The sequence below is a fragment of the Triticum urartu genome, chromosome 4A (assembly GCF_056163025.1).
Source record: "Triticum urartu cultivar PI428250 chromosome 4A, HENAU_Tu73, whole genome shotgun sequence".
Lineage (NCBI taxonomy): Eukaryota > Viridiplantae > Streptophyta > Magnoliopsida > Poales > Poaceae > Triticum > Triticum urartu.
Window position 1 is genome coordinate 561,344,265 of NC_141876.1, and position 72,089 is coordinate 561,416,353.

General features: G+C 47.3%; 1 protein-coding gene and 1 long non-coding RNA gene across 3 annotated transcripts; both read right to left on the reverse strand.

Annotated features, from left to right (window-relative positions):
* Nucleotides 1–25,798: 25,798 nt before the first annotated feature.
* KDR (basic helix-loop-helix (bHLH) DNA-binding superfamily protein) lies at nt 25,799–26,934 on the reverse strand. Its single transcript, XM_048716442.2, has 2 exons — nt 26,513–26,934; nt 25,799–26,189 (listed from the first exon to the last, which is right to left on the reverse strand). Exons 1-2 carry the CDS (start codon nt 26,636–26,638, stop codon nt 26,037–26,039), a joined length of 279 nt encoding a protein of 92 aa, XP_048572399.1. The 5' UTR covers nt 26,639–26,934; the 3' UTR covers nt 25,799–26,036.
* Nucleotides 26,935–27,757: 823 nt separating this feature from the next.
* Nucleotides 27,758–36,670, reverse strand: LOC147976627 (uncharacterized). Of its 2 annotated transcripts, none has more exons than XR_015601607.1 (3): nt 34,468–36,670; nt 28,461–28,609; nt 27,758–28,056 (listed from the first exon to the last, which is right to left on the reverse strand). It is a non-coding gene; the product is annotated as an uncharacterized LOC147976627 (long non-coding RNA). The 2 variants fall into 2 exon arrangements; XR_015601608.1 differs by having other exon boundaries at nt 27,824–27,878; nt 27,968–28,609.
* Nucleotides 36,671–72,089: the final 35,419 nt, after the last annotated feature.

A 72,089-nucleotide genomic window follows, 5' to 3' on the forward strand; every position in this document is an offset into this window, starting at 1 on the left:
ACTTTTTGGCCAAGCCACGATGCCCAGATGTTTGAATTTCAGTCCCATCTCTTGCATGGGACCTAGAAATTCACCCAAGGACACACATGTGATTTTTCAAACAACTTTGGTGCACTAGAGTCTGTGCTTGTAGTTCAAATTTGAATTATGCACATTAAATGTCCAGAAACTCAATTAATGTATAAAAAGGCCAAACGAACCTGAAATAATTCCAAAATTTAGCACGGTACTTCTATTTGGTCTAATCTGCCTGTGTAAAAAAATTAAGGCGGGAGAAGGTAGTGTACGTTTGTCGTTTCGCACATGGAGGTGACACATTCCCTCTCAGAACCAGGAGCCTTCTTGAGGGAAGCTCCGGTTTGCAAGAAGCTTACACCAAAGCTTGTCCCAATTCGGCCAAAAAAATTACTGCAACATGTTGGTGCCATGTCCTGACACCATGCCAAGTTTCATGATTTTCAACCGTGTTTTGGATTTACAGGAATTAAAAACCAAGTTTCTCAATCATTCCGGCTGAGCCACGACACCCAGATGTTTGAATTTTATTCCCATTTCTTGCATGGGACCTATAAATTCACCCGAAGACACACATGTGATTTTTCAGCAAACTTTGATGCATTGGAGCATGTGCTTGTAGTTCAAATTTGAATTATGCACATTAAATGCCCAGAAACTCAATTAATGCATAAAAATGCCAAATGAACCCAGAATAATTCCAAATTTAAACACAACACTCATGTACTAGTTGCATGTTCACTGTATGTAAATGTTCTAGCAATTCAAACACCATCCTTTCCCTCTGTAACACCATTTTGTCTTTCAAAACATAATGAAAAAAATCAGGTATACCACAAACAGTTTACTAGAAAGAATCGTGTGGGATGCGATATAAAATATCTTGGCGCACCGTCTTGTCTGGCTTACGTAGGAAGCTTCGTTGTCTACAGTCCACCACCCCTTCTTGAACCACACTTGCGCGCCAGTTTCTCGCGGCACCGAGCGAAATTTTTTCCCACCACGGAAATATCTATCTCCCCGCCCCCTTCCTCCTACCAAAAGCCACATTTTCACTGTTCCTCCTTGCTTTCGAAGTTGAAACCTTCACTACTGCTTTCTGGCAGCTTAGCCTCCTCGCCGGCGACCCTTCTTCTTGCAGCGTCGCCTCCTCATCGGCTACCCTTCTTCTTGCAGCGCCGCCTCCTCGCCGGCGACCCTTCTTCTTGCAGCGCCGCCTCCTCGCCGACGACCCTTCTTCTTGCTGCGCGGCCTCCTCACCGCCGACCCTTCTTGCTGCGCGGCCTCGTCGATATGGTTAGGTAATCCACACACCACCCACACCATCCTCCTCATTTCCCATCCCACATGCCCCGACTGACGGAGCGACACCTTCCACCGAAATCACTGCCCCCTCCTCCAATTAAGCGCCACCCATAGCCATTTTACACGCAGTATAACGTGGAGCTGAGTAGCATGCGGCCGCACACGCGAACGAGGTCGCTATGGCTGACATGCGTGTTGACCGCCAGATCTTGGAGGAGCACCTCGTCTTCGAGGCCACCGTCGACACTGCCGCGTGGTTGTCTACTTTAAAATACAGTTCGTGATGTTTTCTCGAGGCCACCACCAGTGCCTTCTAGTGATTTGTCCTCTGTAATGTTAATATGCAATCTGATATTCAGTTAACAGTTTGGTCCTCTGAAATGTAATGTTCAATTAACACTTTGGTCCAACAATTGCTACATTTCGTAGTATAGTTCTCAAGCATTCTTTGTTTTGTTAACTATCTTATCTTCTAGTACATGTTTCTATTCTGCAATGTCATGCTCAGTTAACTATTTTGGTTCATTTGGTCTGCTGTCCATTTAACTGTTTGGTTCAGTTCTGCAATTTGATTTTCATTTTCTGTGGGTACAATTTTGTATTGTTATGCATGTGACACCAATCGAATTTGGCTGTACTCAATACATATTCTACTGATAGCATGGCAACTCTCAGTTAACCTGATCAAGATCTTCCTTATGTGTGTTGCAGGGAAACAATGGGAGACACTGCAGTTTACCATCGAGGTTTGTTCAAGCAGGGTCCTTTGGCTAATAGCACATTATTGTGCAGTTGCAAGAATCATTCTAATATTTTGGTTTCTTACAATTTGGTCTTGCACATGTAGGTCCTACTGTCAGAGGCTTAGACCCACTATTCGACCCATTTTGCATATGGGGAAATGAGATGTCCATGAATATCAATCAAGTCAAGAAACTCAGAAAGATTGTTAGGATGAAGAAACCTGCGACGAATAATAGCAAGATCTTTGTTTGCACAATGAATAAGACATCAGTCAACTATAGGATGGTACCAACTCTTTTACCTTGTTTTTACCCCTTGCGCCATTTCAAAATTTACAACGGCGATTTATGCATAGCTTTGTTTTTAGTACTTTTCAAAGCAGTTCACTGACGATTACCTCTCAAACCACCTGCATGGTCAAGAGGCGAGGAAGGTATTCATTCAACACCCACGGTACAATATTGAAGTCTTGCTAAAGAGGACGAAGGTTGGGCGGGCAATTATCCATAGCCACTGGCCTAAAGTTGCAAGGACATTCAACATCACTGAAGGCTCAATATTTGCCTTCCGCTTCTGCAGTTTCCCAGATGAGATTCATCTGTCTATTTACCGTGTATGATGCTACTTTCCAAAGGTTTTTGATGCTGCATGTGAAACTTGGTTCTGTTGTGTAATGGCGTAACTGAGTGCCGAAGCTATCTGATGTAATTCGATTATGAAATCTTGGTTGCTTTTATACGGATATGAAATATCTAGCATGTTTTATAAGAAATATCAGTTTGATTAGTACATGGATTATCAATAATAGGCTAATTACCCTGCTTATTGGGGTTTTCTATTGCAAACGGTTACTCACACAACACCATGGGCGATGAACTCAAACAACCCGCACGGTTTCTAGAAAGTAGGCGTGCTGGATCAACTAACAATCACACACGGCTTCCGGCAGCGAACTATTTGCGTTAGGCCACCTTGCGCACATGTTTCCACACAAAGAACAGTGTGGGATGTACTTACCTACGGAAATGATTTTCTGGGATTCACCGTGTGGGATGTACATATCTACGGAAATGATTTCTGGGATTCACCGTGTGGGATGTACATACCTACGGAAATGATTTCTGGGGTTCACCGTGTGGGATGTACATACCTACGGAAATGATTTTTGGGATTCACCGTGTGGGATGCACATACCTACGAAAATGATTGGGTTTCCATGCCTTGCCCGATCGCACACGGCCCTAGCCTGGGTCCCGTGAGGGCCTATCCCCGACGATTTCTGGGTCATGTGGGAAGGACCCCCCTATCGCCCACACTCACTTGGCGACGGTTCCAAATGTCGTCGTGGAAAGGGGTTTTAAACCATTTGTTTAGGACGTCGCTGTACCAGTGTAGGTTTAGCACCAAGTAGGTTGTCTAGATGTGCAACTAGGTGAGCAACCTATATGATGCTAACAATAACAACAACAACAGCAAGAAATATATACAACACAAGTAAAGCTTGCACAAAGTAAAGGTAAGAAATAACCACAAGTGGAGCCGGTGGAGACGAGGATGTGTTACCGCAGTTCCTTCCCTTTGAGTGGAAGTACATCTCCGATGGAGCGGTGTGGAGGCACAATGTTCCCCAAGGAGCCACTAGGGCCACCGTATTCTCCTCACGCCATCACACAATGCGAGATGCCATGATTCCACTAGTGGTGCCCTTGAAGGCGGCGACCGAACCTTTACAAACAAGGTTGGGGCAATCTCCACAACTAGATTGGAGGCTCCCAACACCACCACAAAGCTTCACCACAATGGAATGTGGCTCCGAGGTGACATCAACTGTCTAGGGTGCTCAAACACTCAAGAGTAACAATATCCTCAAGGGATTAGTGGGGGGAATCAAATTTATCTTGGTGGAAGTGTAGATCGGGGCCTTCTCAACCAATCCCTAGAAAATAAACAAGTTTGATTGGCTAGGGAGAGAGATCGAGCGAAAATGAGTTTTGAAGCAACAATGGAGTTTGGGGGAGGAAGATGTAGGTCTTCTTGGAGAAGAAGACCCCATTATATAGTGGGGGACAAGATCCAACCGGTATTCCCGTGCTTAGCCCGCAACGCGCGGTACTACCGCTCAAGGTAGCGGTACTACTGCTTGCTGCAGCGGCACTGCCGCTTGCCTCAGCGGTACTACCGCTGGGACAGCGCTCAGCAACTTACGAGAGCACAGGGGAGGGACAGAGGGACAAAAACCACGAGCGGTACAAGCAGCGGTGGTAGGTGTGGTACTACCGCTCCTACTACCGTTGCTACTACTGCTGCTCGAATGGGTCTAGTTGGGGTCAGCTGTAGTATGCCAGTGGGACCACCACTGGACTACTGCTAAACCCGGCACGAGAAACTCGAGTCCTGAATTGAGGCGATAGTACAAGCGGTACTAGAGTGGTACTACCGCCTGCCGTTATCGTCGGTACTACCACTTGCTCTCCGCGGTACTACCGCTGGCTCCATCCCGAGCCAATTCCAACACAACGGAGAATACTCGAGAGAAGCGGGAAAGAACTAGGGGGTGCAAACAAGATGTGTACTGTTGATTACACCCAAACCTTTCTGATAAGGACCCCCTCTTGATAGTACGGTATATCCTACGGCTCAAGTCCACCGAAAATGAAACAAAGGAAAAAAAACACCGTCTTCTCTTTTAAACACCGAGGGGAAGAAATCATCTCGTGCCATATGAAGGAATATCTGAAATGCTCAATGTGCACGATTAGTCCGCAAAAGCATTGTCATCAATCACGAAAACCATTGAGAGAGAAATATGCCCTAAGAACCTTCTTCTTCGGATCACCGATTGTATCATCCAGATCATCATCCTCGCTATCCTCATCCTCCCCTCCCCATATGGCTGCTGCTCTTCGGTGGCCCAATGTTGTTGTTGTTGTGTGCCATCGCCGGTCTAGTGTAGGACTGTTGTGTGGCCTCTCACTACTAGGGAAAACCTTATACACAGAGGTATAGTAGTAGCGCCGGTTAGAACAGGGCGATACTGCTACTTACCCATAGCGCATGTCAACAAAGTGCGCTACAACTATGGTCGTAGCAGTAGCGCGTCTGCAGGTAAAAGTGCTACTACTATAATTCCCACACTGTTGTCGGTAGGCTAGGAATAGTAGTAGCGATCCTGCGAAAAGCACGCTACCGCTAAGTGACATGTAGTAGCGCATTTTTTGTATAGAGCGCTACTGCTAAAAAAAGAAAAAGAAATGAAAAGGAAATAGAAAAGTAAATGAAAATGATAGAATTAGAAAAAGGAGAAATGAAAAAAAGAAAATGTAAAGAAAAACAAAAGAAAAAGAAAAATAAAGGAGAAAGGCATAGCAGTAGCGCTTCTTCTCACAAAGCGCTATAGTTACTCTAGCAGTAGCATGTTTTATATGCACGCGCTATAGCTACGTTCCTTAGATAAAAGCAAAAGGAAAAGGAAAATAAATAACTATTTCCTATAGCAGTAAAACGTTTTGGTAGAAAGCGCTATAGCCTATGACGACGGAGGATTGATGGCTCAACAGTATGAGTACTCAGGGTTTGAGCATGATGAGTTTGTGCCTGAATTGCCGGAGGATGAACGTATTATAGGCTCACTTCCAGTAGCAAAGAAGCATAGGAAGAGACCGAGGAAAGGTGAAGGAAATATGCCCTAGAGGCAATAATAAAATTATTATTTATTTCCTTATATCATGATAAATGTTTATTATTCATGCTAGAATTGTATTAACTGGAAACATGGTACATGTGTGAATACATAGACAAATAGAGTGTCACTAGTATGCCTCTACTTGACTAGCTCGTTGATCAAAGATGGTTATGTTTCCTAACCATAGACACAGAGTTGTCATTTGATTAACGGGATCACATCATTAGGAGAATGATGTGATTGACTTGACCCATTCCGTTAGCTTAGCACTTGATCAATTAGTTTGTTGCTATTGCTTTCTTCATGACTTATACATGTTCCTATGACTATGAGATTATGCAACTCCCGTTTACCGGAGGAACACTTTGTGTGCTACCAAACGTCACAACGTAACTGGGTGATTATAAAGGTGCTCTACAGGTGCCTCCGAAGGTACTTGTTGGGTTGGCGTATATCGAGATTAGGACTTGTCACTCCGATTGTCAGAGAGGTATCTCTGGGCCCACTCGGTAATACACATCACTTAAGCCTTGCAAGCATTGCAATTAATGAGTTAGTTGCGAGATGATGTATTACGGAATGACTAAAGAGACTTGCCGGTAACGAGATTGAACTAGGTATTGAGATACCGACGATCGAATCTCGGGCAAGTAACATACCGATGACAAAGGGAACAAACATATGTTGTTATGCGGTTTAACCGATAAAGATCTTCGTAGAATATGTAGGAGCCAATATGAGCATCCAGGTTCCTCTATTGGTTATTGACCGGAGACGTGTCTCGGTCATGTCTACATAGTTCTCAAAACCGTAGGGTCCGCATGCTTAAAGTTCGATGACAGTTATATTATGGGTTTATAGTTTTTGGTGTACCGAAGGTAGTTCGGAGTCCCGGATGTGATCATGGACATGACGAGGAGTCTTGAAATGTTTGAGATGTAAAGATCGATATATTGGACGACTATAGTTGGATACCGGAATGGTTCTGGGTGAGATCGGAATAATACCGGAGCACCGGGAGGTTATCGGAACCCCCCGGGAGGTATATGGGCCCTAATGGGCTTTAGTGGAAAGGAGGGGAAAGGAGCAAGGGAGGGGGCACCCCCCTGACGGTGTCAAAACCGGCGGATCTCGGGTAGGGGGTCCCGAACTGTGCGTCTAGGCGGATGGTAACAGGAGACAAGGGACACAATGTTTTACCCAGGTTCGGGCCCTCTTGATGGAGGTAAAACCCTACGTCCTGCTCGATTAATATTGATGATATGGGTAGTACAAGAGTAGATCTACCACGAGATCAAGGAGGCTAAACCCTAGAAGCTAGCCTATGGTATGATTGTTATATATATTGTATCTCTATCGACTAGCCTGGCCTCGGTTTATATAATGCACCGGAGGCCTAGGATAATAAGAGTCCTAGCCGAATACACCGGTGGGGAGAAGTCCTTGTCTTGATCGCCAAGTCTTGTGGAATCTTCCTTGTATGCGGTAGCCGTCCGAACTGGCCCATGAGTATACGGCCAAGGGGGTCCTCGGCCCAATCTAATAGATCGGGAGACGACGTGGTGAGTACCCCCTAGTCCAGGACACCGTCAGTAGCCCCCTGAACCGGTCTTCAAGTTAGGGACGCTCCTCGATTCTTCCGAGCTGTTCTTCATCTTCGGTTGCCGGTCTTGAAAACTGGTTCAACAAATCTTCTTTATCTTCGATCTTGAGGATCGCCGAAATGTATTCGACGAGTTTACACGTTGGGTATCCAAGGAGCCCCTTTAAGTTTCCGGCCTTTATCAATGCCTTGTTTATTTTTATGCCACACCTCGGGTTTGAAGTTGTTCCTGGGAGGCAGGGTCCTCTTGCGTCCGAGCTCCAACGCCGGACTGCATTCGAGGTATCTTTTGCAGCCGAGCACCAACGCCGGACCGCTTCCCAGCTCTAGCGCCGGAATGTATCCGAGCTCCAACGCCGGACTATGTATCCGAGCTCCAACGCCGGACTGTATATCCGAGCTCCAACGCCGAAATATATCCAAGCTCCAACGCCGGACTGTATATCCGAGCTCCAACGCCGAAATATATCCAAGCTCCAACGCCGGACTGTGTCCAGGCTCCAATGCCGGACTATATCCGAGGTGTCATATCACCTTGGTTCAAAAAAGTTGAAGGAGTTTAGCCGAGCTTAATGCTGGAAATGCCCTCTATGGAGCCAGCCACTAGCGCCCGAGCTTTATGCCGGACTGCTTCCGAGGTGGTGCACCACCCCGACTATGGGCCGTTTTTTGTCAATATTTTTTATTGGTGCAATTTATTCTCTGCCGAGATATATAGCCAGTAGCCCTCAAGGTGTGTATCGGTCTAAAACCCGAGATGCACATGAAGGATGACATAAGACCACTGATCCCAGTAGCCGCTGAGACTCAGGTTGATTTGCAAAATCGGCCTGAGGATCAAGTCCTAGCTCGGCAGAATACTTCGGGACACAAAAGCGGCGTGCTCAGTCCTCAAGACTCAGGTTGGGTGCGGCCGACCAACCTGAGGATCAAAATCTCCTCGGAAACTATATTGCACATAAAATTTTCTGCATTGGACAAGCAATGCAGTAGCCCCCGAGACACTGGTCGGGTGGCAACACCAGATCAGGGGATCGATGTGCCCCTTTAATATTTGTAAATAATAAGCCCAAAGCCCAGTAGCCCCCGAGCCTTAATGCGGGCACGGGTGGCCGAATTAAGGATCAATATCCATAGTAAAATCACAAATTATGTGTAATGACTCTATGTATCCAAGTACTTTACATCATTAATGCTCGGATCCGCATTGTACAAAACTTTGTTGACCGACCATCGGCTTCCACATCCTTGGCCAGTAGCCGAGGAGTGTTTGTCCTACTTTATAAAGCCTTTATGAGGGCAAAGATTTACGACAAACAAGGCAATCTGGCCACACGGTTTTATAAACAAAGGTACGTAGAGAGATATGTTATATTACTGTTTAACAGAAGAAATGTATTCCAAAGAAAATAGTCCCGCTATCGGTTCCTTTCTTTGGGTTGTCATGCTAAGCATGATCATGAAACCTCAGCTCGAATGTAAGAGCAAAATATCGAGGATTTAGTTTGGGAGGCCAGTTAATAGCCCCCGGTAGTGTTCGGCGACAGTCGAGGTCAAGCCGTAAACACTTCGGCCAATGTTATGAATGGCCTATCATAGTCATAGGATCGCTGACCAGTTTACGCTTATTGTGACAGTCAGTTTTTGGCTTTCTCCACTAAGGTGCTTAACCATGTGAGCTGGAAGCACAATCGCAGTGGTTCTCCCTTTGCACGCCTAGCCGAACAAAACGGAACATAGGAAGCAAGTGCAGGAGCCGGGCAACCCAACTATTGACTGAAGACACAATTCGAAACCGAAGCATATATAGCAATATCTGAGAATGTTTTTGCCGAATCCCTAAAGGTGTCCAGCGTTGCACTGCGAGACTAATGCTGGAAAAGCACAAATAGTTTAAAAGTGCCAAAAAGCTTGGAAAACCAAGAAACGTCAGTAAAAACATGACGTCCGAACAAGATTAAGTGTTCGGTGCCAATCCGAAAACTGGTCTTAGAAAAAAGAAGTGCTTCTGTCGTCCTTTAACATGACACATCCTATCTCAAGACTTCGAGCGGGTCAGCCTACGGCTTCAACCTCCTATCCCGAGGGCGGAGTACTTCTCATTAGGCCAGTTTAGCAAACTAAACTCTAGCGGCTTTGAGAGAGAAATTAGGCTCCCCGGCTAGTGACCGCACACTCGCGTCGAAAAAAGGAGTGATAAATAATAATATTAGAACATTGCAACGACTGAGAAGAAGAACACTTATTATAAAACGGCTCAAATAAACTTAAGAGCCCCCAAGTGACTTGGGTAGAAGAATGAGTGCATGTACCGAAGTACTTATATCATATCTATGTTCAACCGAACTTTAAACGCGTCTTAACCGACCGTCGGCTTCTCCCTCTTCGGTTAAGGACCGAAAAGTGTTATGTACTCCATCGGTCGAGAATATCGACAGTGTTTCCAATAACCAGGCAATCAGGCCATAAGGCTGTAACAGACAAAGCGCGCTCAGGGAACTTATGCTATATTACTACGAAGAGTAAGAAGCATCTTCGAAGAAAATAGTACCCCCACCGATACCTTTCTTCGGTGCTCATTGTTATTATGAGACTTGTGCAATAGATTTTTGTACTCATGAGTTCCATTGTGTGCCGACCATCATTGAATAACTATAAGAGCGCTAGCTTTCGGCTTCACCCAGTCTGAGGTCCGGCTCGGGTGACCCGATCGTGACAATCGCAGAGGTGCTCCCTTTACTCCCTAGCCGAACAATCGGGAACATAGGGGTAAACACAGGAGCGAGGCAACCCAGCTTGCAAATCGCTTAAGTCAATGTGGTGCATATTGTGGCGTAATACACGAACAAGGAACGAAGCCGTACAAGTATAATCATATGCAACAGGAAAAGCTTCATAAAGGAAGCCCCCAAGTAAACGGGGTATTTGAATTTATGCGTCACAAACAAAGTTTGGACAAGGAAATTTTTTAGAAGCAACTTTTTTCCAAAAAAGTATAATGCTTGGTCGAACCGAACGCAAGTTAGAAATTAAAGCTTTGAGCATGAAAGCGACTTAGCTGGTTAATGTGTTCGGTATTGATGACGCGGTCCGAGCTTGATGCGGGGCAAGGTTCCATCCCTCAAGCCGGTCCCGAGGTGGCGGAGCGGAGAGCTTGACACGCCGAAGTGGTGACATAGCACGATCAATGCAGACCGGTAGAGTGACGCCGAAGTCCCCGGATCATTTTCCTGTGCACAAAAAATAGTGCAAACCGGAGATAATAGTAATAATGATAATTAAAAAAATCGTTGCATAATAAATAATTTATGCAAAGTGGGTAATAAAAGAAATATGGCCTGGCGCCGAAGTCAAGTCGATGCAGAGCGTCGGCGTGATGCGGTAAAGGCGTGGCAAAGCCTGGATTCGCAGGTCGGTCCGAGCTCCGAGTGCGGCGTTCGCCGGACTATGTACGGAAACTGACCGAACCACCATGCGACTATCGTTAATGCAGCCACCATTTGATAGACCTGTGTACATATGACGGACAAACCAGAGTAATAATCCCTTGGGAAAAATGAACCCAAACAAGTAAAAAATACTGGGATTAATAGCACCTGGTTTATTTGTTGTAGCAATCCGAAGGAAGGTGATTCCTAAAATTGGGACCCGCTCCGCACACCCATTGCCTGATGAGCGATAAAACGACGGCATGGCAATGTTGGTAAAGGTTGACTCGCCGAGGCAAAGCCCTCGGCCCAGCTAACGTGACGGAGCTGGTCAGCTAGTGACGCCGAAGTGTCCGGAGTAGGTTGATGAAGAGATGGCGAAGCCCCCGGTCCAGCCGAGATGTCGAAGCCTCGATGTCAGCCGATGAGTCGAAGTAGGTCGGCGTGATGGACACCAGCTTGAAGAAGCAATAGTGCGGCCATGTCGATGCAGGTCGTGACGTGGTCGATGCCGGCTTGATGAAGCGACCGTGCGGCGATGCCGGTATGCCTGCTCCGTGTAATCCATGGGGCGGCGATGTTGGTGATGATTTATCCTTCGTGATGCCGGGCTCTTGTTCGGCTTGCCGAGATGATGATCCGAAGAAGTTGAGCTCGGCTCAACAAAGTGACGCCGTGTCTAGCGCAGGTCGGCAGCCGTGGAGTAATATTGCCGGATTGGTTTGACACCAGCATGATGTTGAAGATCATGTTCAAAAGATCTTACAGTTAGTGGGATGTGTTCGGAAACAAAACACAATACCCCTTACAAAACTTCCTTCAAAAGGGATGTCCGAAATCCAGTTTATAAAAAAGATGAACTTGGGTCGGATTCGTTTTCGCGCAGAAAACAGATCCGAAAAATGATGCACTAATCGGAAGGTTCCCGGAGTTTGGACGGTCGGATCAAGCCGAAATTTTGAGAGGTGGTAGATATAGGAATTCCGCAGCCGATCAACGGTTGGATCTTCCAAAGGACATCCGAGCTAGAAGCTGGACACCATGCCCTAAACTCATCCAAATTCCCGTCTAGATTTGACAGGGCTCCGGTATATCGTGGATTGCCAGAGATTCCTCTATCGGAACTCGACGAAATTTTCCATGGTTCTTGTAGACTCAATTCTGCACAATTCCACCAAAGCGATCGTCAGAGCGATACTCGAGGAGGTGGTGGTGGCAGATACGAGTTCGTTGTCCAGAAAAACAGCACGGTCGCTTGAGGGCAATGTTGACGTTGAGCCCCCGAGCTCCATAGATGATTCCTCCGTGATCTTGATAGAGATCGGAGTTGATGTTTGATGAAGGCCCTCGTCCGGACATGGTGATCCGAACACGGGGCGCAATTCTTGGTCGAACCAAGGTGACCAGTCGAGCTGGTGACGAAGATGCTGAAGTCGCAGTTCATCTGCAGGCAAGCCATCGATCCTTTTGTCGATCACACAGCGGAACTCTCAATGAAAGCACCAATGTCAGTGTCAAAACCGGCGGATCTCGGGTAGAGGGTCCCGAACTGTGCGTCTAGGCGAATGGTAACAGGAGACAAGGGACACAATGTTTTACCCAGGTTCGGGCCCTCTTGATGGAGGTAAAACCCTACGTCCTGCTCGAATAATATTGATGATATGGGTAGTACAAGAGTAGATCTACCACGAGATCAAGGAGGCTAAACCCTAGAAGCTAGCCTATGGTATGATTGTTGTATATATTGTATCTCTATCGACTAGCCTGGCCTCGGTTTATATAATGCACCGGAGGCCTAGGATAACAAGAGTCCTAGCCGAATACACCGGTGGGGAGAAGTCCTTGTCTTGATCGCCAAGTCTTGTGGATTCTTCCTTGTATGCGGTAGCCGTCCGAACTGGCCCATGAGTATACGGCCACGGGGGTCCTCGGCCCAATCTAATAGATCGGGAGACGACGTGGTGAGTACCCCCTAGTCCAGGACACCGTCACCCCCCCAAGCCCAATACGAATTGGGAAGGGGGCCAGCCCCCCTTTCTTTCCTCCCCCTTCCTCTTCCTTCCCTCTCCCTCTCCAAATAGGAAAAGGAGGAGTCCTACTCCCGGTGGGAGTAGGACTCCCCCTTGGGCGCGCCTCCTCCCCTTGGCCGGCCCTCTCCTCCCCTCCTTTATATACAAAGGAGAGGGGCACCCCATAGACACAACAATTGATCTCTTGGATCTTTTAGCCGTGTGTGGTGCCCCTCTCCACCATAGTCCACCTCGATAATATTGTAGCGGTGCTTAGGCGAAGCCCTGCAACAGTAGAACATCAACATCATCACCACGCCGTCGTGCTGACGGAACTCTCCCTCAAAGCTCGGCTGGATCGGAGTTCGAGGGACGTCATCGAGTTGAACGTGTGCTGAACTCGGAGATGCCGTGCGTTCGGTACTTGATCGGTCGGATCGTGAAGACGTACGACTACAGCAACCGCGTTGTGCTAACGTTTCCACTTTCGGTCTACGAGGGTACGTGGACACACTCTCCCCTCTCGTTGCTATGCATCACCATGATCTTGCGTGTGCGTAGGAAATTTTTTGAAATTACTACGTTCCCCAACAGTGGCATCCGAGCCTGGTTTTATGCGTTGACGTTATATGCACGAGTAGAACACGAGTGAGTTGTGGGCGATACAAGTCATACTGCTTACCAGCATGTCATACTTTGGTTCGGCGGTATTGTTGGATGAAGTGGCCTGGACCGACATTACGCGTACGCTTACGCGAGACTGGTTCTACCGACGTGCTTTGCACATAGGTGGCTGGCGGGTGTCAGTTTCTTCAACTTTAGTTGAACCGAGTGTGGCTACGCCCGGTCCTGGAGAAGGTTAAAACAACACTAACTTGACGAACTATCGTTGTGGTTTTGATGCGTATGTAAGAACGGTTCTTGCTCAGCCCGTAGTAGCCACGTAAAACTTGCAACAACAAAGTAGAGGACGTCTATCTTGTTTTTGCAGGGCATGTTGTGATGTGATATGGTCAAGACATGATGCTATATTTTATTGTATGAGATGATCATGTTTTGTAACCGAGTTATAGGCAACTGGCAGGAGCCATGTGGTTGTCGCTTTTATTGTATGAAATGCAATTGCCCTGTAATTGCTTTACTTTATCACTAAGCGTTAGCGATAGTCGTAGAAGCAATAGTTGGCGAGACGACAACGATGCTACGATGGAGAACAAGGTGTCACGCCGGTGACGATGGTGATCATAACGGTGCTTCAGAGATGGAGATCACAAGCACAAGATGATGATGGCCATATCATATCACTTATATGATTGCATGTGATGTTTATCTTGTATGCATCTTATTTTGCTTTGATTGATGGTAGCATTATAAGATTATCTCTCACTAAATTTCAAGATAAAAGTGTTCTCCCTGAGTATGCACCGTTGCCAAAGTTCGTCGTGCCCATACACCACGTGATGATCGGGTGTGATAAGCTCTACGTCCATCTACAATGGGTGCAAGCCAGTTTTGCACACACAGAATACTCAGGATAAACTTGACGAGCCTAGCATATGCAGATATGGCCTCGGAATACTAAGACCGAAGGATCGAGCGTGAATCATATAGTAGATATGATCAACATAATGATGTTCACCATTGAAAACTACTCCATTTCACGTGATGATCGGTTATGGTTTAGTTGATTTGGATCACGTGATCACTTAGATGATTAGAGAGATGTCTATCTAAGTGGGAGTTCTTAAGTAATTTGATTAATTGAACATTAATTTATCATGAACTTAGTCCTGGTAGTATTAGCATATCTATGTTGTAGATCAATAGCTCGCGTTTAGCTCCCCTATTTTATTTTTGATATGTTCCTAGAGAAAACTAAGTTGAAAGATGTTAGTAGAAATGATGCGGATTGGATCCGTGATCTGAGGATTATCCTCATTGCTGCACAGAAGAATTATGTCCTTGATGCACCGCTAGGTGACAGACCTATTGCAGGAGCAGATGTAGACGTTATGAACGTTTAGCTAGCTAAATATGATGACTACTTGATAGTTTAGTGCACCATGCTTAACAGCTTAGAATCGGGACTTCAACGACATTTTGAACGTCATGGATCATATGAGATGTTCCAGGAGTTAAAGTTAATATTTCAAGCAAATACCCGAGTTGAGAGATATGAAGTCTCCAACAAGTTCTATAGTTAAAAGATGGAGGAGAATAGCTCAAGCAGTGAGCTTGTGCTCAGATTATCTGGGTACTACAATCACTTGAATCAAGTGGGAGTTAATCTTCTAGATAAAATAGTGATTGACAGAATTCTCTAGTCACCATCACCAAGTTAGTAGAACTTCGTGATGAACTATAGTATGCAAGGGATGACGAAAACGATTCCCGAGCTTTTCATGATGATGAAATCGATGAAGGTAGAAATCAAGAAAGAGCATCAAGTGTTGATGATTAACAAGACCACTAGTTTCAATAAAAGGGCAAAGGGAAAGAAAGGGAACTTCAAGAAGAACGACAAGCAAGTTGCTGCTCAAGTGAAGAAGCCCAAGTCGGGACCTAAGCCTGAGACTAAGTGCTTCTACTGCAAAGGGACTGGTCACTGGAAGCGGAACTGCCCCAAGTATTTGGCGAATAAGAAGGATGGCAAAGTGAACAATGTTATATTTGATATACATGTTATTGATGTGTACTTTACCAGTGTTTATAGCAACCCCTTGGTATTTGATACTGGTTCAGTTGCTAAGAGTAGTAACTCGAAACGGGCGTTGCGGAATGAACAGAGACTAGTTAAGGGTGAAGTGAAGATGTGTATTGGAAGTGGTTCCAAGATTGATACGATCATCATCGCACACTCCCTATACTTTCGGGATTAATGTTAAACCTAAATAAATGTTATTTGGTGTTTGCGTTGAGCATGAATATGATTTGATCATGTTTATTGCAATACGGTTATTCATTTAAGTTAGAGAATAATTGTTGTTCTGTTTACATGAATAAAACCTTCTATGGTCATACACCCAATGAAAATGGTTCGTTGGATCTCGATCATAGTGATACACATATTCATAATATTGAAGCCAAAAGATGCAAAGTTAATAATGATAGTGCAACTTATTTGTGGCACTGCCGTTTAGGTCATATTGGTGTAAAGCACATGAAGAAACTCCATGCTGATGGGCTTTTGGAATCACTTTATTATGAATCATTTTGATGCTTGCGAACCATGCCTCATGGGCAAGATGACTAAGACTCCATTCTCCGGAACAATGGAGCGAGCAACTGACTTATTGGATATAAAACATACTGATGTATGAGGTATGAGTGTTGAGGCTCATGGCGGGTATCATTATTTTTTGACCTTCACAGATGATTTGACCAGATATGGGTATATCTACTTGAAGAAACATAAGTCTGAAACATTTGAAAAGTTCAAAGAATTTCAGAGTGAAGTGGAAAATCATCGTAACAAGAAAATAAAGTTTCTACGATCTGATCGCAGAGGCGAATATTTGAGTTACGAGTTTGGTCTTCAATTTAAACAATGTGGAATAGTTTCACAAACTCATGCCACCTGGAACACCACATCATAATGGTGTGTCTGAACGTCATAACCATACTTTATTGGATATAGTACAATCTATGATGTCTCTTACCGATTTACCACTATCGTTTTGGGGTTATGCATTAGAGACAGCTGTGTTCACGTTAAATAGGGCACCATCTAAATCCGTTGAGATGACACCATATGAACTGTGGTTTGGCTAGAAACCTAAGCTGTCGTTTCTTAAAGTTTGGGGCTGCGATGCTTATGTGAAAAAATTTCAACCTGATAAGCTCAAACCAAGTCGGAGAAGTGCGTCTTCATAGGATACCCAAAAGTAACTGTTGGGTACTGCTACCTCTTGAGCACTGCATTGGTTTTCCCCGAAGAGGAAGGGGTGATATGCAACAAAGTAGCGTAAGTATTTCCCTCAGTTTTTGAGAACCAAGGTATCAGTCCAGTAGGAGGCTACGCGCGAGTCCCTCATACCTGCACAAAACAAATAAATCCTCGCAACCAACGCGAATAGGGGTTGTCAACCCCTACACGGCCACTTACGAGAGTGAGATCTGATAGATATGATAAGATAATATTTTTGGTATTTTTGTGATAAAGATGCAAAGTAAAATAAAGGCAAAGTAAAGAACTAAGTAGTAGGAGATTAATATGATAAATATAGACCCGGGGGCCATAGGTTTCACTAGTGGCTTCTCTCGAGAGCATAAGTATTTTACGGTGGGTGAACAAATTACTGTTAAGCAATTAACAGAATTGAGCATAGTTATGAGAATATCTAGGTATGATCATGTATATAGGCATCACGTCCGAGACAAGTAGACCGACTCCTGCCTGCATCTACTACTATTACTCCACTCATCGACCGCTATCCAGCATGCATCTAGAGTATTAAGTTAAAAACAGAGTAACGCCTTAAGCAAGATGACATGATGTAGAGGGATAAACTCATGCAATGTGATGAAAACCCTATCTTGTTATCCTCGATGGCAACAATACAATACGTGCCTTGCTGCCCCTACTGTCACTGGGAAAGAACACCGCAAGATTGAACCCAAAGCTAAGCACTTCTCCCATTGTAAGAAAGATCAATCTAGTAGGCCAAACAAAACTGATAATTCGAAGAGACTTGCAAAGATAACCAATCATACATAAAATAATTTAGAGAAGATTCAAATATTGTTCATAGATAGACTTGATCATAAACCCACAATTCATCGGTCTCAACAAACACGCCGCAAAAACAAGATTACATCGAATAGTTCTCCACAAGAGAGGGGGAGAACATTGTATTGAGATCCAAAAAGAGAGTAGAAGTCATCTAGCTAATAACTATGGACCCGTAGGTTTGAGGTAAACTACTCACACTTCATCGGAGGGGCTATGGTGTTGATGTAGAAGCCCTTCGTGATCGATGCCCCCTCCGGCGGAGCTCCGAAACAGGCCCCAAGATGGGATCTCGTGGATACAGAAAGTTACGGCGGTGGAATTAGGGTTTTGGCTCCGTATCTGATCGTTTGGGGGTACGTGGGTATATATAGGAGGAAGAAGTACGTCGATGGAGCAACAGGGGGCCCACGAGGGTGGAGGGCATGCCTGGGGGGGGGGGGGGGGTAGGCGCGCTTGGTGGGGGTGGGCGCGCCCCCCTACCTTGTGGTCTCCTCTTTTGTGTCTTGACGTAGGGTCCAAGTCTCCTGGGTCTTGTTCGTTGAGAAAATCACGTTCCCGAAGGTTTCATTCCGTTTGGACTCCGTTTGATATTCCTTTTCTTCGAAACCCTAAAACAGGCAAAAAAACAGCAATTCTGGGTTGGGCCTCTGGTTAATAGGTTAGTCCCAAAAATAATATAAAAGTGGAAAATAAACCCAATAATGTCCAAAACAGTAGATAATATAGCATGGAGCAATCAAAAATTATAGATACGTTGGAGACGTATCAGGTACATCTTCTATCACAGATCCGAAGGCAAGATATTTGTTGCTGAGAATGGATCCTTTCTAGAGAAGGAGTTTCTCTCGAAAGAAGTGAGTGGGAGGAAAGTAGAACTTGATGAGGTAACTATACCTGCTCCCTTATTGGAAAGTAGTTCATCACAGAAATCTGTTTCTGTGACTCCTACACCAATTAGTGAGGAAGCTAATGATGATGATCATATAACTTCAGATCAAGTTACTACCAAACCTCGTAGGTCAACCAGAGTGAGATCTGCACCAGAGTGGTACGGTAATCCTGTTCTGGAGGTCATGTTAATTGACCATGACAAACCTACGAACTATGAGGAAGCGATGATGAGCCCAGATTCCGCGAAATGGCTTGAGGCCATGAAATCTGAGATGGGATCCATGTATGAGAACAAAGTGTGGACTTTGGTTGACTTGCCCGATGATCGGCAAGCCATAGAAAATAAATGGATCTTCAAGAGGAAGACGGACGCTGATAGTAGTGTTACTATCTACAAAGCTAGACTTGTCGAAAAAAGGTTTTGACAAAGCTCAAGGTGTTGACTACGATGAGATTTTCTCACTCGTAGCGATGCTTAAGTCTGTCCGAATCATGTTAGCAAATTGCCACATTTTATGAAATCTTACAAATGGATGTCAAAACTACATTCCTTGATGGATTTCTTAAAGAGTTGTATATGATGCAACCAAAAGGTTTTATCGATCCTAAAGGTGCTAACAAAATGTGCAAGCTCTAGCGATCCATCTATGGACTGGTGCAAGCATCTCAGAGTTGGAATATACACTTTGATGAGTTGATCAAAGCATATAGTTTTATACAGACTTGTGGTGAAGCCTGTATTTACAAGAAAGTGAGTGGGAGCACCACAACATTTCTGATAAATATATGTAAATGACATATTGTTGATCGGAAATAATGTAGAATTTTCTGGAAAGCATAAAGGAGTTTTTGAAAGGAGTTTTTTCAAAGAAAGACCTCGGTGAAGCTGCTTACATATTGAGCATCAAGATCTATAGAGATAGATGAAGACACTTGATAAGTTTTTTCAATGAGTACATACCTTGACAAGATTTTGAAGTAGTTCAAAATGGAACAGTCAAAGGAGTTCTTGCCTGTATTGCAAGGTGTGAAGTTGAGTAAGACTCAAAACCCGACCATGACAGAAGATAGAGAGAGAATGAAAGTCATTCCCTATGCCTCAGCCATAGGTTCTATAAAGTATGAGATGATGTGTACCAGACCTATTGTATACCCTGCCCTGAGTTTGGCAAGGGAGTACAATAGTGATCTAGGAGTAGATCACTTGACATTGGTCAAAATTATCCTTAGTGGAATAAGGATATGTTTCTCGATTATGGAGGTGACAAAAGGTTCGTCGTAAAGGGTTACATCGATGCAATCCAGATGACTCTAAGTCTCAGTCTGGATACATATTGAAAGTGGGAGCAATTAGCTAGAGTAGCTCCGTGCAAAGCATTGTGGACATAGAAATTTGCAAAATACATACGGATCTGAATGTGGCAGACCCGTTGACTAAAATTCTCTCACAAGCAAAACATGATCACACCTTAGTACTCTTTGGGTATTAATCACATAGCGATGTGAACTAGATTATTGACTCTAGTAAACCCTTTGGGTGTTGGTCACATGACGATGTGAACTATGGGTGTTAATCACATGGTGATGTGAACTATTGGTGTTAAATCACATGGCGATGTGAACAAAATTATTGACTCTAGTGCAAGTGGGAGACTGAAGGAAATATGCCCTAGAGGCAATAATAAAATTATTATTTATTTCCTTATATCATGATAAATGTTTATTATTCATGCTAGAATTGTATTAACCGGAAACATGATACATGTGTGAATACATAGACAAACAGAGTGTCACTAGTATGCCTCTACTTGACTAGCTCGTTGATCAAAGATGGTTATGTTTCCTAACCATAGACAAAGAGTTGTCATTTGATTAACGGGATCACATCATTAGGAGAATGATGTGATTGACTTGACCCATTCCGTTAGCTTAGCACTTGATTGATTAGTTTGTTGCTATTGCTTTCTTCATGACTTATACATGTTCCTATGACTATGAGATTATGCAACTCCCGTTTACCGGAGGAACACTTTGTGTGCTACCAAACGTCACAACGTAACTGGGTGATTATAAAGGTGCTCTACAGGTGTCTCTGAAGGTACTTGTTGGGTTGGCGTATTTCGAGATTAGGATTTGTCACTCCGATTGTCGGAGAGGTATGTCTGGGCCCACTCGGTAATACACATTACTTAAGCCTTGCAAGCACTGCAACTAATGAGTTAGTTGCGGGATGATGTGTTACGGAACAAGTAAAGAGACTTGTCGGTAACGAGATTGAACTAGGTATTGAGATACCGACGATCGAATCAAGTAACATACCGATGACAAAGGGAACACACATATGTTGTTATGCGGGTTGACCGATAAAGATCTTCGTAGAATATGTAGGAGCCAATATGAGCATCCAGGTTCCGCTATTGGTTATTGACCGGAGACGTGTCTCGGTCATGTCTACATAGTTCTCGAACCCGTAGGGTCCGCACGCTTAAAGTTTGATGACGGTTATATTATGAGTTTATAGTTTTTGGTGTACCGAAGGTAGTTCGGAGTCCCGGATGTGATCATGGACATGACGAGGAGTCTCAAAATGTTCGAGACGTAAAGATCGATATATTGGACGACTATATTTGGATACCGGAATGGTTCCGGGTGAGATCGGAATAATACCGGAGCACCGGGAGGTTATCGGAACCCCCCGGGAGGTATATGGGCCTTAATGGGCTTTAGTGGAAAGGAGGGGAAAGGAGCAAGGGAGGCCCCCCCCCAAGCCCAGTCCGAATTGGGAAGGTGGCCGGCCCCCCTTTCCTTCCTCCCCCTTCCTCTTCCTTCCCCCTCCCTCTCCAAATAGGAAAAGGAGGAGCGCGCCTCCTCCCCTTGGTCGGCCATCTCACAGAGGAGAGGGGCACCCCATAGACACAACAGTTGATCTCTTGGATCTTTTAGCCGTGTGCGGTGCCCCTCTCCACCATAGTCCACCTCGATAATATTGTAGCAGTGCTTAGGCGAAGCCCTGCAATAGTAGAACATCAACATCGTCACCACGCCGTCGTGCTGACGGAACTCTCCCTCAAAGCTCGGCTGGATCGGAGTTCGAGGGACGTCATCGAGTTGAACGTGTGCTGAACTCGAAGGTGCCGTGCATTCGGTACTTGATCGGTCGGATCATGAAGACGTACGACTACATCAACCGCGTTGTGCTAACGCTTCCGCTTTTCGTCTACGAGGATACGTGGACACACTCTCCCCTCTCGTTGCTATGCATCACCATGATCTTGCGTGTGCGTAGGAATTTTTTTGAAATTACTACGTTCCCCAACAAAAGGCAACAAACCTGCTTCTATGATTCAACCGCCTCCGCAGCCTCGGGTTCAAGACCGTATACCTATCCCCGGTGCGGCAAAATGGCATATCCCCAGTGATCCGATCCTACCTAAGGCAGCGGTAGAGGCCATATACGACGATTAAAGGAGACTTCATGACAATGTGCTGCGGAGAGAGAAAAGGCTGATCGCCTCGAAAAATCCAGGATACCCGCTCTGCGTGGTTAAGATGCCGCAGCAAAGGTTGTATGTCGACACATTCCCCGCGGAGAAGTTCTTCCTTCGATTCGATTACATCTTCGACATGTTTCACTTGAAAAAGCTGGATTTTACGTTTGTCCGCCTTTTTGCCTTGTACATGAACTACATCATCAGGACTGAGCAGATACCTTATATCTGTGTCACTGACCCGTACTTCATGCACGAAGGCTTCTTGGCAGTCTGCCCAAAGCACCGGAATACACGAGTAACTACATCGCCGATTTCATGGTCGACAATAAGGACAAGGAGACGATTCTCGTGCCTTATCATCCCATGCAAGTCATCAGCGTGGATATCCTTCCTTCGATTTCAATCATTTCATTTGCACGCGTGGAGGCTAATTTGAGGTGTACTTATTTTGCGCAGCGACGGGCGCGCCGTCCTCATCATCCTTTACCCCCGATTCTCCCACGCTCTTTACTTGGACTCGTCGAAGAACATGAAGAAAAAGGATTACACCCACATCAAGTCTGTTCTCGACAGTTCTATCTTTACCTACGGCCTACGGGGTGGAGAGATCACGCTCAAGAAAGCAAGGAACCGCGCGCCTGCCTTCGGCCATAAGACCGACTTCTGCTGCATCCAGCAATCGAGTGGTACTCTCAGTGATGGATTCTATGTCCTCCACCACATGCTGGAGTACAGACGGGATCAGCAGAACCTTCGCATGTCACCTAGATCCGGCGATGCCCATATTCTACAGTGGGTAAATAACCTAGGAGATATCCCGGATCATTGACTTCGAGCTGAGTTCTATCACATCCAGCATGAACTTGCCCAAATCATCACGAAGGAGGTCCTCGGAAAAAACAGGGTTGTTCTATGAAGAAGGGGAAATGTCGTGGGAAGACGTCCAAACACGCGTATCAGCTCAGCGTCTCGACCTGAAGCCTTTCACTGCGCTCGGGGACTATCTCCCTAACTTGGATGGATGGCACGGCATCTTGGAGTGATTGAGGATATATGACAAAGTGCCCATTTAGTCCATACTTTCTCTATGACGAAACTTTGAGTTATGCACGACGAAACTTTACTTGTGATGTAATTAAACCGTCCTCCTCAACTAGCAAAGATCACTCTAGTTAGGGCATTTTGGGTACGATGAACTTTGTTATTTATGCTTATGATATGTTGCTTCTATTTTTGCCAAGTCTGTCTCTTTCTGTTGCTCAACTATATATGTTGCATATTATCGACTCATGTGACGATGCAGGTACATAGATCATCGATGGCGAAGAAGTGCTACGCCACGAGTATACGACGAGTGGCCGAAGTGTCAGGCCCAGGTGTACCGGTTTCCGAGCGATAGCCAGAGAGGGTTCGATAGCAGAGCCGAAGCGGAAAGTAGTTAGTTTAGGTTCACGCTAGTGCGAGAGAGGGATATGAACCGGTGCCTCAAGAAGTACTACATTATGTATGATGAGACATGTCATGTAACTTGTATAGCTATATCGTGATTATGATGTGACGACATGATTTGTGTTGGATGATATGATGAGACTATTATGTGTATGATATGATGAGCATATTGCCAGTTTATGATATGAGTAGAATACTGTATAAAATCTGTTCAAAAACATCGCAAATACATAGCAAAAAAAGATATGTGAAAATGTAGTAGTAACACTCTTTAGCGTTAAACAGGAAAACGCTGCTGCTAAGCCACTTAGCAGTAGCGCTGGTATGGACAGCGCTACTGCTAAGTAGCTATAGCAGTAGTGTGGGAAGAAACGCGCTACTGCTAAGCGTTAGTTGTAGCGTCGTATCAGTAGCGCGGTGATAGCCCTTAGACCCGCACTACTGCTAGGCTTTTCCCTAGTAGTGTCTGTATGTAGGACTGCTGCTGCTGGTAGTTGTCGGACTGGGTGGGATCTGAGTCTTCCACATGTCCGTCCTCATAGGCCCCTCCTCTTCCCTCGCCTCCATCATGGATGATGTCGAGAATCTCCTTGTCAGCGTCGTACCCTGACTCCCATGCTCTAGGCATTGCAGCTAACAGCGTGCGGGCACCCATCTACTCTCGGCCCGCCGTCTGTGCCCGGACGAGCTGCGATGAGGAATACTTGGAGAAGAGCGGCGTGACGTTAACGTCGACGATGTAAGCACCGTATCGGTGGGGGCTCCGAGCTACTTGGCGGCGTAGTAGTACGGAGGCTTGTAAGGCTCCGGCCGCGGCGCTGTCTGTACTGTGGGCGTGCCCTTCTGGCGGCGCCCGCCATGGAAGCCAAGACCGCCTCGTCCGCCATGACCTCCACGCCCAACGCCACCACCAGGCCCACCGGCGGCCAACCGCTTCTTGAGTTTTTCCTCCTTTGTGGCCTTTGCTTTGACGCGGCGAGTTTGTCGTGTCGCCGAGCTGATCTTTCGGACAAGCGTTATGCTCGGATCCTCCGGCACCTCCGTCGGCTCCATCTCCAACAGGTTCTCCAATGTCGGCGACGACGGAAGAAAGGAGAGGGTGGGAGAAAAGAGCGGGAATTCGGCAGAGAGCGGTGGGGGATGAAAGAAGAGAATGGGGAATTTTGACACGGAAACAATGTGGGATGCTTCAAAAGCGCGGGCTCCGCCTTCCTTTTGGATGAGTCGGGCAGGAGGGGGCAGAGAGCGATGTTTCGCGTGTCCGAACTCCTGCAAAGCCCCATCCCTCTGTTTGTCTTCGGTTTGCGGAAAAGAACACGTCTGGATCGTATTGGATGGCTTTTGCGGTCTGGACAGCACGGTCCAAACGGATACGGTAGGTTTGCGGGTCGATGTTCGGAGATGCCCTTAATACTCTATATCTATCGATGGATCTGCAGGAACTAAAATAAAAACTTCGACAACCAGCGTGACGTGGGAGGCTCTTGTATCTGCAGCTGCGCTTTCACTCGAATCAAAAGAAGAAAAAGATACAGCTGCTCAACAAGTTCCTCTTGATACCGGTGCGACACGCGTGCCACCACGAGCTCCAGCACCGTGCGGAATCGAAGCTCGCGCTAGGCGCTCGTGTCCTGCGCACCTCGCCTGACCATGTTCCCTTTTCTATTCCTTCTCCTCTGGTCGATGCTACTCCAGGTGGAGGCGGTGGTTGCTTCGCCGAGCACAGTCGGTAGTTGCCGAGAAGTGGCCGGCGGAACTGGGAGTTTCATAGGATACCGCTCCTAGCTCCTACTAGTACCTAGCTTAGCCAGGATTGACTCGCGGGAACGAGCAAGTAGTGGAACCGGTGCTGTGCTAGGCATGGGACGACGCCGGAAGCGCGGACGACAGCAGAATCCTGTAGGCTCCCATTGAAAATGATATCGACATATTATTATAGGAATGGATCCCCCCTCCCGTCCCACCCACTACTGTGGTTTATCGTGTCATTCAAAACGCGTCCGTCTGCGGTCAATCGACAGGTTCATTCACACGGCCAGTGTCACTTTAAATCTACCGTAGTTTTTTGACCGAGCGTCAACTGTCACTGCTCATGTCTCCTAGATGCATCATCGCCTTCAGGAAGCAGACGTTGCCATATCAGTCATCAGGCCGGGCTAACGACCTGTGCTTGGATTCGTTAGCGCGGAACTGTCGGTTGCGAAGTCCTGATAATTGCAGCTGCGAGATCTGGAAAGCAAGGGAGAGCGAGAGGAATCTGCCCTCATCAGCGACCACCACGCTGCTGCCCAGAAGAGGACAGCTCCCATGAATCCTCTTGCGCCAAAAGAGGCAGCAAGCAACGCTTCCGAGTGTCTTTTTTTTTTCCAAGCATAGCAACACTTCGAGTTGGCGCTGCGACGCCACTGGAAGCAGCACATCACACAGAAACGACACGCGAGAGCACAACTTGCACCAACCACGGGCGGGGTTTGATTTAACGACTTGATTTAAGTACACACACAAAAAAGATGGGCCTGATTAAGACGATGATGACACGACGACAGCGCACACACGCGGATTAAGTAGGTAACCTGCAACTCCGGTACTAATTAAAGATCGCTCCCTAGGCTACAAACGCTCAAATTCAGGCTTGTGCGCTCAGCAAGACAGCGACGAGGCGCCTGCGCACTGCATGGGAGCTGGCTCTACATCAGCAAGCTGCGGATGATGGCCGCTTGCGCGCTGCTCATGTCCGAGGTCGCCAGCAGCTCCGACAGCCTCTCGCTCAGGTCGTCCACCTCCCGGTGCAAGCTCCTGATGTAGGTGCACGTCTCCTGCAGCACCCTTGAAGATGGCACCTGGATTTGGGGAACCAAAGGGAAATTAACGGGTCTGCTGTCAGGTCAAGATCATTATAATGTTAATGATAGCTAATGCAGAAAGTTGAAGCGTCGGAAGAGCATGCAATTGTAGGATTGTCGAAGACATAGCTGATTAGTTCATCATCTACTAGGCTTTATAATATACCCAAGGAATTGAACCGTAAGCAATAGGTCGTAACTACAACAAAGCAGTGGCCAATTTCTTTGTGTGTGAAGAAGAAGAAGAGTCTAACCATAATTTCTAGAGCTACCATTTGCTGCATGTAAAGAGAGAATGCCAATGATGAATGATTACGTACTCTATCATTGCCCCGGAGACGCGCCTCGGGAAGGAGGTCCTGCAACTTGGAGACAAGGTCGCTGATTTGCTCGTCAGTGATCCTCGACGAGCCGGACTGCCTTGACCTTGACCTACGGCTCGACATCACTGCAAATGTGAGTGATCGGATGTACTTAGGAATTGGATGCTTGGCAGAGAGAGCCCAAGACAGTGAGGGTTTATGGTTGGAGTGAGACAAGTTTGAGAGACAGAAGTGGTGGCAGACAGGGACGGAGAGGAACTAAGAAGAAGTGGTGTTGGAAGAGAGGGAAGACAAGTTGTGCATGGGAGAAAGAAATGAGTGGCTACTAGGGTGTTAAATAGTGGCAGCTGCAAACCGAGAAACCCAAAGGGCAGGCAAGAGGAAGTGAGCTTCTTCTGATCTACACAGTGCTCAGCCCAGTACAAGACCCTGACCTATAGGGACAAAACCAAACTATGGTCCAAATGGCAGTCACATGCAGGAAGTATTAAACTGAAAGCGGAACTGCCAAGAGAGAGACAGAGAGAGGGAGAGAGACCATACTGAGGAGCTTGTGCGAGTCTCATGCTACTCGTGCATCGCCGCTGCAAGTGGGAGGAAGCTTTGAACAACAGGGGATGAAGTGCTGGTGGGAGAGACGACTTGGAGGCCAGTACTGTCAGAAGGAGAAACACATGCCATGTTACTTGAACTGCCAAAATATGTGTGGGTTTATTGTTCTTGCCCCCACATTATGTACTCAATATTTGTATGAAATAAGAACAGTGGCTCTACAGTTACTGGTAGATGGCTTTGTTTGCGGCTCTATTTGGACATGTCTAGGGTTCAGTGTACACCCATGCATGAAGCACAACTCTCTTGTCTCCGCAAACACTAGGTCCCCGAGGAACAGTGATACCGGGTGAATTCCAGTCACTACTCACTACTCCATAGATGCGCAAGTGCCTCCTAGACAATGTAATTATGGTGACATTTTTGTACAGTTTCCTAATTCCTATCTACATATCTATCCTGTCAGATCAGAAATTTTAGCAATCTCAGCTTTGCTCCTTATGAAAATCTGCTCTTGCATCGTAACTTATAAAAATATAGCTAATACCATGCACAACTGCTGAAACATGAGTGCATGAACCAAACCGATCAGTTAATAGATATTTCCGGCACTGAATACCTCACAGTGTATCAGATTCAGCAGTGTCATGATGCTGACTGGTCTCTTCGATCATTTGGCACCCACGGCCCATGTCTTGCGGCGCCTGATAATCAATACATGTATGGGGCACATTGACAAGTGTTATTACACCCACACATTATCAGGCGGAATCAAGGCCAATACTGTGGGTTCATGTATCAGATCGGTGCACTGTTTCAAGTACAGAAATGGAGTGAAACAAAGGAATGAGCTGGTTGCAGATAAATTCATACTTGCAATTTCGTGAAATGATTACTCACTGAAACACTTTGGTTCCCCTACTTCAGTCATTCTCATTCTTGTTCTGTTGCTCAAGTTGACCTTGTATAAAATGATGTAGCCAAGCTTCCTAAAAGTATGACAGCGAAAATGATCGACAAGTTAGTTAGAAACACTGAAAGTACCGGAAAAAAACCAATATTTTGGTATATGCAATAGAGTATGCATGTACTAATGCTGAGGATCTAAAACAAAACAATAATGCCTTCTGCAAATTTGAGATTTCCAATATATTAAGCATGACCAATTAGCATATCTGAATCATGTATGCCCTTTCAGCTCCCAACAAACTCTCGGGAATGTATCAATACATGTAGGCTTACACAGTTTGCAACATAGTTTTACTTGATGACTGTATTATGGGAAAAACACTCCCATGTATCAGCCACAACATTTAGCTCTGTAAGGAACAAGAGTAGATGCATTGGACTATATATGGCACCAAATATGTTTGCAAAATGCACCCCTACATACAGATCATAGTAGAATGAATCTGCCCTTCCAGGAAAGAGTTGCTGGACAACTCAGAAGAATCATTGGGAATTTGACCAGTCAATGCAACGAGCCAGGCAGTACAGCAAGTATAGTGCAACTGCCAGCTTTATTCTTCAGTGACCTGACACCTGAGCTAGTAGGACACATATTAGCCCTTCGTACCCTCTAGAAGCTTAAGAGACAGTATTAAGATGTGAACATGACAGCAAAACCTCAAAATGTAAGCATGTGGGTAATTGCATTTTGGCCCAAATTTCTACTCACAAAGTAAATCCCAGTTGCAAAGTCTCAGCTTTCGCAAACTAGTGGCTAGTTTAACTATCAACATAGTAAAACATCATAGCGGAACATATAAAGTTTCCAGGCAGCTCAATATGATTGATCATTTCAATCCTTAGATTATAAGCAGGTACTCCCTCCAATGCAATATGCCACAATTTGCCCATCAGCGATGATAATGCACGCCATTTAAGAGCTCAAGAGATCTAGCATACTAGTGTGAAACTTAATAATAGCAGAAACGCATCTTGTATTGTAAGATAATTTGGTAATGACGAACTAATGACATCGGACATGCACGAGCTGGTTAATAAAGATCCTATTAGCCTGATAACGATCTGATTAGCCAGCCAGTCACAGCATATACATGCACTAAAAGTTCTCTTTGTCTCAGGAATATTCAATTCACAAGATCCACTGGCAGTAGTACAATAATGCTGGATCATTAGGTGCTGCTGCTCTGAGCGTAACTACCATCATACAGCTTGCCTAGAATACCAATTGCAGGGTAAGCTACTCCCAAATGACCATTTTACACATAAGTACGATGAGAAAACAATATAAAATATCAAATCTCCAATCAGAACCAGCTAGTTGGTGATGATCCGGGCGTATCTTGATGGCAGCATGTCTCACGGGGCACATGTAGCTGGATCCAATTAGTAGAAAACGCCTACAGGTTATCACGTGGACATGGTATTGTTTATGAAGAAACCCCTTGGCCCCAGCCCTCCACCCAAGGTCACACACTCCAGTGAGATCAATCTCTTGTTTAAGTCTGCACTTGACCAATTAAGAAAACAAAGAGTACTGCTTATGTACTATACAATAGGCCAAGTAGGCCTGCCTGCTAAACAGATGCTAGGAATCACATGCATTATCTTATCGTATTGCGCTACATTAACAGACCCTCACATGCCTTACATACTTTAGATCTGTCACCTTGTTCGTGCGTAAACTTTGAAAAGAGATATGTGAATCATGAGGTCCAGGTAAATTTTGTAAAGAAGATCAGCACGGACAATGATGAAGCCTCATGGTCTGATACTGAAAAGATCCTCAAAAGGCAGGTCCTGCTCAGTTACGATAAGAATATGCAAGATGCAAATATTGGCCACCAAAATTGGTCTTTCCTCAACATTGGAATGATTTGAGCATCAGCTGGATAATCTTTTGACCACCGACCTCCGCACAACATGATGGAGTCGTACTGGTCAGCAAGACTTTACATGTATCACAGTTAGTTTACATTATCACCTTGTTGCCACAACAAGCAAATAACTCTTTACTAGACAAAAGAACAAGTGAATTCCAGAACAGAGTGACAATGTAGTGACATCCTGAATGAAGATAAATCATACTGACGAATGTGCCTAGAGGTGTAGACAGGCAAAACAAACAATAAATTACCAAGGTTGATTTTGTAAGGCAAGAAGCTTCCACTCACTATATGACTAACATGGTTCTTAATGAAATGACAGGTACCACTCTGACACAAGAGAGGGAATCATATGATCTGGAGATACTGAAGGTCAGCTGTATTCAGTTCAACACTCCTGCAAGATGACTGGCTATTTCTAGGAAATCTAAGACCTACTTGCTAATAAATATTAAAACTAAGGTTCTGACAGCACTCTCAGTGCCCAACAACCGAAAGGATACAATATAACTAGTTTTCAGTTAACAAGGAAAAGAATCCAGATCTTGCTGCAGAACCTCAACATGCTCATCATTGAAAGCTAGATTATACTAGGGTGGGCGGTTGGTAAACAGGAAATTAAAATAAATATTCTAAGCTAAAGCTACAATCAGTGCACATCTACTAGTTCAGGCACCATCGGCTAAATTTATACCCTGGTATTGAGTTTCAGGTGAAAGTCATTCAGAACTGGACAAAAATGAAAATAGTTGAAATCCGCCAAAAGGCACCTAAGAACGCACTGACACTACGAAGCTGAAAAATCATGTGCTAGTAATGGCTGCAGAACACGAAATACAGTGTGTAGGTTACCCAAAGTGATTATGCCGGTCTGGGGAGGCATTTTCGGGAATAGTGTTCGCGAAAGGAAGTGTGCAAGTGCACACGTCGACGCCGAAAGGTTCAACTCCCTTAGTTCCATCTTCCATGCATATCATAGCCACCATATATTCATGCCTAAACTTTGGTCCATGTGTATCTGTTTTAGCCAAATAAACTACTGCGAGTTGAACACTATGGAAATAAGGTAGTGCTTCATCTGGGGAGCAGCAATTTTAGTTAAAACAATAAAGAGAATCACGATCGCCTAATGGAGGTACTAATTTTCTGATCGTAGAATTTTGTCTCCGGGCGATTGGGTAGCCAGTTCTAGCTCAGGATGGTTTCCATGATAGTAATAGTCTCATAGATACAAGTTGATTGACCACATAAACTCCTAGCACTGAATATTTTTTTCGACTGACCCTAGCACTGAATATTCCGTACGGTTCTTCCATTCATTGTTGAAAATACCATCTGAATTTCCCAAATGTTAGTTTCTCCAACGACATGAGCATAAACTCAAATATCCAAACTAGGATGGACCAGATAAAATTAAGCGTGCAAAAGTGCATGTTGTTCTTGATAAAAACAAGCGTGCAAAAATGCATGTACCGGGGGGGGGGGGGGGGGGTCCAGAAATCGCACTCTTTCCAACCACATTACAATTTTTAGAGGAAAACGATAAACAATGAAGTATGCACCTGTGCTGACACCACATATGTTAATATTATTTTGTTGTTTTGCCAAGGTTTACGTATTAGGCAAGGGGGGCCATAAATAATTGGAGCCACGACTCTCATCCGTTTAAGTTTATTTTTGCTAGGTAAATAGATTACATCATAACTCACACACACAGAAGGGTTCATACTTAATACTTGGTAAAAGTTCTTCTCTAGAAGCAGTAAGAAAATTGCATCTGCGATCAATATGCAAACATCTTTGAAGTATTTGGTTACAATTTCCGGTTCTGATGCGATCAGTATACATATTTTACATGCTAAAATACTTAATCAGTAAATATGTGTGTATCCTTCAATAATTTATTACTCAATCTAGTAAACATGATTATAGGCTTATAGCTACTGGGTTGATGCAACAAAATTTCTAAAAAAAAACAGCAAAATATAGCTAGACTAGAAAATCTATTTGGTTTCATGTTTATCAAGAGGTCCAAGATTGAGAATTCTAGTTCAACAGGTGAATCTATATTCAAGAATCGTTTTCACCAAGCCATGCATTTCAGTTTACTAACACATATTTAGTTATGGATCAGAGATGTGAAAATTGTTGGTTCCAGAGAACGGGTGATAGTTACATTTGGGTGATTTATCAAGTACAAAAGTTGTTTAGACGGATACTGTAACCATGGCATTGGTAGTCCCAAATATTGTTTTGTGAGTGGTAGTACAGGCTGAATAGAGTAGAAGAGAATGAAAATTCGTTGAGATAATTGCAGCCTATGTGTAGCGTAATGTCTGTCTGCACACAAACAAGCTCCCTTTTACACAAAACCTACCACATATTCAGATTCAAAACCAGAGAAGCTTGATTCTCAATGATTGGATAACTAGTAAATGAACCTTTACGTTTGTTTACAAGAAATGATCTATACTGCTGGTTCAACAGCATCGTTAAATGTAACCTATACTGCAGGTCACTGGAGGTTTCAGTAGCTGAATCGACTTATGTAGTAGCTACTTACTGAAGGTCATGGGAGGTTCCAGATCAGTAGCTAAATTTACCAATGTAATAGCTTCTTAGTTAACATAGAGATAAAAGCACGAGCCCAGAATCTAGACTCTAGAGCAACATAGTTAAATCTTTCCATGGTTAAAACACATAGCACTTGCAGAACTAGAATTCACACAGTAATGTTAGTAACAAAGAAACTAGGCCGTCTGAATATATCATCAAGTTTTTGCTTCCTACTCTGTCACTCTGTCGCATCTCTCAAACAAAGGTAGGTAGTATGAATATATCATTTAGTCTTCGCTTCCTACTATATATCATAATGCCCTGTATCTCATTAAAGGTGCATCAAAACATGATTCCCTAACGAACAAAAAGGTGGATCATATACAAATGAACTCATAGAAGATGGAAGCCTTTTTGGAGTTGGACCAAGCAATGATTTGCAAACATCGATTAAGATCAAACTGGCCCTGCAATTGACATATCAAATTTCTTGACTGCTTTGTTCGTGTGGACACACCCAGAGTTTGGAAGGGGCACTTGGTCCATCCATACCAAGGAAGACCTTTCCGATTTCCTAGCATGGCCCTGCAGTTTACTAATGCATTTTTAGTTATGGATCATAGATGTGAAAATTGTTGGTTCCAGAAAATGGGGGATAGTTACATTCGAGTAATTTAACAAGTACAGAAGTGTTGTTTAGAGGGATACTGTAGCCATGGCATTGGTAGTCCCAAATGTTGTTTTGTGAGTGGGTAAAATTTGTTGAGACATAATTGCAGCATAATGTATGTCTGCATGCAAACAAGCTCCCCTTTACACGAAACCTACCACATATTCAGATTCAAAATCAGAGAAGCTTGATTCTCAATGATTGGATAACTAGTAAATGAACCTTTACATTTGTTTACAAGAAAGAAGTTCCCTGAACCCGTCATCTAAACCGCAGGTTCAACAGCACTGTTAAATGCAATCTATAGTGCAGGTCAGTGGAGGTTTCAGTAGCTGAATCTACCCACGTGGTAGCTTCCTACTGCAGGTCAGGGAGGTTCCAAATCAGTAGCTAAACCTACCAATCTAATAGCTTCTTAAGTAATATTCAGCTAAATGTACCAGCCCAACATCTAGACTCTAGAGCAACATAGTTAAATCTTTCCATGGTTAAAACACATAGCACTTGCAGAACCAGAATTCACACGGTAAGGTTAGTAATAAAGAAACTATACGGTCTCATTTAGTTTTTGTTTCCTACTCTGTCACTCCACATCATCCCTCAATAAAGGTAGGTAGTCTGAATATATCGATTAGTCTCCGCTTCGTACTATATATCATTCTGGCCCGTATCTCACTAAAAGTGCATCAACACATGATTCCCTAGCGAACAAAAAGGTATTTGATATACAAATGCACTAATACAACATGAAAGCCTTTTTGAAGTTGGATCAAGCAATCATTCGCAAACACCAATTAAGATCAAACTGGCCCTGCAATTTTATTTTATTTTATTTTGTTTCCTGAATCCTTTGTTTGTGTGGACACACCCAGAGTTTGTAAAAGGGCACTTGATCCGTTCGATTAGCAAGGAAGACCTTTCTGATTTCCGAGGATGGACATCTCACTGTTCGTACTGAACTTTTATCAGTTTGAATATATGAAGCGGTCTGGGGGCTCCATTCCTTTCTGTATTATTAATAGCACATGCCATGATCAACATCCTGATAATTAGGGTGTCTCTACCAACATAGGCCATTAATGCAACCACCTAAGCACCTAGGCATGGAACTATCCAAGCGCAGCAACAGCATTTCGAGGAAATGGTAACCGCAGCATAATTATCAGCATTGACTATTTGATGATAGCGAGCACAGGCGTAGCTCTAGCGAGCGAAGCACAAAAGTAAGCTAAATCCTAGGCGGCAAAATATATCTTACCACCGTAATAAAAGCAGGGCACCGATTTATAAGAACACCAGATTGCGCGAAGGGGGGAACTTACAGCGAAACCCTAGCGGGAGATGGCGACATTTTAGGGGAGATGGCGGCGGGAGGTCGCGCCATTGGATAGGATCGAGACAGAACGCCACTCGCGGCAGAGGGGCAGAGAGACAAGCGAAGAGAGGGAGCGGAACTGCGGAGGCGATCTGGGCGCGGCGGCACCGACGCCCCTCCGCCGAGACGAAGCCAGGGGTGGGGAGCGTGCCGGCTTCAACTGGGCTAAACTGGGCTGAATTCCTTAGCTCGATGGGCCGGTAAGGTGCTTTGTGACGGCCGTTAAGGTTCAGTTTAAAGGCAAATTAAAGATGGGCCTTGAATCGGCGAAATGGGCAGCCCATAGCATTATAGCTCGTAGGCGCGGCCCGGTCGCGTGTGTGCGTGAGGGAGCTTGGGCTGACGGATTCTCTTTTTTTTTTTGAGGGGGGCTGACGGATTCAACGCAGCCCATCGCGGCACGCGGCTGGCGCCGGAGACCGCAGCCGCGTGGGACGCGAACGCGACCAGGCAAGAGCCACGCCCCAACCACCCACCCACCCACCCAACCGCCGTCGCACCACACGGGGTACGTACGTGCGTGCGTGCGTCCCCATCCCTCCAACGGACGGACGGAGACGGCGGCGGGCGTGCAGCCACGGCCGTGCGCGCAGGCAGCGAAAAGCGCCAGCAGATGAATCCCGATCGTTTTCGTCGTGAACCCAGCGCCGGCAGTCCCTCTCCCTGTCCAGCCCAGTTGGGCGCCAGCCCGGCCACATGACCAGGCGCCAACGCCATCCAGCGACCTCGTCACGCCTCGTGTGCGCTGCGTGCGTACTCCACGTCAGAACACGCACAATGACTCAGACGGGTCGAGCTACCGTCCAAAACGGCGTCGGTGTGGCCGTGCCAGTACTCTCTCTGTATCATCATCAGCTGCTGCCAGGCGAGGAGCGCAGCTGCAGGCGGGCCGAAGCAAACAGACAGCAGAGTGGTAGTGGCGGTACACGCGCCTTTATTGCCGGTCCACGGGCTCGCGCTCACACATCTCCGCTGCGTTTGTTTCCAGGACCACACCCCGGCCATGGGCCATGGGCATGCTAGCCCATCAAGATTCAGGGAGGAGCGACCAACCCCATTGAATCCGTCTGCCCAGCCGTTGCATTTCCTCCGATCTGCGAGCCAGAGGAGAGGACGCACGCACGCATGCACCTGAGAGCCGAGGGTTTCAGAGCCAGCCACGCCCCTGCCCGCATCAGCGGATCAGCATCGCAGGGCGTACCGCGCAACCCTACCCGCTCTGCCCGTCCGTGTCGATCTTCGCCGGGGCCCGGCCCGGGGGAGAACAGCAAGGGCGGTGTGGTGGGTGGTACCGCGCTGGTGGTGGTGGTGGTAGCAGTACAGGTAGTTTTCCTGAAGAGAGGCAGAGGCCACGTACTACTACCACTCGTATCGTACTGCATGAATTATTCTGCGTTGGCGAGCGGATGGATCGATCTGGGTGGGGCGGGGTGGGGTGGGTTCGGTACGACGTCCCCATCGGCGGTGAGGTGACGACAGGACGATTGGATTGACCGGCTCGAGCCATCGGCATGGGAAGACAAACCTAACCGAACCCAACCAAACGCGTCGGCGTCGTCGGCCGCCGTATCGACCGCTCCGATCGCGTGTGCTGGCCGTGTGGGCGCGGCGGCGGGCGGGCGGTGACGCGACGTCGACGGACGGGGGCGGACCACATCAACGGAATGGACACCCACGCGACGGTTGGATGGATATCGACACCTGGACCAACCGCGCCGGCACATCAGTCACCGCGCCTCTACGTACGTGCGTGCGCGTATACGGCGACGGATTGGACAGGGGTGGGCCGCGGTGGGAGGAAAAAAGGTCACGCGGCGGCGGCGGCGGCGGCCGGCGCGACGCCAACGTACACGACCAGAGTTTTCTAGCTAGGCTGGTGGGAAGCGGCGCCTCCGGACTGGCCTGGCCCATTATCATTTCCTCGCCAGCCACTTTTGATACGTAGTACAAAAAAGTGTCAGTGTCGTTTTTTCTTCTTCTAAATTTTTTTACGGCATTTTCTTCTTCTATCTGTCACGATCGACCCCGCCGTGCACACCGGCGGCCCGCTGGAGCGTTGCGTCGGTGAAGGCCGACGACGATCTCGATCGACAAACGGCCGTCTTTGAAAAATGAATGGTTGGGGCCTGTTCGTGGCTGATCGGTTCACCAAAGGGAAAGTAAAACAGATTTTATATATCTACTCCACACTCCACACTCCACACAGTACTATAGTACTCCACACAGGAGTAGTACGTAGTACCGGCCTGAGATGCATTGAATAATTTTAGGTCAAGGGTGGCTTCAAACAGAAGGCAAGGGCAAGGAAGGTCGAAAAGCCAGTCTATGGATCGAGCGAATCGTACTAGTAGTACCACTCCTACTCCCTTGGCGTGGTGGTGTTCACCAGTCTTGCACGGATCGCTCAATGAAAAGCAAGCCCTCCCCTTCCCTTGAAATGACATTTAATCCGAGCCTCTGCCCTGCCAGCAAACGCAAACGCAAACGCAAGAAGAAGCCGCCACTGCGTGCATGCATGAGCATGAGCATGCAGCGCAATGAAATCATTGGACCCGCTCGCTGCCGCTAGGTGTGGTGGAAGGATAGCGAGATCAGGTGGGCCTTGAACATGCTTGCGTAGAAAGAAAATATCCCGTCGCATCGCATCGCACACATAGCCGGGCGGTTAGTTAGGCGTACATACATGTGAGCTCCTCAAGCCAAATAAGTCGCTTTATTAGAGAGAGAGAGAGAGAGGGTGGGTGGTCACAGGCGCACAGCTCACGCCACACCACCGAGGCCGATCTACCCATCGTACGTGCACGTGCCGCCGTCCATGGGGCCGCTCGCCTCTCTCACCCTGCAGCGTCTCTGTTCCCACTTCTTTTGCCTCTACCTAGCGAGGCCTTGTCGCCACTCGCAGCGTGTACGCGCGCACGCACAGCCCTATAGCGCTACAGTCTTTTTCTTTGGCTTTGAACCCAGCCCAGCCCAACCTACGCGCGTACCATCTCCTACCTACGCGCGTACCATTCTCCTACCTATAGCTATTGTGGTACCGGCCGGGGCCGGCTGCATATACAAATACGAGTAGTATATTTATCCCGTGTCAAAATCAGGCGCCCACGTTGGAATCGTTTGTTTGTTTTTCGAACGCCGTCGGAATCGTTCGTTTGTTCTGTAGCAGGGTCAAATAGAAGACGAACGGAGTTTGGTCGTGACACGGCTCTATCTCTTGACACTGTGGGTTGATTCCACGGTGCCGCAATTTTCTACGCATTGACACGGCCGGTGAGGAAATGAAATCATATTCCTCCGTTGATTCTTCCGTGGTAAGCGACCGGCGGATATATGCTGCGTGCATTTGTGCCTCTTTTATTAATTCCTTTTCCCCTCCGGCTCTCTTTCTTTCGTTCCTTCTTTCTTTTCCCCCGATTCCACCATCGAGAAAGTTTGGGCTTTAAGAATTTATTCCCCGGCCATTGGTGGGTTAAGTTGTCATCACCCGCCCCAATTTGCTAAAGTATGCAGTGGTATAGTTGGGGAGGGAATTTTTAGGCCGGGAGCCTCAAAGGAGGAACGGAAAGGGGGGAAACGGGGATAAAAAAAGATTAAAGCGTTTGTTGCACTTGCTGGTGTCATGCTACTAGATGGGAGAGGGCACTTCTTTTTAGGGCAGATCCCTTAATCCCACGCATTGACAGGGGTAATCAACCCAGTGGGCACTACTAACGGAGATCATAACCCCAGTGACCAAGGGATCTGCCCTCAAAAAGAATTCCAATTGGTTGTGTAGTACAGTACATCGTTGAGGTTGCAACATTTGTCGCTCATCCGGTAAATCGACTGCACGCTATAGTGTTTTGATTCACCGGGACCCCATGTAAACAACATACTCTAACTAGCTAGGTGTGGCGCGCCTGCTAATTATGGACGCCGAGCAGGCAGACTGCAACGCACATCACATTGATCTCCAAAAGCTACGTCTCGTCAAGATTAAAAAAGATTGTAAGTAGTAACAAGGTTGCTCCACTAGTGGTGCAAATAAAGTTGTATGTGCGATAGCTTATACGCCTTCTCATGTGTTTTTTAGCTTTTTCCTTGTTAGAAGGACCTCTGGTGACTTCCATTTCCAAGTAGTCTTTCCCCCCTTTTTTATAATTACATCAATTTCTAATTTTAGGCTTTCATCATATAGCGTACAACTACAACTGGTGTTCAAGGAATTAAGCATGGTATGTTTATATGCTAAACTGTCATATGCTACTTATCAGGATCAAGCGTCGGCTCATACATATATACTACTTATCATTGACGGTGCGCGTTGCAGCGCCCGTCTATTTATAAAATAAAAATATAGGAATATTCATAAATATATCAGGACAAAAAACATATTGAATTTCTATAAATATAACCTACTCTTAGGTTACAGGTGCCAAGGTAAAATTTAATGACGGCTCTACAAGCCAATTTTTTTTGTTAACTGGGATCATTAGTACGCCGAATGCATGCAAGAAAGGGATGAGAAGAAAGTAGCTGATTGTCATTATGACTACATGCATGCAGGTATTAAATAAACCGTCAGTACTAGTACAAGAAAATATCATTAATTTTTTGCTTTGATTACCGTTGGTAGCCTTGTATATATGCAAAATGTATTTTTCATAATGGCCCTGTATAAGAAAATGGATATACATATTCAGTAAAACAAGGTTCATGGATATACATTGACTTGGTATAACATACACAACAATATACACATGGAAAATACAACAAATCGGTACTATCAAGGCAAGACAGATAGATAAGCAATAGATAGCGTACATGGTGCATTAATGAAACTTCACATGCCTCTATGAAAGGGCCGCCATGTTGAGAACAAAGGAGAACTAGGATGATCTGTCCCCCCCCCCCCCCTCTCCCTCCCCCCTCCAATTTTTGTGTGCTGAATTAGAGCCTAATGTTAGCATATAAAACTCATATTCAAAGACATAAGCTTTAGGATTCTGTGTCTGGTTCATAAACAAAACACTTCCTACTCTACATTCCATGACAAAAGGAAGGTCGATTTCCCACATTTTATATCCACACAAATTTTGAAATAAAATATTCTTACACCACCAAAACTATATTTAGGGACTGATATATGAGATTGTATCATGTTTTTTTCCTATCGAATCAAATTGAATCATCGACTCGTGGGTAAGAGGGCACCCTCCTCTTTTGTGTTTGTAGACATTGACAAGGTACATGTTGTTGGGGAACGCAGTAATTTCAAAAAAAAATCCTACGCACATGCAAGATCATGGTGATGCACAACAACGAGAGGGGAGAGTGTCGTCTACGTACCCTCATAGACCGTAAGCAGAAGCGTTATGACAACGCGGTTGATGTAGTCGTACGTCTTCACGGTTGACCGATCCTCAGTACCGAACGTACGTCACCTCTGCGTTCAACACACGTTCAGCTTGGTGACATCCCGCGAACTCACGATCCTATAGAGCTTCCGGGAAGAGCTTGGTCAGCACGACGGCGTGGTGACGGTGTTGATGAAGCTACCCACGCAGTGCTTCGCCTAAGCACCGCCACGATATGACCGAGGTGGATTATGGTGGAGGGGGGCACCGCACACGGCTAAAAGATCAATGATCAATTGTTGTGCCTCCAGGGGGTCCCCCCTCCCTGTATATAAAGGAGTGGAGGAGGGGAGGGGGCCGACCTCCTATGGCGCGCCCCATGAGGAGTCCTACTCCCGCCGGGAGTAGGACTCCTCCCTTCCAAGTAGGAGTAGGAGTAGGAGAGGAAGGGAGAGAAGAAGAGAAGGAAAGGGGGCGCCGCCCCCCTCCTTGTCCAATTCGGACTAGAGGGGGAGGGGGCGCGCGGCTGCCCTGGCCGCCCCTCCTCTTTTCCCACTAAGGCCCATTAGGCCCAATATACTCCCCGGGGGGTTCCGGTAACCCCCCGGTACTCCGGTATATGTCCGAAACCTCCCGAAACACTTCCGGTGTCCGAACATAGTTGTCCAATATATCGATCTTTACGTATCGACCATTTCGAGACTCCTCGTCATGTCCGTGATCATATCTGGGACTCCGAACTACCTTTAGTACATCAAAACACAAAAACTCATAATACCGATCGTCACAGAACTTTAAGCGTGCGGACCCTATGGGTTTGAGAACTATGTAGACATGACTGAGACACGTCTCCGGTCAATAACCAATAGCGAAACCTGGATGCTCATATTGGTTCCTACATATTCTACGAAGATCTTTATCAGTTAAACCGCATAACAACATACGGTGTTCCCTTTGTCATCGGTATGTTACTTGCCCGAGATTCGATCGTCGGTATCTCAATACCTAGTTCAATCTCGTTACCGGCAAGTCTCTTTACTAGTTCCATAATGCATCATCCCGTAACTAACTCATTAGTCACATTGCTTGCAAGGCTTATAGTGATGTGCATTACCGAGAGGGCCCAGAGATACCTCTCCGACAATCGGAGTGACAATCCTATTCTCGATCTATGCCAACTCAACGAACACCATCGGAGACACCTGTATGGCACCTTTATAATCACCCAGTTACGTTGTGACATTTGGTAGCACACAAAGTGTTCTTCCGGTAATCGGGAGTTGCATAATCTCATAGTCATAGGAACATGTATAAGTTATGAAGAAAGCAATAGCAATAAACTAAACGATCAAGTGCTAAGCTAACGGAATGGGTCATGTCAATCACATCATTCTCCTAATGATGTGATCCCGTTGATCAAATGACAACTCATGGCTATGGCTAGGAAACTCAACCATCTTTGATCACTGAGCTAGTCAAGTAGAGGCATACTAGTGACACTATGTTTGTCTATGTATTCAGACATGTATTATGTTTCCGGTTAATACAATTCTAGCATGAATAATAAACATTCATCATGATATGAGGAAACAAATAATAACTTTATTATTGCCTCTAGGGCATATTTCCTTCAGTCTCCCACTTGCACTAGAGTCAATAATCTAGATTACATAGTAATGATTCTAACACCATGGAGTCTTGGTGCTGATCATGTTTTTCTCGTGGAAGAGGCTTAGTCAACGGGTCTGCAACATTCAGATCCGTATGTATCTTGCAAATCTCTATGTCTCCCACATGGACTTAATCCCAGATGGAATTGAAGCGTCTCTTGATGTGCTTGGTTCTTTTGTGAAATCTGGATTCCTTTGCCAAGGCAATTGCACCAGTATTGTCACAAAAGATTTTCATTGGACCCGATGCACTAGGTATGACACCTATATCAGATATGAACTCCTTCATCCAGACTCCTTCATTTGCTGCTTCCGAAGTAGCTATGTACTCCGCTTCACTCATAGATCCCGCCATGACGCTTTGTTTACAACTGCTCCAACTAATAGCCCCACCGTTCAATATAAATACGTATCCGTTTTGCGATTTAGAATCGTCCGGATCAGTGTCAAATCTTGCATCAACGTAACCATTTACGATGAGCTCTTTGCCACCTCCATAAACGAGAAACATATCCTTAGTCCTTTTCAGGTATTGCAGGATGTTGTTGACCATTGTCCAGTGATCCACTCCTAGATCACTTTGGTACCTCCTTGCTAAACTAATAGCAAGGCACACATCAGGTCTGGTACACAGCATTGCATACATTATAGAGCCTATGGCTGAAGCATAGGGAACACTTCTCATTTTCTCTCTATCTTCTACAGTGGTCGGGCATTGAGTCTTACTCAACTTCACACCTTGTAACATAGGCAAGAACCCTTTCTTTGCTTGATCCATTTTGAACTTCTTCAAAACTTTATCAAGGTATGTGCTTTGTGAAAGTCCAATTAAGCATCTTGATCTATCTCTATAGATCTTGATGCCCAATATATAAGCAACTTCTCCGAGGTCTTTCATTGAAAACTCTTATTAAAGTATCCTTTGATGCTATCCAGAAATTCTATATCATTTCCAATCAATAATATGTCATCCACATATAATATTAGAAATGCTACAGAGCTCCCACTCACTTTCTTGCAAATACAGGCTTCTCCCAAAGTCTGTATAAAACCATATGCTTTGATCACACTATCAAAATGTTTATTCCAACTCCGAGAGGCTTGCGCCAGTCCATAAATGGATCGATGGAGCTTGCACACTTGTTCGCACCCTTTGGATCGACAAAACCTTCAGGTTGCATCATATACAACTCTTCTTCCAGAAAACCATTCATGAATGCAGTTTTGACATCCATTTGCCAAATTTCATAATCATAAAATGCGGCAATTGCTAACATGATCCGGACAGACTTAAGCATCGCTACGGGTGAGAAAGTCTCATCGTAGTCAACCCCTTGAACTTGTCAAAAATCTTTTGCAACAAGTCAAGCTTTGTAGACAGTAACATTACCGTCAGCGTCAGTCTTCTTCTTGAAGACATTTATTCTCGATGGCTTGCCGATCATTGGGCAAGTCAACCAAAGTCCACACTTTGTTCTCATACATGGATCCCATCTCAGATTTCATGGCCTCAAGCCATTTTGCGGAATCTGGGCTCACAATCACTTCTTCATAGTTCGTAGGTTCATCATGGTCAAGTAACATGACTTCCAGAACAGGATTGCCATACCACTCTGGTGTAGATCTTACTCTGGTTGACCTACGAGGTTCGGTAGTAACTTGATATGAAGTTTCATGATCATCATCATTAGCTTCATCGCTAATTGGTGTAGGTGTCACAGGAACGGGTTTCTGTGATGAACTACTTTCCAATAAGGGAGCAGGTATAGTTACCTCATCAAGTTCTACTTTCCTCCCACTCACTTCTTTCGAGAGAAACTCCTTCTCTAGAAAGGATCCATTCTTAGCAACAAATGTCCTGCCTTCGGATCTGTGATAGAAGGTGTACCCAATAGTTTCTTTTGGGTATCCTATGAAGACACATTTCTCCGATTTGGGTTCGAGCTTATCAGGTTGAAGCTTTTTCACATAACCATCGCAGCCCCAAACTTTAAGAAACGACAACTTTGGTTTCTTGCCAAACCATAGTTCATAAGGCGTCGTCTCAACGGATTTCAATGGTGCCCTATTTAACGTGAATGCAGCCGTCTCTAAAGCATAACCCCAAAACGATAGCGATAAATCAGTAAGAGACATCATAGATCGCACCATATCTAAAAAAGTGCGTTTACGACGTTCGGACACACCATTACGCTGTGGTGTTTCGGGTGGCGTGAGTTGCGAAACTATTCCGCATTGTTTCAAATGTAGACCAAACTTGTAACTCAAATATTCTCCTCCACGATCAGATCGTAGAAACTTTATTTTCTTGTTACGATGATTTTCCACTTCACCATGAAATTCTTTGAACTTTTCAAATGTTTTAGACTTATGTTTCATTAAGTAGACATACCCATATCTGCTCAAATCATCTGTGAAGGTGAGAAAATAACGATACCCTCCGCGAGCCTCGATATTCATTGGACCACATACATCAGTATGTATGATTTCCAATAAATCTGTTGCTCGCTCCATTGTTCCGGAGAACAGCGTTTTAGTCATCTTGCCCATGAGGCATGGTTCGCAAGTACCAAGCGATTCATAATCAAGTGATTCCAGAAGTCCATCTGTATGGAGTTTCTTCATGCGCTTTACACCAATATGACCTAAATAGCAGTGCCACAAATAAGTTGCACTATCATTATCAACTCTGCATCTTTTGGCTTCAACATTATGAATATGTGTATTGCTACTATCGAGATTTAACACAAATAGACCACTCTTCAAGGGTGCATGACCATAAAAGATATTACTCACATAAATAGAACAACCATTATTCTCAGATTTAAATGAATAACCGTCTCGCATCAAACAAGATCCAGATATAATGTTCATGCTTAACGCTGGCACCAAATAACAATTATTCTGGTATAAAATTAATCCCGAAGGTAGATGTAGAGGTAGCATGCCGACGACGATCACATCGACTTTGGAAACATTTCCCACGCGCATCGTCACCTCGTCCTTAACCAATCTTCGCTCAATCGGTAGTCCCTGTTTCGAGTTGCAAATATTAGCAACAGAACCAGTATCAAATATCCAGGTGCTATTGCAAGCTCTAGTAAGGTACACATCAATAACATGTGTATCACATATACCTTTGTTCACCTTGCCATCCTTCTTATCCGCCAAATACTTGGGGCAGTTCCGCTTCCAGTGACCAGTCTGTTTGCAGTAGAAGCACTCAGTCTCAGGCTTAGGTCCAGACGTGGGTTTCTTCTCCTGAGCAGCAACTTGTTTTCCATTCTTTTTGAAGTTCCCCTTCTTCTTCCCTTTACCCTTTTTCTTGAAACTGGTGGTCTTGTTGACCATCAACACTTGATGCTCCTTCTTGATTTCTACTTCTGCAGCCTTTAGCATTGCGAAGAGCTCGGGAATTGTCTTATCCATACCTTGCATATTATAGTTCATCACGAAGCTCTTGTAGCTTGGTGGCAGTGATTGAAGAACTCTGTCAATGACACTATCAACAGGAAGATTAACTCCCAGTTGAGTCAAGTGGTTATGGTACCCAGACATTCTGAGTATATGTTCACTGACATAACTATTCTCCTCCATCTTGCAGCTGTAGAACTTATTGGAGACTTCATATCTCTCAATCCGGGCATTTGCTTGAAATATTAACTTCAACTCCTGGAACATCTCATATGCTCCATGACGTTCAAAACGTCGTTGAAGTCCCGGTTCTAAGCCGTAAAGTATGGCACACTGAACTATCGAGTAGTCATCAGCTTTGCTCTACTAGACGTTCTTAACGTCATCAGCAGCATCTGCAGCAGGCCTGGCACCCAGCGGTGCTTCCAGGACGTAATTCTTTCGTACAGCAATGAGGATAATCCTCAAGTTACGGACCCAATCCGTGTAATTGCTACCATCATCTTTCAACTTTGCTTTCTCAAGGAACGCATTAAAATTTAACGGAACAACAACACGGGCCATCTATCTACAACAACATAGACAAGCAAAAATACTACCAGGTACTAAGTTCATGATAAATTTAAGTTCAATTAATCATATTACTTAAGAACTCCCACTTAGATAGATATCCTCTAATTATCTAAGTGATTACGTGATCCAAATCAACTAAACCATAACCGATCATCATGTGAAATGGAGTAGTTTTCAATGGTGAACATCACTATGTTGATCATATCTACTATATGATTCACGCTCGACCTTTCGGTCTCAGTGTTCCGAGGCCATATCTGCATATGCTAGGCTCGTCAAGTTTAACCTGAGTATTTTGCGTGTGCAAAACTGGCTTGCACCCGTTGTATAAGAACGTTGAGCTTATCACACCCTATCATCACGTGGTGTCTCGGCACGACGATCTTTTGCAATGGTGCATACTCAGGGAGAACACTTGTACCTTGAAATTTTAGTGAGAGATCATCTTATAGTGCTACCGTCAATCAAAGAGAATAAGATGCATAAAGGATAAACATCACATGCAATCAATATAAGTGATATGATATGGCCATCATCATATTGTGCCTTTAATCTCCATCTCCAAAGCATTGTCATGATCAATGTCGGTGTCAAAACCGGCAGATCTCGGGTAGGGGGTCCCGAACTGTGCGTCTAGGCCGGATGGTAACAGGAGGCAAGGGACACGAAGTTTTACCCAGGTTCGGGCCCTCTTGATGGAGGTAAAACCCTACGTCCTGCTTGATTAATATTGATGATATGGGTAGTACAAGAGTAGATCTACCACGAGATCGGAGAGGCTAAACCCTAGAAGCTAGCCTATGGTATGATTGTTGTTCTGTATGTTGTCCTACGGACTAAAACCCTCCGGTTTATATAGACACCGGAGAGGGTTAGGGTTACACAAAGTCGGTTACAATGGTAGGAGATCTACATATCCGTATCGCCAAGCTTGCCTTCCACGCCAAGGAAAGTCCCTCCCGGACACGGGACGAAGTCTTCAATCTTGTATCTTCATAGTCCAAGAGTCCGGCCGAAGGTATAGTCCGGCTATCCGGACACCCCCTAATCTAGGACTCCCTCAGTAGCCCCTGAACCAGGCTTCAATGACGACGAGTCCGGCGCACAGATTTTCTTAGGCATTGCAAGGCGGGTTCCTCCTCCAAGTACTTCATAGAAGATTTTGAACACAAAGAATAGTGTCCGGCTCTGCAAAATAAATTTCCACATATTGCCATATAGAGAATAATGTTCACACCAATCTAATCTGCTGACGTATTCCGTAGCATGACAACACCACGGCCAAGCCTTTATTCGAATCGTTTTATTATCCCACCTCACCGTGTCATGCGAGGCGGTTTCCTTGGCACGTCTTGTTAAAGCAGAGATCGTGTCCCCTTATTCCGGGATTCTCATCAATACGGGCGTGGGTAACCCAACTACGCCATTGATTACGGCGCTTGGAGATAAGCGAGTTTTACCAGGCTGGTGGGGCCACGTAGTTGCGTCCACCCATATAAGGGGATAAGGATCCACCTTTTCACCTATGCCTTCTTCCTCCTTCGCCTATCCATTTTCGCGCACTCGAGCTCCAGCGCCCAAGTCCGCACTCCCCACCTCAACCTTCTCCAGCCATGTCCGGAGCGGGAGGCAAGTGGATGGTCTCCTCCGTCACGGAGGGACACATCAAAAAACTGAGGAAGGCCGGATACTTGTCTAACGACATCGCGTACCGGCTTCCCGAAGAGGGGCAGCTCCTTTCCACCCCAAGGCCCCATGAGAGGGTAGTGTTCCTTCCCCACTTCCTCCGCGGACTAGGCTTTCCTATCCACCCATTCGTCCGGGGACTCATGTTCTACTACAGCCTGGATTTCCATGATCTGGCCCCGAACTTCATCCTCAATATCTCGACGTTTATCGTCGTGTGCGAGGCTTTCCTCCGCATCTGCCCCCATTTCGGCCTATGGCTTAAGACTTTCAATGTCAAGCCGAAGGTGGTGCGCGGCAACCAGGCGGAGTGTGGAGGCGCCATGGTGGGCAAGATGCCCAACGTCTTATGGCTCGAGGGCTCCTTTGTGGAGACCCTAAAGGGGTGGCAATCGGGGTGGTTTTACATCACCGAGCCGCGCGACCCTGAGTGGGTCGCAGCCCCCGAGTTCCGGTCCGGACCCCCAACGCGGCTCACGTCCTGGAAAGAGACGAGTCTGTCGTGGGGCAGCAAAGGAGAGGTGACTGGACTGCAAACATGCATCCAAACCCTGGTGAACAAGCATCTCAAGCTTGTCAACGTAGTCCAGGTTATGCTCATCCGCCGGATCCTCCTGTGTCAACAACAGGCCTTCAATCTGTGGGAGTTCAACCCGGCGCAGCACCGAACTCTGAGCAGGCTCTTCGACACGACACACGAAGATGCCTGGAAGGTGCTTTTCAAGGGCGCCGAGGCTCCCGCATCCGCTACCGAGGATCGCGGATTCAGCGCGCAGCGTCACGCTAGCACGGTAAGTTGTTTGTACCTTTTACAGGGTATTAGTTTTTCATAGTTTAACTCTATGTGGGATCTAAGCTCCCTTACCTTTGACAGGATTGGCAGGCGAAGTCTGAACAGATCGACTGTCCGGCTCCTTTGCCCAAAGACCCAGCCAATGCCCGCTTGGCGAAGCTGCTGGTTCCGGCACCCTATGTGGTGCCAGAGAAGAAGGCCACGAAGAAGGCCACAGGGACTCGAAAAAGTGCCCGGCGCCAGGAGGTGTTGGGTTCATCATCCGACGGCTCCAAGGCGCATTCCTCCCGTGAAGACGAGGAGGAGGAAGAAGAGACCTCTCCCCCTCTAGCGGGGGGAGAGAAGAAAAGGAAGGCCGCCCTCACTAGGGAGGCCAAAGGGTCCAAGAAGGGGAAAACCCTTCCTCCGGACTACTCCACCAACGCCGACGACGGCGGAGAGGAGTGGCCGCTCAGGGCCAAGCCCCTGGCGAAATCGTAAGTATCCGGATACCAGAGTAATTCATAGTATTCCTTTATTGCACAGCTTTCCCTTATGTCAAATATGATTATGCAGCCCACCCAAAGACCGGCTCGACGCGTCGTCGAGCGGTTCACTGGACTCGTCGGATGTGAATTCGCTTCTGATGGCTACCTCCCCCCGCCCTACGGACGACGCCGAAATGTTGTGCCAACATGTTCCAAGCCAGGAGGAGGTGGTCCTGGAGGCGCCGCAAGGCAACCTCCCGGACTCCAGGAGTAAAGGGGATCAAACCCCCAGGGCTCCAAGTCCGGCTCTAGGCCGGACACCGCTCCGGAACCTTCAAAGGTTCCAGAGTCCGACGGGCGACCTCCTTCCAAGAGGAGCAACCCCACCGTGCCGGTGACCCCCGTCCAACCGGAGGCGCCGGACAATCTTTTGGAGGTGCTCAAAGGCGCCTCCATCGACGAGGAGCACCGCACCATTATGAGTGCGGTGGTCCAGAAGGTTCAGTCCGCCAAGAGCGGACTGACTGAAGCTTGTGCTAGCCTTTTAACAGGCTTTGAGGTAAGTAAAGAATGTGTAAATAATATTACCGCATAGACAGTAGCCCCTGATGCTTTGTTTGGCGTTCGGGAAGAAAAGCCGAATAGAGGATCAAATAAAATTCGCAGGAGTGTAACAAAAAGGAGTCAATATGCGTATGCAGGCTTCTCTGCTGGCGTCCGCCGCACTGACTGCGGAAGTGGACACGCTAAAGCAGAACCTCGAGCAGTCCAAGCAAGAGCTCGGGCGTGCCAAGAAGCAGCTCGAGGACAAGGAAGGTAAGAAATACCTTGTTTAAATATATATAAAAAAGTGCAATTGCAAAAAATGACAGGATTATCATGGCTATTGTAGGGGCCACGTCTGAGGTGGCGACCCTTAAGCAAGCGCTGCTCGAGGCCGAGAAGAGGGCGGCCATGGAGCGCACCGAGCGGGAGAAGTATGAGGCCCAGGTTGGCAAGGTGCGGCAAGAGCTCCTGGCTCTCATGAAAAAACATGAGAGTTTGGAGCTTGACTCAAAGACGCGAGCGTCCGAGCTCGCGGTGGCTATTGAAAATGCCAAGTCTGCCAAGGCCGAATCCCAGAAGACCCTCCAGGAGTTGGATGCGGTGAAAAAGACAGTGGCGGGTAAGGCATTCTTTATGCAAAGCAAACACATAAACATGAGTTACTTGTTACTTACCCGAATCCGGAGCTCTCCAGGAGCATTCGCAGATCTTCCCCGTAGTGTGTCCGATGCCGCCGCATTCTATCGAGCCGAGGAGGGCAGCTCGATAGAGAAGGTGTTCTGGTCTCAGTATGCTGAGGCCGGACACCCCGTGCCCCTGAGCGACCAGCTGAAGCAACTGGTCGAGCTCCACAAGGCGGCCGAACTGAAGGGCCTCATAGTTCAGCTGTGGCCTGGAGAGGCTCTGCCTGGGAGCTATTTCGGGCTGGTGCGGCGGCTGGTGGGGGCCTGTCCAAGGCTCGAAGTCATCAAGCGCTCCGTCTGCATTGAAGGTGCCCGTAGGGCCCTTGCCCGTGCTAAGGTGCACTGGGGCAAGCTGGATGCCGAGAAGCTTGTGAAGGACGGGCCACCGCCGGGGAAAGAGCATCGCAAGCCCGAGAATTATTATAAGGATGTTCTGAAGGGTGCCTACCTTATGGCGGATGAATGTTCCAGGGATGTAATTTTTGAGTAAAACTCGCTCGTTTTGTCCTGTGCGCTGAAAACTTGTTCATATGCGGTAAGCAATGCTGTTGGAATTTAAAATATTACCTTCTGTGCGGCTGTCTATCAATTCTGAGAGATGGCGAGTCGTCGGCTTCTGCCCCCGTGCCGCTAGTGCTGGGTGTTCGGGGATAAACGTGAGCGCTCTTTTTCCCATGTTTGGGTCCTTCGAGGGAGGCGCTCAGCACAACGAACAAGGCAATCGGGCTATAATGCGTGAACACTCTCACTTAGCCATAGAATTCTATAATTTTAAATTTCGGCGAAGCCCCTGGTATTCGGAAGACCGAGTTCGGGGCGCTATCCACGCCTTGGCCGGATAGAGCCGACTCCTCGCTCTAAGCGGCATAAGTCTTTAGGGACTCGAAAAACCTCTCGAACAGCGACCAACTCTCGCTTCATCATGACAGTCAGTTTTAGCTTTCTCTACTGAGGTGCTCGACCCAGCTCAACTGGGGCACAATCGCAGTAGTTCTCCTAGTGCTACCTTAGCCGACATAGCGGAACGTAAGGCACCAAAACATAGGAGCCGGGCAAACCCAACTATTGACCCAAGACATGATTCGGAGCCGATGCATATAATGCTATAAGTTCGGAGTGTCGCACTTGTTAAAGTGTTCGGAATTCTCACACCATATTGAGGGGTACTAAAGCCCCTGGCGTATTTTGGCCGTACCAAAGTGTACGGGTGCAACATGTCGTTAAGGAACATATATTTGTAAAAAAAAAGAGTAACGCAAAAATAGACAAAAGCTATGCATTGTTTATTAAAAAAGGGCTGCGATCAAAGCAGAACGATACAAATAATGCGATAAGCAAAAGGTTGGACTATTTAACATGTCCGTTCCGGGGGCAGGCTGCAGAATGGTATGCGAAACAGGTATACTGCTCGTGATAGAGACCACCTGGGAGTTCCGTAATGCGGCATGGCTTGTCTGCTTCCCTGGTTCTTGCATCGTTTGTGCGGCAATTGAACTGCCGAACAGGCCTTCCGAAGAATGGAGTCCTGAAAGTAAGAGAAAATTAAAAAATCGGCAGCCCCTGGTGCGGTTTAAGCCGTGTTTCGGGCGTGCCGTGATGGTGCCCCTCCCCCTGTACCCATGGTATTTCTAGAGCGTAATTATGTACGCGAAGCACTGGTGTCGCATTTTTTCGAGGGCTGGGGTTGGGGCCGCATGGCTACGCCTGCTCGGAACGTGCCAGGCGGTCTTGTTGTAGGTTACTCCGGGCGCGCTTGACGGTGTCCGGACGTTTAATGGCCGGACTGGAGAACTGCCTGGAGAGGCTGCTTTGTACTTCCGCTGCAAGGGCCACCGTGTGCTCCTCCGTTCGAAGGGAGCATTCGGTGTTTCCATTGACCGTAATTACTCCTCGAGGGCCTGACATCTTGAGCTTAAGGTATGCGTAGTGCGGTACCGCATTGAACTTGGCGAATGCGGTTCGCCCGAGCAGTGCGTGATAGCCACTGCGGAATGGGACTATGTCGAAGATTAACTCCTCGCTTTGGAAATTATCCGGAGATCCGAAGACCACTTCAAGTGTGACTGAGCCTGTACAGTTGGCCTCTACACCTGGTATTACGCCTTTAAAGGTCGTTTTGGTGGGCTTAATCCTCGAGGGATCTATGCCCATTTTCCGCACTGTATCCTGGTAAAGCAGGTTCAGGCTGCTGCCGCCGTCCATAAGGACTCTAGTGAGATGAAATCCGTCAATAATTGGGTCTAGAACCAATGCGGCGAATCTGCCATGATGGGTGCTAGTGGGATGGTCCCTTCGATCAAAGGTGATCGGGAAGGAGGACCATGGGTTGAACTTTGGGGCGACTGGCTCTACCGCGTATACGTCCCTTAACGCGCGCTTCCGCTCCCTCTTGGGGATGTGGGTTGCATATATCATGTTCACCGTCCGCACTTGTGGGGGAAAACCCTTCTATCCATTGTTGTTCGGCGGCCGGGGCTCTTCGTCGTCATCTCTATGCAGCCCCTTGTCTTTATTTTCGGCATTTAACTTGCCTGCCTTCTTGAACACCCAACAATCCCTGTTGGTGTGATTGGCCGGCTTTTCGGGGGTGCCATGTATCTGGCACAAGCGGTCGAGTATTCGGTCCAAACTGGACGCCCCCCTAGGATATCTTTTGAATGGCTTTTTCCGCTGACCGGATTTATAGCCTCTGAATCCGGCATTAACTGCCGTATCCTCAACATTGTCGCTGTTAATGCGGCGCTTCTGCTTGTTGCAACGCGACCTGCCACTACTGTCCCTGGTATCCGAATTACCAGGGTTCTTGTTCATATTGTTGCTACGAGCAAGCCAGCTGTCTTCTCCCGCGCAAAAGCGGGTCATGAGTGTCGTGAGTGCTGCCATAGATTTCGGCTTTTCCTGTCCAAGGTGCCGGGCAAGCCAGTCATCACGGATATTGTGCTTGAAGGCTGCTAGGGCCTCTGCGTCCGGACAGTCGACTATTTGATTTTTCTTTGTTTGGAACCGTGTCCAGAATTGCCTGGCCGATTCCTCTGGCTGCTGAATTACGTGGCTTAGGTCATCGGCGTCTGGTGGTCGCACATAAGTGCCCTGGAAATTGTCGAGGAATGCGGCTTCCAGGTCCTCCCAACAACTGATTGATCCTGCTGGCAAGCTGTTAAGCCAATGCCGAGCTGGTCCTTTAAGCTTGAGTGGGAGGTATTTGATGGCGTGGAGATCATCGCCGCGGGCCATGTGGATATGAAGGAGATAATGCTCGATCCATACCGCATGATCTGTTGTGCCATCATATGATTCGACGTTTACAGGTTTGAAACCCTCGGGGATTTGATGATCCATTACTTCGTCTGTGAAGCATAGTGGGTGTGCGGCGCCTCTGTACTGGGCCATATCACGACGTAGCTCCAATGAGCTTTGTCTACTGTGTTCGGCCCTACCGGATTTGTGTCTGGCGTGACGGTTATCGTCTCGAGTCGTGGGGCGCCCACGCGATCCGTAGATCGATCTTGTTTGCCTTGCCTTGTCCTCCAACATATCTCGCAGGTCTGGCGCATTTTCCCGTGCCTTGGTACGGGGTGCGGCTTGAGTGGAGGGCCGAGAGGCCTCTCTGTCGCGGCCACGAGGTTGCCGGTCGGCCGTATCAAGTGCTGGTGATGTAGGTTTAAGTGCTTCCTCCTCTAATCGGGGTAGCAACCTGCGCTTTTGGTAGCTCTTGGAGGGGCGTTCGAGTTTATGCTCTTCGGCCGCAGGGACTTCAGTCCATCTGTCGACTAGCAAATCTTGATCAGCTCTAAGCTGTTGCTGTTTTTTCTTGAGGCTTCTTGCCGTGGCCATAAGCCTGCGTTGAAAACGCTCTTGCTCAACGGGATCCTCTGGCACGACGAATTCATTGTCGTCGAGGCTTGCCTCGTCTTCGGAGGGAGGCCTATAGTTATCGTCCTCGACCTCTCTGTCTGCCGCTCTCTCATGAGGGCTGGCTTCTCCATCCTCCTATGCTGAATCTTGCCGGAGGGAGTTTTCTTCGGCACTCTCCGTAGTATTATTATCTCCCGTGCTGGAATCACCGTATTTGCTTTGGCGGGATTTTGAGCGACGCTGCTGACGCCGGCGCTTAGGCTCTTTCTTGGAGGGGTCATCCTCCGCTGTTCCATCGCCATCTCCTTCTTTTGGGGTGTCCACCATGTATATGTCATATGACGAGGTGGATTTCCAGGGCCCAATAGGCGCTGGTTCTTCATCGTCTCCTGCATCGGCGTCCATACCGTCGATGTCTTCGGAGTCGAAGTCGAGCATGCCGATTAAATCGACGACAGTGGCTACAAAATGGGTGGTGGGTGGGCTTTGAATTTCTTCATCGTCCGTATCCCAACCTTGCTGACCATAGTCCGGCCAGGGCTCTCCTGATAAAGAGAGAGACTTTAGTGTCTTCAGAATATCGCCGAAAGGCGAGTGCTGAAAGATGTCCGCGGCAGCAAACTCCTTGATCGGCGCCCAATCAGATTCGATCGACAGGGGCGCGGAGGGTTCGGAGTCCGGAGTGGAGTCCGGCTCCTTGGAGTCACGAGTCTCGCGGAGTGCGGGGCTGGTGTTCGGCTCGATCGCCGTTGGGATCGCAGCCCCCGAGGCGGCGTCCAACCACCCATCCTCGATCGGCGCAGTTGGCTCCGAATTAAGGGTTGAAGCCGATGCGGGTGCGGCCTCTAGGGCACTGTTCGGCGACAGAGTTAGATCATGCTCGTCGTGATAGTGCGGCGCGCTCGGCAGTGGCTCGAATCCGTCGAAGATCAAGTCCCCGCGGATGTCAGCCGTGTAGTTTAAACTTCCAAATCTGACCTGACGGCCAGGGGCATAGCTTTCGATCTGCTCCAGATGGCCAAGTGAATTGGCCCGCAGTGCGAAGCCGCTGAAGACGAAGATCTGTCCGGGGAGGAAGGTCTCACCCTAGACTGCATCGCTATTGATGATCGTAGGAGCCATCAAGCCTAATGGCGACGACAGAGAGGAACTCTCAATGAAAGCACCAATGTCGGTGTCAAAACCGGCGGATCTCGGGTAGGGGGTCCCGAACTGTGCGTCTAGGCCGGATGGTAACAGGAGGCAAGGGACATGCAGTTTTACCCAGGTTCGGGCCCTCTTGATGGAGGTAAAACCCTACGTCCTGCTTGATTAATATTGATGATATGGGTAGTACAAGAGTAGATCTACCACGAGATCAGAGAGGCTAAACCCTAGAAGCTAGCCTATGGTATGATTGTTGTTCTGTATGTTGACCTACGGACTAAAACCCTCCGGTTTATATAGACACCAGAGAGGGTTAGGGTTACACAAAGTCGGTTACAATGGTAGGAGATCTACATATACGTATCACCAAGCTTGCCTTCCACGCCAAGGAAAGTCCCTCCCGGACACGGGACAAAGTCTTCAATCTTGTATCTTCATAGTCCAGGAGTCCGGCTGAAGGTATAGTCCGGCCATCCGGACACCCCTAATACAGGACTCCCTCAATCACCATCATCACCGGTGCGACACATTGATCTCCATCGTAGCATCGTTGTCGTCTCGCTAACTATTGCTTCTACGACTATCGCTACCGCTTAGTGATAAAGTAAAGCAATTACATGGCGATTGCATTTCATATAATAAAGCGACAACCATATGGCTCCTGCCAGTTGCCGATAACTCTGTTACAAAACATGATCATCTCATACAATAAAATATAGCATCATGCCTTGACCATATCACATCACAACATGCCCTGCAAAAACAAGTTAGACGTCCTCTACTTTGTTGTTGCAAGTTTTATGTGGCTGCTACAGGCTGAGCAAGAACCGTTCTTAGCTACGCATCAAAACCACAACGATAGTTCGTCAAGTAGTGCTGTTTTAACCTTCAACAAGGACCGGGCGTAGTCACACACGGTTCAACTAAAGTTGGAGAAACTGACACCCGCCAGCCACCTGTGTGCAAAGTGTTGGAAATATGCCCTAGAGGCAATAATAAAAGCATTATTATTATTATATTTCCTTATTCATGATAATTGTCTTTATTCATGCTATAATTGTGTTATCCGGAAATCGTAATACATGTGTGAATGATAGACGCCAACATGTCCCTAGTAAGCCTCTAGTTGACTAGCTCGTTGATCAACAGATAGTCATGGTTTCCTGACTATGGGCATTGGATGTCATTGATAACGAGATCACATCATTAGGAGAATGATGTGATGGACAAGACCCAATCCTAAACATAGAACAAGATCGTATAGTTCGTTTGCTAGAGTTTTTCCAATGTCAAGTATCTTTTCCTTAGACCATGAGATCGTGTAACTCCCGGATACCGTAGGAGTGCTTTGGGTATACCAAACGTCACAACGTAACTGGGTGACTATAAAGGTAGACTACGGGTATCTCCGAAAGTGTCTGTTGGGTTGACATGGATCAAGACTGGGATTTGTCACTCCGTATGACGGAGAGGTATCACTGGGCCCACTCGGTAATGCATCATCATAATGAGCTCAAAGTGACCAAGTGTCTGGTCACGGGATCATGCATTATGGTACGAGTAAAGTGACTTGCCGGTAACGAGATTGAACGAGGTATTGGGATACCGACGATCGAATCTCGGGCAAGTAACATATCGATTGACAAAGGGAATTGCATACGGGGTTGATTGAATCCTCAACATTGTGGTTCATCCGATGAGATCATCGTGGAGCATGTGGGAGCCAACATGGGTATCCAGATCCCGCTGTTGGTTATTGACCGGAGAGTAGTCTCGGTCATGTCTGCTTGTCTCCCGAACCCGTAGGGTCTACACACTTAAGGTTCGGTGACGCTAGGGTTGTGAAGATATGTATATGCAGTAACCCGAATGTTGTTCGGAGTCCCGGATAAGATCCCGGACGTCACGAGGAGTTCCGGAATGGTTCGGAGGTAAAGAATTATATATAGGAAGTGCTGTTTCGGCCATCGGGACAAGTTTCGGGGTCACCGGTATTGTACCGGGACCACCGGAAGGGTCCCGGGGGGCCCCATGGGCTGACATGGGAGGGAACTCAGCCCAAAGTGGGCTGGGGCGCCACTCCCCTAGGGCCCATGCGGCTAGGGTTGAGGGGAAACCCTAGAGGGGGCGCCCCCTTGCTTGGGGGGCAAGCCCCCCACCCTAGGCCGCCGCCCCCCCTAGTAGATTCCATCTAGTAGATTCCATCTACTAGGGCCGGCGCCCCCCCTTAGCACCCCTATATATAGTGAGGGAGAGGAGGGACTTCAGACCCAGCCCCTGGCGCCTCCCTCTCTCCCCGTTACGTCTCTCTCTCGTAGTATAGGCGAAGCCCTGCTACTATGACGCCCTGCATCCACCACCACGCCGTCGTGCTGCTGGATCTTCATCAACCTCTCCTTCCCCTTGCTAGATCAAGAAGGAGGAGACGTCTCCCGTCCCGTACGTGTGTTGAACGCGGAGGTGCTGTCCGTTCGGCGCTTGGTCATCGGTGATTTGGATCACGTCGTGTTCGACTACATCATCACCGTTCTTTGAACGCTTCCGCACGCGATCTACAAAGGTATGTAGATGCATCCGATGACTCGTTGCTAGATGAACTCCTAGATGGATCTTGGTGAAACGAGTAGGAAATTTTTTGTTTTCTGCAACGTTCCCCAACAGTGGTATCAGAGCTAGGTCTATGCGTAGTTCTTCTTGCGCGAGTAGAACACAATTTGTTGTGGGCGTAGATTTGTCAACTTTCTTGCCGCTACTAGTCTTTTCTTGCTTCAGCGGCATTGTGGGATGAAGCGGCCCGGACCAACCTTACACGTACGCTTACGTGAGACCGGTTCCGCCGACTAACATGCACTAGTTGCATAAGGTGGCTGGCGGGTGTCTGTCTCTCGCACTTTAGTTGGAGCGGATTCGATGAACAGGGTCCTTATGAAGGGTAAATAGAAGTTGACAAATCACGTTGTGGCTTTAACGTAGGTAAGAAGACGTTCTTGCTAGAACCCTAATTCAGCCACGTAAAACTTGCAACAACAATTAGAGGACGTCTAACTTGTTTTTGCAGCAAGTGGTTTGTGATATGATATGGCCAAAAGTTGTGATGAATGATGAATGATCTATATGTGATGTATGAGATGTTCATGCTATTGTAATAGGAATCACGACTTGCATGTCGATGAGTATGACAACCGGCAGGAGCCATAGGAGTTGTCTTTATTCTTTTATATGACCTGCGTGTCATTGAGAAACGCCATGTAAATTACTTTACTTTATTGCTAAACGCGTTAGCCATAGTAGTAGAAGTAATAGTTGGCAAGCAACTTCATGGAGACACGATGATGGAGATCATGATGATGGAGATCATGGTGTCAAGCCGGTGACAAGATGGAGATCAAAGGAGCTATGTGATATTGGCCATATCATGTCACGTTTATTATTTGATTGCATGTGATGTTTATCATGTTTTGCATCTTGTTTACTTAGAACGACGGTAGTAAATAAGATGATCCCTCATAATAATTTCAAGAAGTGTTCCCCCTAACTGTGCACCGTTGCGACAGTTCGCTGTTTCAAAACATCACGTGATGATCGGGTGTTTTATTCAGACGTTCACATACAACGGGTGTAAGACAGATTTACACATGCAAACACTTAGGTTGACTTGACGAGCCTAGCATGTACAGACATGGCCTCGGAACACAGAAGACCGAAAGGTCGAGCATGAGTCGTATAGAAGATACGATCAACATGAAGATGTTCACCGATGTTGACTAGTCCGTCTCACGTGATGATCGGACACGGCCTAGTTAACTCGGATCATGTAATACTTAGATGACTAGAGGGATGTCTAATCTAAGTGGGAGTTCATTAATAATTTGATTAGATGAACTTAATTATCATGAACTATAGTCTAAAATGTTTTACAATATGTCTTGTAGATCAAATGGCCCACGTAGTCCTCAACTTCAACGCGTTCCTAGAGAAAACCAAGCTGAAAGACGATGGTAGCAACTATACGGACTGGGTCCGGAACCTGAGGATCATCCTCATAGCTGCCAAGAAAGATTATGTCCTACAAGCACCGCTAGGTGATCCACCCATCCCACAGAACCAAGACGTTATGAACGCTTGGCAGACACGTGTTGACGACTACTCCCTCGTTCAGTGCGGCATGCTTTACAGCTTAGAGCCGGGGCTCCAAAAGCGTTTTGAGAGACATGGAGCATATGAGATGTTCGAAGAGCTGAAAATGGTTTTTCAAGCTCATGCCCGGATCGAGAGATATGAAGTCTCCGATAAGTTCTTCAGCTATAAGATGGAGGAAAATAGTTCTGTCAGTGAGCACATACTCACTATGTCTGGGTTACATAACCGCTTGTCTCAGCTGGGAGTTAATCTCCCGGATGATGCGGTCATTGACAGAATCCTCCAGTCGCTTCCACCAAGCTACAAGAGCTTTGTGATGAACTTCAACATGCAGGGGATGCAAAAGACCATTCCTGAGTTATTCTCAATGCTGAAATCAGCGGAGGTAGAAGTCAAGAAGGAACATCAAGTGTTGATGGTCAATAAAACCACTAAGTTCAAGAAGGGCAAGGGTAAAAAGAACTCCAAGAAGGACGGCAAGGAAGTTGCCGCGCCCGGCAAGCAAGCTGCCGGGAAGAAGCCAAAGAATGGACCCAAGCCCGAGACTGAGTGCTTTTATTGCAAGGGAAGCGATCACTGGAAGCGGAATTGCCCTAAATACTTAGCAGACAAGAAGGCCGGCAAAACAAAAGGTATATGTGATATACATGTAATTGATGTGTACCTTACTAGTGTCCGTAGTAGCTCCTGGGTATTTGATACCGATGCAGTTGCTCACATTTGTAACTCAAAGCAGGGGCTGCGGAATAAGCGGAAACTAGCAAAGGACGAGGTGACGATGCGCGTCGGGAATGGTTGCAAAGTCAATGTGATCGCCGTCGGCACGCTACCTCTATATCTACCTTCGGGATTAGTTTTAAACCTTAATAATTGTTATTTAGTGCCAGCTTTGAGCATGAACATTGTATCGGGATCTCGTTTAATTCGAGATGGCTACTCATTTAAATCCGAGAATAATGGTTGTTCCATTTATATGAGAGATATGTTTTATGGTCATGCTCCTATGGTAAATGGTTTATTCTTAATGAATCTCGAGCGTATTGCTACACATATTCATAGTCTGAGTACCAAAAGATGTAAGGTTGATAATGATAGTCCCACATACTTGTGGCACTGCCGCCTTGGTCACATAGGTGTCAAACGCATGAAGAAGCTCCATGCAGATGGACTTTTAGAGTCTCTTGATTATGAATCATTTGACACATGCGAACCATGCCTCATGGGTAAAATGACCAAGACTCCGTTCTCAGGAACAATGGAACGAGCAACCAACTTGTTGGAAATCATACATACTGATGTGTGCGGTCCAATGAGTGTTGAGGCTCGCGGTGGCTATCGTTATGTTCTCACCCTCACTGATGACTTGAGTAGATATGGGTATGTCTACTTAATGAAACACAAGTCTGAAACCTTTGAAAAGTTCAAGGAATTTCAGAGTGAGGTTGAGAATCAACGTGACAGGAAAATCAAGTTTCTACGATCAGATCGTGGAGGTGAATACTTGAGTCACGAATTTGGCACACACTTAAGAAAATGTGGAATAGTTTCACAACTCACGCCGCCTGGAACACCTCAGCGTAATGGTGTGTCCGAACGTCGTAATCGCACTCTATTAGATATGGTGCGATCTATGATGTCTCTTACCGATTTACCGCTATCTTTTTGGGGCTATGCTTTAGAGACTGCCGCATTCACTTTAAATAGGGCTCCGTCGAAATCCGTTGAGACGACACCGTATGAATTATGGTTTGGGAAGAAACCTAAGCTGTCATTTCTAAAATTTTGGGGATGCGATGCTTATGTCAAGAAACTTCAACCTGAGAAGCTCGAACCCAAGTCGGAAAACTGCGTCTTCATAGGATACCCTAAAGAAACTATTGGGTATACCTTCTACCTAAGATCCGAAGGCAAGATCTTTGTTGCCAAGAACGGACTCTTTCTGGAGAAAGAGTTTCTCTCGAAAGAAGTAAGTGGAAGGAAAGTAGAACTTGATGAAGTATTACCTCTTGAACCGGAAAATGGCGCAACTCAAGAAAATGTTCCTGAGGTGCCAGCACCGACTAGAGAGGAAGTTAGTGATGATGATCAAGATACTTCTGATCAAGCTCCTACTGAAATTCGAAGGTCCACAAGGACACGTTCCGCACCAGAGTGGTACGGCAACCCTGTCTTGGAAATCATGTTGTTAGACAACGGTGAACCTTCAAACTATGAAGAAGCGATGGCGGGCCCGGATTCCGACAAATGGCTAGAAGCCATGTAATCCGAGATAGGATCCATGTATGAAAACGAAGTATGGACTTTAACTGACTTGCCCGTTGAACGGCGAGCCATAGAAAATAAATGGATCTTTAAGAGGAAGACTAACGCAGATGGTAATGTGACCATCTATAAAGCTCGACTGGTCGCTAAGGGTTATCGACAAGTTCAAGGGGTTGACTACGATGAGACTTTCTCACCGGTAGCGAAGCTAAAGTCCGTCCGAATCATGTTAGCAAGTGCCGCATTCTACGATTATGAGATATGGCAAATGGACGTCAAAACGGCATTCCTTAATGGTTTCCTTAAGGAAGAATTGTATATGATGCAGCCGGAAGGTTTTGTCGATCCTAAGAATGCTGACAAGGTGTGCAAGCTCCAACGCTCGATTTATGGGCTGGTGCAAGCATCTCGGAGTTGGAACATTCGCTTTGATGAGATGATCAAAGCGTTTGGGTTTACGCAGACTTATGGAGAAGCCTGCGTTTACAAGAAAGTGAGTGGGAGCTCTGTAGCATTTCTCATATTATATGTAGATGACATACTATTGATGGGAAATGATATAGAACTCTTGGACAGCATCAAGGCCTACTTGAATAAGAGTTTTTCAATGAAGGACCTTGGAGAAGCTGCTTATATATTAGGCATCAAAATCTATAGAGATAGATCGAGATGCCTCATAGGTCTTTCACAAAGCACATACCTTGATAAGATATTGAAGAAGTTCAATATGGATCAATCTAAGAAGGGGTTCTTGCCTGTGTTACAAGGTATGAAATTGAGCTCAGCTCAATGTCCGACCACGGCAGAAGATATAGAAGAGATGAGCGTCATCCCCTATGCATCAGCCATAGGTTCTATTATGTATGCCATGCTGTGTACCAGACCTGATGTAAACCTTGCCGTAAGTTTGGTAGGAAGGTACCAAAGTAATACCGGCAAGGAACACTGGACAGCGGTCAAAAATATCCTGAAGTACCTGAAAAGGACTAAGGAAATGTTTCTCGTTTATGGAGGTGACGAAGAGCTCGTCGTAAAAGGTTACGTCGACGCTAGCTTCGACACAGATCTGGATGACTCTAAGTCACAAACCGGATACGTGTATATTTTGAATAGTGCGGCAGTAAGCTGGTGCAGTTGCAAGCAGAGCGTCGTGGCGGGATCTACATGTGAAGCAGAGTACATGGCAGCCTCGGAGGCAGCACATGAAGCAATTTGGGTGAAGGAGTTCATCACCGACCTAGGAGTCATACCCAATGCGTCGGGGCCGATCAAGCTCTTCTGTGACAACACTGGAGCTATTGCGCTTGCCAAGGAGCCCAGGTTTCACAAGAAGACAAGGCACATCAAGCGTCGCTTCAACTCCATTCGTGAAAATGTTCAAGATGGAGACATAGAGATTTGTAAAGTACATACGGACCTGAATGTAGCAGATCCGTTGACTAAACCTCTCCCTAGAGCAAAACATGATCAACACCAGAATTCCATGGGTGTTCGATTCATCACAATGTAACTAGATTATTGACTCTAGTGCAAGTGGGAGACTGTTGGAAATATGCCCTAGAGGCAATAATAAAAGCATTATTATTATATTTCCTTATTCATGATAATTGTCTTTATTCATGCTATAATTGTGTTATCCGGAAATCGTAATACATGTGTGAATGATAGACGCCAACATGTCCCTAGTAAGCCTCTAGTTGACTAGCTCGTTGATCAACAGATAGTCATGGTTTGCTGACTATGGGCATTGGATGTCATTGATAACGAGATCACATCATTAGGAGAATGATGTGATGGACAAGACCCAATCCTAAACATAGCACAAGATCGTATAGTTCGTTTGCTAGAGTTTTTCCAATGTCAAGTATCTTTTCCTTAGACCATGAGATCGTGTAACTCCCGGATACCGTAGGAGTGCTTTGGGTATACCAAACGTCACAACGTAACTGGGTGACTATAAAGGTAGACTACGGGTATCTCCGAAAGTGTCTGTTGGGTTGACATGGATCAAGACTGGGATTTGTCACTCCGTATGACGGAGAGGTATCACTGGGCCCACTCGGTAATGCATCATCATAATGAGCTCAAAGTGACCAAGTGTCTGGTCACGGGATCATGCATTACGGTACGAGTAAAGTGACTTGCCGGTAACGAGATTGAACGAGGTATTGGGATACCGACGATCGAATCTCGGGCAAGTAACATATCGATTGACAAAGGGAATTGCATACGGGGTTGATTGAATCCTCGACATTGTGGTTCATCCGATGAGATCATCGTGGAGCATGTGGGAGCCAACATGGGTATCCAGATCCCGCTGTTGGTTATTGACCGGAGAGTAGTCTCGGTCATGTCTGCTTGTCTCCCGAACCCGTAGGGTCTACACACTTAAGGTTCGGTGACGCTAGGGTTGTGAAGATATGTATATGCAGTAACCCGAATGTTGTTCGGAGTCCCGGATAAGATCCCGGACATCACGAGGAGTTCCGGAATGGTCCGGAGGTAAAGAATTATATATAGGAAGTGCTGTTTCGGCCATCGGGACAAGTTTCGGGGTCACCGGTATTGTACCGGGACCACCGGAAGGGTCCCGGGGGGCCCCATGGGCTGACATGGGAGGGAACCCAGCCCAAAGTGGGCTGGGGCGCCACTCCCCTAGGGCCCATGCGGCTAGGGTTGAGGGGAAACCCTAGAGGGGCGCCCCCTTGCTTGGGGGGCAAGCCCCCCACCCTAGGCCGCCGCCCCCCTAGTAGATTCCATCTACTAGGGCCGGCGCCCCCCCTTAGCACCCCTATATATAGTGGGGGAGAGGAGGGACTTCAGACCCAGCCCCTGGCGCCTCCCTCTCTCCCCGTTACGTCTCTCTCTCGTAGTATAGGCGAAGCCCTGCTACTGTGACGCCCTGCATCCACCACCACGCCGTCATGCTGCTGGATCTTCATCAACCTCTCCTTCCCCTTGCTGGATCAAGAAGGAGGAGACGTCTCCCGTCCTGTACGTGTGTTGAATGCGGAGGTGCCGTCCGTTCGACGCTTGGTCATCAGTGATTTGGATCACGTCGTGTTCGACTACATCATCACCGTTCTTTGAACGCTTCCGCACGCGATCTACAAAGGTATGTAGATGCATCCGATGACTCGTTGCTAGATGAACTCCTAGATGGATCTTGGTGAAACGAGTAGGAAAATTTTTGTTTTCTGCAACGTTCCCCAACACAAAGCACATCGGTAGAACTAGTCTCGCATAAGCATACGTGTAATGTCGGTCCGGGCCACTTCATCCAACAATACCGCTGAACCAAAGTATGACATGTTGATAAGCAGTATGACTTGTATCGCTCACAACTCACTTGTGTTCTACTCGTGCATATAACATCTACGCATAAACCTGGCTCTGATACCACTGTTGGGAACATAGTAATTTCAAAAATTCCTACACACACGCAAGATCATGGTGATGCACAGCAACGAGAGTGGAGAGTGTCGTCTACGTACCCTCATAGACCATAAGCGGACGCGTTATGACAACGCGGTTGATGTAGTCGTATGTCTTCACGATCGACCGATCCTTAGTACCGAACGTACGACACCTCCGCGTTCAGCACACGTTCAGCTCGGTGACGTCCCGCGAACTCACGATCTAGTAGAGCTTCCGGGAAGAGCTTCGTCAGCACGACGACATGGTGACGGTGTTGATGAAGCTACCGACGCAGGGCTTCGCCTAAGCACTTCTACGATATGACTGAGGTGGATTATGGTGGAGGTGGGCACCGCACACAGCTAAAAGATCAATGATCAATTGTTGTGTCTCCTAGGGGTGCCCCCCACCCTGTATATAAAGGAGTGGAGGAGGGGGAGGGGGCCGGCCTCCTATGGCGTGCCCCATGAGGAGTCCTACTCCCACCGGGAGTAGGACTCCCCCCTTCCAAGTAGGAGTAGGAGTAGGAGAGGAAGGGAGAGAAGAAGAGAAGGAAAGGGGGGCGTCGCCCCCTCCTTGTCCAATTCGGACTAGAGGGGGAGGGGCGCGCAGCTGCCCTGGCCGCCCCTCCTCTTCTCCCACTAAGGCCCATTAGGCCCAATATACTCCTCGGGGGGTTCCGGTAACCCCCCGGTACTCCGGTATATGTCCGAAACCTCCTAAAACACTACCGGTGTCCAAACATAGTCGTCCAATATATCGATCTTTACGTCTCGACCATTTCGAGACTCCTCGTCATGTCCGTGATCATATCCGGGACTCCGAACTACCTTCGGTACATCAAAACACAAAAACTCATAATAACGATTGAGGGAGTCCTTGATTAGGGGGTCTCCGGACAGCCGGACTATCTCCATTGGCCGGACTGTTAGACTATGAAGATACAAGATTGAAGACTTCGTCTCATGTCCGGATGGAACTCTACTTGGCGTGGAAGGCAAGCTAGGCAATACGTATATGGATATCTCCTCCTTTGTAACCGACCTTGTGTAACCCTAACCCTCTCCGGTGTCTATATAAACCGGATGGCTTTAGTCCGTAGGACAACAATCACAACATATAATCATACCATAGGCTAGCTTCTAGGGTTTACCCTCTCTGATCTCGTGGTAGATCTACTCTTGTGACACCATATCTTCAATATTAATCAAGCAGGACGTAGGGTTTTACCTCCATCAAGAGGGCCCGAACCTGGGTAAAACTTCGTGTCCCTTGCCTCCTGTTACCATCCGGCCTAGACGCACAGTTTGGGACCCCCTACCCGAGATCCGCCGGTTTTGACACCGACATTGGTGCTTTCATTGAGAGTTCCTCTGTGTCGTCGCTGATAGGCTTGATGGCTCCTACTATCATCGATAGCGATGCGGTCCAGGGTGAGACTTTTCTCCCCGGACAGATCTTCGTATTCGGCGGCTTTGCACTGCGGGCTAATTCGCTTGGCCATCTGGAGCAGATTGAAAGCTATGCCCCTGGCCAACAGGTCAGATTTGGAAGTTTGAATTACACGGCCAACATCCGTGGGGACTTGATCTTCGACGGATTCGAGCCACAGCCGGGCGCGCCGCACTGTCGCGATGGGTATGACCTAGCTCTGCCATCGGATGGTACCCCAGAGGCCGCGCCCGCATCAGCTCCGACCCTTAGCTCGGAGCCAGCTATGCTAATCGAGGACGGGTGGCTAGACATCACCTCAGGGACTGTAGTCTCAACGGCGATCGAGCCGAACACCAGCATCATCCTCTGCGCAGCCCGTGACTCCAAGGTGTCGGACTCTCCTCCGGACCCCGAACCATCCACGCCCCTGCCAATCGAATCCGACTGGGCGCCGATCATGGAATTCACCGCTGTGGATATCTTTCAGCACTCGCCCTTCGGCGACATTCTGAATTCACTAAGGTCTCTCTCTCTGTCAAGAGAGCTCTGGCCGGATCATGGCCAACAGGACTGGGATGTGGACGATGAAGAAATTCGACGCCCACCCACCACCCACTTTGTAGCCACTATCGATGATTTAACTGACATGCTCGACTTCGACTCCGAAGACATCGACGGTATGGATGACGATGTAGGAGACGAACATGAACCAGCACCTATAGGGCACTGGAAAGCTACCTCGTCGTATGACATATACATGGTAGATACACCCAATGAAGGCAATGGCGACGAGATAGCGGAGGATGACCCCTCCAAGAAGCAACCCAAGCGCCGACGTCAACGACGCCGCTCTAAGTCCTGCCAAAGCAAAAGTGGTGATACCGGCACAGGAGATAATAACACTCCGGATAGCGCCGAAGACAACGAAAACCCCCTCCAGCAAGAGTTAGATCAGGAGGATGAAGGAGCCAGCTCTCCTGAGAGAGCGGCTGGCGGAGAGGAGGAGGATGACAATTACATGCCCCCCTCCGAAGACGAGGCAAGCTTCAGCGACGATGAATTCGCCGTACCAGAGGATCCCGTCGAACAAGAGCGCTTCAAGCGCAGGCTTATGGCCACGGCAAGTAGCCTGAAGAAAAAGCAGCAGCAGCTTCAAGCTGATCAAGATCTGCTAGCTGACAAATGGACTGAAGTCCTCACAGCCGAGGAATATAAACTCGAGAATCCCTCCAAGAGTTACCCAAGGTGCAGGTTACTACCCCGACTGGAGGAAGAAGCGTATGATACAGCTGACCGGCCACCTCGTGGCCGCGATAGAGAGGCATTCCTGCCGAAAGCTCAGCCTCCACCCCAACGCCATACAAATAAAAAGGCATGGGGAGATACGCCAGACCTGCGAGACATATTGGAGGACAAAGCAAAGCACTCAAGATCAATCTACGGATCATGAGGGCGCACCACTCTACGAGACGGTAAACGTCACGCCGGATACAGTAAAAGCAAATCCGGCCGGGCCGAACACAGCGGGCAGGACCCATACGAGCTGCGTCGCGATATAGCCCAATATAGAGGCGCCACACACCCCTTATGCTTCACAGGCGAAGTAATGGAACATCAATTCCCAGAAGGTTTCAAACCTATAAACATTGAATCATACGACGGCACAACAGATCCCGCGGTATGGATTGAGGACTTCCTCCTCCACATCCACATGGCCCGCGGCGATGACTTACATGCCATCAAGTACCTCCCACTAAAACTCAAAGGACCAGCATGGCATTGGCTTAATAGCTTGCCAGCGGACTCCATTAGCTGTTGGGAAGATCTAGAAGCCGCATTCCTCGACAACTTTCAGGGCACTTATGTGCGACCACCAGACGCCGATGACTTGAGCCACATAATTCAGCAGCCAGAAGAGTCGGCCAGGCAATTCTGGACTCGGTTCCTTACAAATAAAAGCCAAATTGTCGACTGTCCAGATGCGGAGGCCTTAGCGGCTTTCAAGCACAACATCCGAGACGAGTGGCTAGCCCGGCACCTTGGTCAGGAAAAGCCGAAATCTATGGCAGCCCTCACGACGCTCATGACCCGCTTTTGTGCGGGAGAAGACAACTGGTTGGCTCGCAGTAACAACATATCAAAGAACCATGGCACCTCAGATACCAAGGACGGCAACAGTAGGTCACGTCGCAACAAGCATAAGCGCCGCATTATGGAAAAAGTACTGAGGATACGGTAGTCAATGCCGGATTCAAAGGCTCTAAACCCGGTCAGCGGAAAAAGCCATTCAAACAAAGTACGCCGGGTCCGTCCAGCTTGGACCGTATACTCGATCGCTCTGTCAAATACACGGCACCCCAGACAAGCCAGCCAATCACACCAACAAGGATTGTTGGGTGTTCAAGCAGGCCGACAAGTTAATCACCGAAAACAAGGACAAGGGGCCGCATAGCGAGGACGAGGAAGAACCCCGACAGTCGCACGCCGGAGGACAGAAGAGGTTTCCCCCACAAGTGCGGACGGTGAACATGATATATGCAACCCGCATCCCCAAGAGGGAGCGGAAGCGTGCGCTTAGGGACATATATGCGCTGGAGCCAGTCGCCCCGAAGTTCAACCCTTGGTCCTCCTGTCCGATCACCTTCGATCGCAGGGACCACCCCACTAGTATCCGTCACGGCGGATTCGCCGCACTGGTCCTAGACCCAATCATCAACGGATTTCACCTCACTCGAGTCCTCATGGACGGCGGCAGCAGCCTGAACCTGCTTTATCAGGACACAGTGTGCAAAATGGGTATAGACCCCTCAAGGATCAAACCCACAAAGACGACCTTTAAAGGCGTCATTCCAGGCGTAGAGGCCCACTGCACAGGCTCAATTACATTGGAAGTGGTCTTCGGATCCCTGGATAACTTCCGAAGCAAAGAGTTAATGTTCGATATAGTCCCGTTCCGCAGTGGTTATCACGCGCTGCTCGGACGAACCGCATTCACTAGATTCAATGCGGTACCACATTATGCATACCTCAAGCTCAAGATGCCAGGACCTCGCGGAGTTATTACAGTCAATGGAAACACAGAGCGCTCTCTCCGAACAGAGGAGCACACCGCGGCCCTCGCAGCAGAAGCGCAAAGCAGCCTCTCAAGGCAATCTACCAGTTCGGTGTTTCAAAGCCCGGACTCCTTCAAGCATGCTCGGGGCAATCGCAAATAGACCGCCTGGCGCGATCTGAGCTCGCGTAGCAATACGACGGCCACCTCAATCCCAGCCCAACGATGTTGTTCGTGCCGCGCGTACATAATTACGCATTAAAAATACCATGGGCACAAATGGGGAGGGGGGGCACAACTACGGCACGCCCCAAAACGCGGCCTAAACCGCACCAGGGGCTTCCCGTTTGGTTATTTTTCTTTTTCTTTTAGGACTTCAATCTCTGGAAACACTGTCCGGCAGCTCTATTGCCGAACACATGATACAGCAACGAAGGAGGCCGACAACTACAGAATTCCCAGGTGGATTACAGATTTCATATAATTCCTCAGCTCGCCCTTGGAAGGGATATAGTCCTACTCTTTTGCTCATTACACTATCTGTATCACTCTGCTTTAATGCAATTTTTTAATATACAATGCATGACATTGCGACTATTATCGTATTTTTGTTATGTGTATACATATCTATGTGTTCATTAATGACGCCTAGCAACCGTACACTCTGGTACGACCAATGCACCAGGGGCTTACATACCCACAATATGGTGTGAAAAGTCCGAACACTTTCACAAGTGCGGCACCCCGAACTTATAGCATTATATGCATCAGCTCCGAATCATGTCTTTGGTCAAATGTTGGGTTTGCCCGGCTCCTATGTTTTGGTACCTTACGTTCCGCTCTATCGGCTAAGGTAGCGCTAGGAGAACTACTGCAATTGTGCCCAGGTTCTGCCGGGCCGAGCACCTCAGTAGAGAAAGCTAAAACTGACTGTCATGATAAGGCGAGAGACTGGTCGCTGTTTGGCGAGGTTTCTCGAGTCCCTAAAGACTTATGCCGCTTAGGGCGAGGGGCCGGCTCCGTCTGGCTTACAGGCGTGTATCGTGCCCCGAATTCGGCCTTCCGAATACCAGGGGCTTCGCTGAAATTTAAAATTATAGAATTCTATGGCTAAGTGAGAGTGATAAAGCATTATTAGTCCGGTTGCCTTGTTCGTTGTCCTGAGCACCTCCCTCAAAGGACCCAAACATGGGAACAAGAGTGCTCAGGTTTATCCCGAACACCCCAGCACTCGTGGTATGGGGGCAGAAGCCGAGGACTAGCCATCTCTCAAATTAGATAAACAGCCAAACAAAAGGTAATATTTTAAATTCACACAAGCGTTGCATAGCGCATATGAAACAAGTTTTCATCTCACAGGATAAAAAACGAGCAAGTCTCATTCAAATATTACATTTTGCGAACACTCATCCGCGATAAGACGGGCGCCCGACAGAACACCCTCATAGTACATCTCGGGGTGGCGGTGCTCCTTACCCTCCGGCGGCCCCTCCTTGATCAGCTTCACGGCGTCTAGCTTGACCCACTACGTTTTTACACGGGCGAAGGCCCGGCGTGCACCTTCAATGCAGACAGATCGCTTGATGACCTCCGGCCGTGGGCAGGCATCCACAAGCCGCCTCACCAGGCCAAAGAAGTTGTTCGGAAGGGCATCGCCAGGCCACAACCGGACTATGAAGCCCTTCATGGCCTGATCGGCCGCCTTATGTAGCTCGGCCATCTTCTTCAGCTGGTCACTCATCGGCACCGGATATTTGTCCTCAACATACTGAGACCAAAATAGCTTCTCCACCGAGCTTCCATCCTTGGCCTGGTAAAATTGTGCGGCATCGGACACACTGCGGGGCAAATCTGCGAATGCTCCTGAAGAGCTCCAGATTCGGGTAAGTAATCGGTAAATTACTTTTACATGCTTGCTTTGCATATAGAAAGCCTTACCCGCCGCTATCTTCTTCATCGCGTCGATCTCCTGAAGGGCCTTCTGGGCCTCGGCCTTGGCACTCTTTGCGCTCTCACGGGCCGCGGCAAGCTCAGACTCTCGCGTCTTCAAGTCACGAGAGCCTGGAGCTCTTGCTGCACCTCACCCACCCGAGCCTCGTGCCTCTCTCGCTCGGTGCGCTCCTGGGCCACCTTCTCTTCGGCTTGGGACAACGCTTGCTTCAGGGTCGCCACCTCGGTCGTGGCCCCTGGCAAACATACAATGATCCTGTCATTTAGCAATCGCGTCCTTTTTCTCATCTATAGACGGGGTATTACTTACCCTTGTTCTCCTTGAGCTGCCTCTTAGCAAGGCCGAGCTCTTTTTGAGACCCCTCGAGGGCCTCCTTCAGTACGGCGACCTCCGCAGTTAGTGCGGTGGACGCCAGAAGCGAAGCCTGCATATGCATATTGACATACTTATATTAGACTCCTGCGATATTATTTGATCCTCTATTCAGCTTTCCTTCACGAACACCGAACAAAGCATCAGGGGCTACTGTCTATGCGGTAACACTTCTACTACATTTTAAAACACTTACCTCGAAGCCTGTTAGAAGGCTAGTACAGGCTTCAGTCAATCCGCTCTTGGCGGACTGAACCTTCTGGATCACCGCACTCATGATAGTGTGGTGCTCCTCCTCGATGGAAGTGCTGCGAAGCGCTTCCAACATAGTGTCCGGCGCCTCTGGGTGGACAGAGGTCACCGGCACAGGCGTCTCACCCTCCTTAGAAGGGGACCGCCTGCCCAAGCTCGGATCCGTTGGAGGGTCCAGCGCGGTGTTCGGCTGAGGGCCGAACTCGGAGCTCTCGGGGACCCCGTCCCCTCGGCTCCCGGAGTACGGAAGGTCGCCTTGAGGCGCCTCCGGGACTGTCCCCCCTCGATCCGGTGCCTCTTGAGACAGCACCTCGGCGTCGTCGGCCGGATGAGGGGAGGTGGCGGTCGGGACTGGATCGCTATCCATGTCTGACGAGCCCAGGGAGCCGTCCGAGGATACCTCGATATTGGCTCGGGGCGGCCTGTACAATTGAGTTCGGCGTTAGGGAAAGCAATGCGACAAAGGAATCCTACGGGTTACTTTGGTATCCGAACACTTACGATCTCCCCTGGGGCTTGC

Excerpts from the sequence above, each read along its gene's own strand:
- KDR (XM_048716442.2), bottom strand. The coding sequence starts at position 26,638 with ATGTCGAGCCGTAGGTCAAGGTCAAGGCAGTCCGGCTCGTCGAGGATC. Across the intron at positions 26,190-26,512 it reads GTCTCCGGGGCAATGATAGA|GTGCCATCTTCAAGGGTGCT; the intron begins GTACGTAATCAT and ends CCCCAAATCCAG.